The following is a 72,089-nucleotide window of genomic DNA, read 5'->3' as shown; positions in this document are numbered from 1 at the left end:
AAGGGATGTTAATAGGAGAGTAACAGGCCCGGAATGATATTATCACTGGTCACACTAAGGGATGTTAATAGGACAGTAACAGGCCCTGAATGATATTATCACTGGTCACACGAAGGGATGTTAATAGGACAGTAACAGATCCTGAATGATATTATCACTGGTCACACTAAGGGATGTTAATAGGACAGTAACAGATCCTGAATGATATTATCACTGGTCACACTAAGGGATGTTAATAGGACAGTAACAGACCCTGAATGATATTATCACTGGTCACACTAAGGGATGATAATAGGACAGTAACTGACCCTGAATGATATTATCACTGGTCACACGAAGGGAAGTTAACAGGACAGTAACTGACCCTGAATGATATTATCACTGGTCACACTAAGGGATGTTAATAGGACAGTAACAGACCCTGAATGATATTATAACTGGTCACACTAAGGGATGTTAATAGGAGAGTAACAGACCTGAATGATATTATCACTGGTCACACTAAGCGATGTTAATAGGACAGTAACAGACCCTGAATGATAATATCACTGGTCACACGAAGGGATGTTAATAGGACAGTATCAGACCCTGAATGATATTATCACTGGTCACACTAAGGGATGTTAATATTTCAGTAACAGACCCTGAATGATATTATCACTGGTCACTCTCAGGGATGTTAATAGGACAGTAACAGTCCCTGAATGATTTTATTACTGGTCACACTAAGGGATGTTAAAAGGACAGTAACAGGTCCTGAATGATCTTATTACTGGTCACACTAAGGGATGTTAATAGGAGAGTAACAGACCCTGAATGATATTTTCACTGATCACACGAAGGGATGTTAATAGGACAGTAACAGGCCCTGAATGACATTATCACTGGTCACACTAAGGGATGATAATAGTACAGTAACTGACCCTGAATGATATTATCACTGGTCACACTAAGGGATGTTAATAGGAGAGTAACAGGCCCTGAATGATATTATCACTGGTCACACGAAGGGATGTTAATAGGAGAGTAACAGGCCCTGAATGATATTATCACTGGTCACACGAAGGGATTTTAATAGGACAGTAACAGGCCCTGAATTATATTATCACTGGTCACACTAAGGGATGTTAATAGGACAGTAACAGACCCTGAATGATATTATCACTGGTCACACAGAGGGATGTTAATAGGACAGTAACAGACCCTGAATGATATTATCACTGGTCACACTAAGGGATGTTAATAGGACAGTAACAGACCCTGAATGATATTATCACTGGTCACACTAAGGGAAGTTAATAGGACAGTAACTGACCCTGAATGATATTATCACTGGTCACACTAAGGGATGTTAATAGGACAGTAACAGACCCTGAATGATATTATCACTGGTCACACTAAGGGATGTTAATAGGAGAGTAACAGACCCTGAATGATATTTTCACTGATCACACTGAGGGATGTTAATAGGACAGTAACAGACCCTGAATGATATTATCACTGGTCACACTAAGGGATGTTAATAGAGCAGTAACAGACCCTGAATGATATTATCACTGGTCACACTAAGCGATGTTAATAGGAGAGTAACAGACCCTGAATGATATTATCACTGGTCACACTAAGGGATGTTAATAGGACAGTAACAGACCCTGAATGATATTATCACTGGTCACACTAAGGGATGTTAATAGGACAGTAACAGACCCTGAATGATATTATCACTGGTCTCACAAAGTGATGTTAATGGGACAGTAACAGACCCTGAATGACACTATTACTGGTCACACTAAGGGATGTTAATCGGACAGTAACAGACCCTGAATGACGTTATCACTGGTCACACTAAGGGATGTTAATAGGACTGTAACAGGCCCTGAATGATGTTATCACTGGTCACACTAAGGGATGTTAATAGGACAGTAACAGACCCTGAATGATAATATCACTGGTCACACTGAGGGATGTTAATAGGACAGTATCAGACCCTGAATGATATTATCACTGGTCACACTAAGGGATGTTCATAGGACAGTAACAGGCCCTGAATGATATTATCACTGGTCACATTAAGGGATCTTAATAGGACAGTAACAGACCCAGAATGATATTATCACTGGTCACACTAAGAGATGTTAAGAGGACAGTAACAGACCCTGAATGATATTATCACTGGTCAGATTAAGAGATTTTAATAGGACAGTAACAGACCCAGAATGATATTATCACTGGTCACACTAAGGGATGTTAATAGTTCAGTAACAGACCCTGAATGATATTATCACTGGTCACACTAAGGGATGTTAATAGGACAGTATCAGACCCTGAATGATATGAACACTGGTGACACTAAGGTATGTTAATAGGACAGTAACAGTCCCTGAATGATATTATCACTGGTCACACTAAGGGATGTTAATAGGACAGTAACAGACCCTGAATGATATGAACACTGGTGACACTAAGGGATGTTAATAGGATAGTAACAGTCCCTGAATGATATTAACACTGTTCACACTAAGGCATGGTAATAGGATAGTAACAGACCCTGAGTGATATTATCACTGGTCACACTAAGGGATTTTAATAGGACAGTAACAGACCCTGAATGATATTATCACTGGTCTCACTAAGGGATGTTAATAGGACAGTAACAGACCCTGAATGATATTATCATTGGTCACACTAAGGGATGTTAACAGGACAGTAACAGGCGCTGAATGATGTTGTCACTGGTCACACTAAGGGATGTTAATGGGACAGTAACAGACCCTGAATGATGTTATCACTGGTCACACGAAGGGATGTTAATAGGACAGTCACAGGCCCTGAATGATGTTATCACTGGTCACACTAAGGGATGTTAAAAGGACAGTAACAGGTCCTCAATGATGTTATCACTGGTCACACTGAGGGATGTTAAAAGGACAGTAACAGGCCCTGAATGATGTTATCACTGGTCACACTAAGGGATGTTAAAAGGACAGTAACAGGTCCTGAATGATGTTGACACTGGTCACACTAAGGCATGTTAATAGGAGAGTAACAGGCCCTGAATGATATTATCACTCGTCACACTGAGGGATGTTAATAGGACAGTAACAGATCCTGAATGATATTATCACTGGTCACACTAAGGGATGTTAATAGGACAGTAACAGACCCTGAATGATATTATCACTGGTCACACTAAGGGATGTTAATAGGACAGTAACAGACCCTGAATGATATTATCACTGGTCACTCTCAGGGATGTGAATAGGACAGTAACAGTCCCTGAATGATCTTATTACTGGTCACACTAAGGGATGTTAATAGGACAGTAACAGGCCCTGAATGATGTTATCACTGGTCACACTAAGGGATGTTAATAGGAGAGTAACAGGCCCTGAATGATATTATCACTGGTCACACTAAGGGATGTTAATAGGACAGTAACAGACCCTGAATGATATTATCACTGGTCACACTAAGGGATGTTAATAGGAGAGTAACAGACCCTGAATGATATTTTCACTGATCACACTGAGGGAAGTTAATAGGACAGTAACAGACCCTGAATGATATTATCACTGGTCACACTAAGGGATGTTAATAGAGCAGTAACAGACCCTGAATGATATTATCACTGGTCACACTAAGCGATGTTAATAGGAGAGTAACAGACCCTGAATGATATTATCACTGGTCACACTAAGGGATGTTAATAGGACAGTAACAGACCCTGAATGATATTATCACTGGTCACACTAAGGGATGTTAATAGGACAGTAACAGACCCTGAATGATATTATCACTGGTCTCACTAAGTGATGTTAATGGGACAGTAACAGACCCTGAATGACACTATTACTGGTCACACTAAGGGATGTTAATCAGACAGTAACAGACCCTGAATGACGTTATCACTGGTCACACTAAGGGATGTTAATAGGACTGTAACAGGCCCTGAATGATGTTATCACTGGTCACACTAAGGGATGTTAATAGGACAGTAACAGACCCTGAATGATAATATCACTGGTCACACTAAGGGATGTTAATAGGACAGTATCAGACCCTGAATGATATTATCACTGGTCACACTAAGGGATGTTCATAGGACAGTAACAGGCCCTGAATGATATTATCACTGGTCACATTAAGGGATCTGAATAGGACAGTAACAGACCGTGAATGCTATCATCACTGGTCACACTAAGAGATGTTAATAGGACAGTAACAGACCCTGAATGATATTATCACTGGTCAGATTAAGAGATTTTAATAGGACAGTAACAGACCCAGAATGATATTATCACTGGTCACACTAAGGGATGTTAATAGTTCAGTAACAGACCCTGAATGATATTATCACTGGTCACACTAAGGGATGTTAATAGGACAGTATCAGACCCTGAATGATATGAACACTGGTGACACTAAGGTATGTTAATAGGACAGTAACAGTCCCTGAATGATATTATCACTGGTCACACTAAGGGATGTTAATAGGACAGTAACAGACCCTGAATGATATGAACACTGGTGACACTAAGGGATGTTAATAGGATAGTAACAGTCCCTGAATGATATTAACACTGTTCACACTAAGGGATGGTAATAGGATAGTAACAGACCCTGAGTGATATTATCACTGGTCACACTAAGGGATTTTAATAGGACAGTAACAGACCCTGAATGATATTATCACTGGTCTCACTAAGGGATGTTAATAGGACAGTAACAGACCCTGAATGATATTATCATTGGTCACACTAAGGGATGTTAACAGGACAGTAACAGGCGCTGAATGATGTTGTCACTGGTCACACTAAGGGATGTTAATGGGACAGTAACAGACCCTGAATGATGTTATCACTGGTCACACGAAGGGATGTTAATAGGACAGTCACAGGCCCTGAATGATGTTATCACTGGTCACACTAAGGGATGTTAAAAGGACAGTAACAGGTCCTCAATGATGTTATCACTGGTCACACTGAGGGATGTTAAAAGGACAGTAACAGGCCCTGAATGATGTTATCACTGGTCACACTAAGGGATGTTAAAAGGACAGTAACAGGTCCTGAATGATGTTGACACTGGTCACACTAAGGCATGTTAATAGGAGAGTAACAGGCCCTGAATGATATTATCACTCATCACACTGAGGGATGTTAATAGGACAGTAACAGATCCTGAATGATATTATCACTGGTCACACTAAGGGATGTTAAGAGGACAGTAACAGACCCTGAATGATATTATCACTGGTCACACTAAGGGATGATAATAGGACAGTAACTGACCCTGAATGATATTATCACTGGTCACACGAAGGGAAGTTAATAGGACAGTAACTGACCCTGAATGATATTATCACTGGTCACACTAAGGGATGTTAATAGGACAGTAACAGACCCTGAATGATATTATAACTGGTCACACTAAGGGATGTTAATAGGAGAGTAACAGACCTGAATGATATTATCACTGGTCACACTAAGCGATGTTAATAGGACAGTAACAGACCCTGAATGATAATATCACTGGTCACACTAAGGGATGTTAATAGGACAGTATCAGACACTGAATGATATTATCACTGGTCACACTAAGGGATGTTAATATTTCAGTAACAGACCCTGAATGATATTATCACTGGTCACTCTCAGGGATGTGAATAGGACAGTAACAGTCCCTGAATGATCTTATTACTGGTCACACTAAGGGATGTTAATAGGACAGTAACAGGCCCTGAATGATGTTATCACTGGTCACACTAAGGGATGTTAATAGGAGAGTAACAGGCCCTGAATCATATTATCACGGTCACACGAAGGGATGTTAATCGGAGAGTAACAGGCCATGAATGATGTTATCACTGGTCACACTAAGGGATGTTAAAAGGACAGTAACAGGTCCTGAATGATGTTATCACTGGTCACACTAAGGGATGTTAATAGGAGAGTAACAGGCCCTGAATGATATTATCACTGGTCACACGAAGGGATGTTAATAGGACAGTAACAGGCCCTGAATGATATTATCACTGGTCACACTCAGGGATGTTAATAGGACAGTAACAGACCCTGAATGATATTATCACTGGTCACACAGAGGGATGTTAATAGGACAGTAACAGACCCTGAATGATGTTATCACTGGTCACACTAAGGGATGTTAATAGGACAGTAACAGACCCTGAATGATATTATCACTGGTCACACTAAGGGATGTTAATAGGGCAGTAACAGACCCTGAATGATATTATCACTGGTCACACTAAGCGATGTTAATAGGAGAGTAACAGACCCTGAATGATATTATCACTGGTCACACTAAGGGATGTTAATAGGACAGTAACAGACCCTGAATGATATTATCACTGGTCACACTAAGGGATGTTAATAGGACAGTAACAGACCCTGAATGATATTATCACTGGTCTCACTAAGTGATGTTAATGGGACAGTAACAGACCCTGAATGATACTATTACTGGTCACACTAAGGGATGTTAATCGGACAGTAACAGACCCTGAATGATGTTATCACTGGTCACACTAAGGGATGTTAATAGGACTGTAACAGGCCCTGAATGATGTTATCACTGGTCACACTAAGGGATGTTAATAGGACAGTAACAGACCCTGAATGATAATATCACTGGTCACACTAAGGGATGTTAATAGGACAGTATCAGACCCTGAATGATATTATCACTGGTCACACTAAGGGATCTTAATAGGAGAGTAGCAGGCCCTGAATAATGTTATCACTGGTCACACGAAGGGATGTTAAAAGGACAGTAACAGGTCCTGAATCATATTATCACTGGTCACACTAAGGGATGTTAATAGGAGAGTAACAGGCCCTGAATGATATTATCACTGGTCACACTAAGGGATGTTAATAGGACAGTAACAGGCCCTGAATGATATTATCACTGGTCACACTAAGGGATGTTAATAGGACAGTAACAGACACTGAATGATAATATCACTGGTCACACTAAGGGATGTTAATAGGACAGTACCAGACCCTGAATGATATTATCACTGGTCACACTAAGGGATGTTAATAGGACAGTAACAGGCCCTGAATGATATTATCACTGGTCACATTAAGGGATCTTAATAGGACAGTAACAGACCGTGAATGCTATCATCACTGGTCACACTAAGAGATGTTAATAGGACAGTAACAGACACTGAATGATATTATCACTGGTCAGATTAAGAGATTTTAATAGGACAGTAACAGACCCAGAATGATATTATCACTGGTCACACTAAGGGATGTTAATAGTTCAGTAACAGACCCTGAATGATATTATCACTGGTCACACTAAGGGATGTTAATAGGACAGTATCAGACCCTGAATGATATGAACACTGGTGACACTAAGGGATGTTAACAGGACAGTAACAGACCGTGAATGATATTATCATTGGTCACACTAAGGGATGTTAACAGGACAGTAACAGACCGTGAATGATATTATCATTGGTCACACTAAGGGATGTTAACAGGACAGTAACAGGCCCTGAATGATGTTATCACTGGTCACACTAAGGGATGTTAATGGGACAGTAACAGGCCCTGAATGATGTTATCACTGGTCACACTAAGGGATGTTAAAAGGACAGTAACAGGTCCTGAAAGATGTTGACCCTGGTCACACTAAGGCATGTTAATAGGAGAGTAACAGGCCCTGAATGATATTGTCACTGGTCACACTAAGGGATGTTAGTAGGACAGTAACAGGCCCTGAATGATATTATCACTGGTCACACTAAGGGATTTTAATAGGACAGTAACAGACCCTGAATGATGTTATCACTGGTCACACTAAGGGATTTTAATAGGACAGTAACAGACCCTGAATGATATTATCACTGGTCTCACTAAGGGATGTTAATAGGACAGTAACAGACCCTGAATGATATTATCACTGGTCACACTAAGGGATGTTAATAGGACAGTAACAGACCCTGAATGGTGTTATCACTGGTCACACGAAGGGGTGTTAATAGGACAGTAACAGGCCCTGAATGATGTTATCACTGGTCACACGAAGGGATGTTAATAGGAGAGTAACAGGCCCTGAATGATATTATCACTGGTCACACTAAGGGATGTTAATAGGAGAGTAACACTCCCTGAATGATGTTATCACTGGTCCCACTAAGGGATGTTAAAAGGACAGTAACAGGTCCTGAATGATGTTAGCACTGGTCACACTAAGGCATGTTAATAGGAGAGTAACAGGCCTTGAATGATATTATCACTGGTCACACTAAGGGATGTGAATAGGACAGTAACAGACCCTGAATGATATTAACACTGGTCACACTAAGGGATGCTAATAGGAGAGTAACAGACCCTGAATGATATTATCACTGGTCACACTAAGGGATGTTAATAGGACAGTAACAGGCCCTGAATGATATTATCTCAGGTCACATTAAGGGATCTTAATAGGACAGTAACAGACCGTGAATGCTATCATCACTGGTCACTCTAAGAGATGTTAATAGGACAGTAACAGGCCCTGAATGATGTTATCACTCGTCACACGAAGGGATGTTAATAGGAGAGTAACAGGCCCTCAATGATGTGATCACTGGTCACACTAAGGGATGTTAAAAGGACAGTAACAGACCCTGAATGATGTTATCACTGGTCACACTAAGGGATGTTAATAGGAGAGTAACAGGCCCTGAATGATATTATCACTGGTCACACTAAGGGATGTTAATAGGAGAGTAACAGGCCCTGAATGATGTTATCACTGGTCACACGAAGGGATGTTAAAAGGACAGTAACAGGTCCTGAATCATGTTATCACTGGTCACACTAAGGGATGTTAATAGGACAGTAACTGACCCTGAATGATATTATCACTGGTCACACTAAGGGATGTTAATAGGACAGTAACAGGCCCTGAATGATATTATCACTGGTCACACTAAGGGAAGTTAATAGGACAGTAACTGACCCTGAATGATATTATCACTGCTCACTCTAAGGGATGTTAATAGGACAGTAACAGACCCTGAATGATATTATCACTGGTCACACTAAGGGATGTTGATAGGAGAGTAACAGACCCTGAATGATATTATCACTGGTCACACTAAGGGATGTTAATAGGACAGTAACAGACCCTGAATGATATTATCACTGGTCACACTAAGGGATGTTAACAGGAGAGTAACAGGCCCTGAATGATATTATCACTGGTCACACTAAGGGATGTTAATAGGACAGTAACAGACCCTGAATGATATTATCACTGGTCACACTAAGGGATGTTAATAGGAGAGTAACAGACCCTGAATGATATTTTCACTGATCACACTGAGGGAAGTTAATAGGACAGTAACAGACCCTGAATGATATTATCACTGGTCACACTAAGGGATGTTAATAGGACAGTAACAGACCCTGAATGATATTATCACTGGTCTCACTAAGTGATGTTAATGGGACAGTAACAGACCCTGAATGACACTATTACTGGTCACACTAAGGGATGTTAATCAGACAGTAACAGACCCTGAATGACGTTATCACTGGTCACACTAAGGGATGTTAATAGGACTGTAACAGGCCCTGAATGATGTTATCACTGGTCACACTAAGGGATGTTAATAGGACAGTAACAGACCCTGAATGATAATATCACTGGTCACACTAAGGGATGTTAATAGGACAGTATCAGACCCTGAATGATATTATCACTGGTCACACTAAGGGATGTTCATAGGACAGTAACAGGCCCTGAATGATATTATCACTGGTCACATTAAGGGATCTGAATAGGACAGTAACAGACCGTGAATGCTATCATCACTGGTCACACTAAGAGATGTTAATAGGACAGTAACAGACCCTGAATGATATTATCACTGGTCAGATTAAGAGATTTTAATAGGACAGTAACAGACCCAGAATGATATTATCACTGGTCACACTAAGGGATGTTAATAGTTCAGTAACAGACCCTGAATGATATTATCACTGGTCACACTAAGGGATGTCAATAGGACAGTATCAGACCCTGAATGATATGAACACTGGTGACACTAAGGTATGTTAATAGGACAGTAACAGTCCCTGAATGATATTATCACTGGTCACACTAAGGGATGTTAATAGGACAGTAACAGACCCTGAATGATATGAACACTGGTGACACTAAGGGATGTTAATAGGATAGTAACAGTCCCTGAATGATATTAACACTGTTCACACTAAGGGATGGTAATAGGATAGTAACAGACCCTGAGTGATATTATCACTGGTCACACTAAGGGATTTTAATAGGACAGTAACAGACCCTTAATGATATTATCACTGGTCTCACTAAGGGATGTTAATAGGACAGTAACAGACCCTGAATGATATTATCATTGGTCACACTAAGGGATGTTAACAGGACAGTAACAGGCGCTGAATGATGTTGTCACTGGTCACACTAAGGGATGTTAATGGGACAGTCACAGACCCTGAATGATGTTATCACTGGTCACACGAAGGGATGTTAATAGGACAGTCACAGGCCCTGAATGATGTTATCACTGGTCACACTAAGGGATGTTAAAAGGACAGTAACAGGTCCTCAATGATGTTATCACTGGTCACACTGAGGGATGTTAAAAGGACAGTAACAGGCCCTGAATGATGTTATCACTGGTCACACTAAGGGATGTTAAAAGGACAGTAACAGGTCCTGAATGATGTTGACACTGGTCACACTAAGGCATGTTAATAGGAGAGTAACAGGCCCTGAATGATATTATCACTCATCACACTGAGGGATGTTAATAGGACAGTAACAGATCCTGAATGATATTATCACTGGTCACACTAAGGGATGTTAAGAGGACAGTAACAGACCCTGAATGATATTATCACTGGTCACACTAAGGGATGATAATAGGACAGTAACTGACCCTGAATGATATTATCACTGGTCACACGAAGGGAAGTTAATAGGACAGTAACTGACCCTGAATGATATTATCACTGGTCACACTAAGGGATGTTAATAGGACAGTAACAGACCCTGAATGATATTATAACTGGTCACACTAAGGGATGTTAATAGGAGAGTAACAGACCTGAATGATATTATCACTGGTCACTCTAAGCGATGTTAATAGGACAGTAACAGACCCTGAATGATAACATCACTGGTCACACTAAGGGATGTTAATAGGACAGTATCAGACACTGAATGATATTATCACTGGTCACACTAAGGGATGTTAATATTTCAGTAACAGACCCTGAATGATATTATCACTGGTCACTCTCAGGGATGTGAATAGGACAGTAACAGTCCCTGAATGATCTTATTACTGGTCACACTAAGGGATGTTAATAGGACAGTAACAGGCCCTGAATGATGTTATCACTGGTCACACTAAGGGATGTTAATAGGAGAGTAACAGGCCCTGAATCATATTATCACTGGTCACACGAAGGGATGTTAATCGGAGAGTAACAGGCCATGAATGATGTTATCACTGGTCACACTAAGGGATGTTAAAAGGACAGTAACAGGTCCTGAATGATGTTATCACTGGTCACACTAAGGGATGTTAATAGGACAGTAACAGACCCTGAATGATATTATCACTGGTCACACTAAGGGATGTTAATAGGGCAGTAACAGACCCTGAATGATATTATCACTGGTCACACGAAGCGATGTTAATAGGAGAGTAACAGACCCTGAATGATATTATCACTGGTCACACTAAGGGATGTTAATAGGACAGTAACAGACCCTGAATGATATTATCACTGGTCACACTAAGGGATGTTAATAGGACAGTAACAGACCCTGAATGATATTATCACTGGTCTCACTAAGTGATGTTAATGGGACAGTAACAGACCCTGAATGATACTATTACTGGTCACACTAAGGGATGTTAATCGGACAGTAACAGACCCTGAATGATGTTATCACTGGTCACACTAAGGGATGTTAATAGGACTGTAACAGGCCCTGAATGATGTTATCACTGGTCACACTAAGGGATGTTAATAGGACAGTAACAGACCCTGAATGATAATATCACTGGTCACACTAAGGGATGTTAATAGGACAGTATCAGACCCTGAATGATATTATCACTGGTCACACTAAGGGATCTTAATAGGAGAGTAGCAGGCCCTGAATAATGTTATCACTGGTCACACGAAGGGATGTTAAAAGGACAGTAACAGGTCCTGAATCATATTATCACTGGTCACACTAAGGGATGTTAATAGGAGAGTAACAGGCCCTGAATGATATTATCACTGGTCACACTAAGGGATGTTAATAGGACAGTAACAGGCCCTGAATGATATTATCACTGGTCACACTAAGGGATGTTAATAGGACAGTAACAGACACTGAATGATAATATCACTGGTCACACTAAGGGATGTTAATAGGACAGTACCAGACCCTGAATGATATTATCACTGGTCACACTAAGGGATGTTAATAGGACAGTAACAGGCCCTGAATGATATTATCACTGGTCACATTAAGGGATCTTAATAGGACAGTAACAGACCGTGAATGCTATCATCACTGGTCACACTAAGAGATGTTAATAGGACAGTAACAGACACTGAATGATATTATCACTGGTCAGATTAAGAGATTTTAATAGGACAGTAACAGACCCAGAATGATATTATCACTGTTCACACTAAGGGATGTTAATAGTTCAGTAACAGACCCTGAATGATATTATCACTGGTCACACTAAGGGATGTTAATAGGACAGTATCAGACCCTGAATGATATGAACACTGGTGACACTAAGGGATGTTAACAGGACAGTAACAGACCGTGAATGATATTATCATTGGTCACACTAAGGGATGTTAACAGGACAGTAACAGGCCCTGAATGATGTTATCACTGGTCACACTAAGGGATGTTAATGGGACAGTAACAGACCCTGAATGATGTTACCACTGGTCACACGAAGGGATGTTAATAGGACAGTCACAGGCCCTGAATGATGTTATCACTGGTCACACGAAGGGATGTTAAAAGGACAGTAACAGGTCCTGAATGATGTTATCACTGGTCACACAAAGGGATGTTAAAAGGACAGTAACAGGCCCTGAATGATGTTATCACTGGTCACACTAAGGGATGTTAAAAGGACAGTAACAGGTCCTGAAAGATGTTGACCCTGGTCACACTAAGGCATGTTAATAGGAGAGTAACAGGCCCTGAATGATATTGTCACTGGTCACACTAAGGGATGTTAGTAGGACAGTAACAGGCCCTGAATGATATTATCACTGGTCACACTAAGGGATTTTAATAGGACAGTAACAGACCCTGAATGATGTTATCACTGGTCACACTAAGGGATTTTAATAGGACAGTAACAGACCCTGAATGATATTATCACTGGTCTCACTAAGGGATGTTAATAGGACAGTAACAGACCCTGAATGATATTATCACTGGTCACACTAAGGGATGTTAATAGGACAGTAACAGACCCTGAATGGTGTTATCACTGGTCACACGAAGGGGTGTTAATAGGACAGTAACAGGCCCTGAATGATGTTATCACTGGTCACACTAAGGGATGTTAATAGGAGAGTAACAGGCCCTGAATGATATTATCACTGGTCACACTAAGGGATGTTAATAGGAGAGTAACACTCCCTGAATGATGTTATCACTGGTCCCACTAAGGGATGTTAAAAGGACAGTAACAGGTCCTGAATGATGTTAGCACTGGTCACACTAAGGCATGTTAATAGGAGAGTAACAGGCCTTGAATGATATTATCACTGGTCACACTCAGGGATGTGAATAGGACAGTAACAGACCCTGAATGATATTAACACTGGTCACACTAAGGGATGCTAATAGGAGAGTAACAGACCCTGAATGATATTATCACTGGTCACACTAAGGGATGTTAATAGGACAGTAACAGGCCCTGAATGATATTATCTCAGGTCACATTAAGGGATCTTAATAGGACAGTAACAGACCGTGAATGCTATCATCACTGGTCACTCTAAGAGATGTTAATAGGACAGTAACAGGCCCTGAATGATGTTATCACTCGTCACACGAAGGGATGTTAATAGGAGAGTAACAGGCCCTCAATGATGTGATCACTGGTCACACTAAGGGATGTTAAAAGGACAGTAACAGACCCTGAATGATGTTATCACTGGTCACACTAAGGGATGTTAATAGGAGAGTAACAGGCCCTGAATGATATTATCACTGGTCACACTAAGGGATGTTAATAGGAGAGTAACAGGCCCTGAATGATGTTATCACTGGTCACACGAAGGGTTGTTAAAAGGACAGTAACAGGTCCTGAATCATGTTATCACTGGTCACACTAAGGGATGTTAATAGGAGAGTAACAGGCCCTGAATGATATTATCACTGGTCACACTAAGGGATGTTAATAGGACAGTAACAGGCCCTGAATGATATTATCACTGGTCACACTAAGGGATGTTAATAGGACAGTAACAGACCCTGAATGATATTATCACTGGTCACACTAAGGGATGTTAATAGGACAGTAACTGACCCTGAATGATATTATCACTGGTCACACTAAGGGATGTTAATAGGACAGTAACAGGCCCTGAATGATATTATCACTGGTCACACTAAGGGAAGTTAATAGGACAGTAACTGACCCTGAATGATATTATCACTGCTCACACTAAGGGATGTTAATAGGACAGTAACAGACCCTGAATGATATTATCACTGGTCACACTAAGGGATGTTGATAGGAGAGTAACAGACCCTGAATGATATTATCACTGGTCACACTAAGGGATGTTAATAGGACAGTAACAGACCCTGAATGATATTATCACTGGTCACACTAAGGGATGTTAATAGGACAGTAACAGACCCTAAATGATATTATCACTGGTCACACTAAGCGATGTTAATAGGAGAGTAACAGACCCTGAATGATATTATCACTGGTCACACTTAGGGATGTTAATAGGACAGTAACAGACCCTGAATGATAGTATCACTGGTCACACTAAGGGATGTTAATAGGACAGTAACAGACCCTGAATGATAACATCACTGGTCACACTAAGGGATGTTAATAGGACAGTATCAGACCCTGAATGCTATCATCACTGGTCACACTAAGAGATGTTAATAGGACAGTAACAGACCCTGAATGATATTATCACTGGTCACATTAAGAGATTTTAATAGGACAGTAACAGACCCAGAATGATATTATCACTGGTCACACTAAGGGATGTTGATAGTTCAGTAACAGACCCTGAATGATATTATCACTGGTCACACGAAGGGATGTTAATAGAATAGTAACAGACCCTGAATGATATTATCACTGGTCACACTAAGGGATGTTAATAGTTCAGTAACAGACCCTGAATGATATTATCACTGGTCACACTAAGGGATGTTAATAGAACAGTAACAGACCCTGAATGATATTATCACTGGTCACACTAAGGGATGTTAATAGGACAGTATCAGACCCTGAATGATATGAACACTGGTGACACTAAGGGATGTTAATAGGACAGTAACAGTCCCTGAATGATTTTATCACTGGTCACACTAAGGGCTGTAAATAGGACAGTAACAAACCCTGAATGATATTATCACTGGTCACACTAAGGGATGTTAATGGGACAGTAACAGACCCTGAACGATGTTATCACTGGTCACACAAAGGGATGTTAATAGGACAGTAACAGGCCCTGAATGATGTTATCACTGGTCACACTAAGGGATGTTAATAGGAGAGTAACAGGCCCTGAATGATGTTATCACTGGTCACACTAAGGGATGTTAAAAGGACAGTAACAGACCCTGAATGATGTTATCACTGGTCACACTAAGGGATGTTAAAAGGACAGTAACAGGCCCTGAATGATGTTATCACTGGTCACACGAAGGGATGTTAATAGGACAGTAACAGACCCTGAATGGTGTTATCACTGGTCACACGAAGGGATGTTAATAGGACAGTAACAGGCGCTGAATGATGTTATCACTGGTCACACTAGGGGATGTTAATAGGAGAGTAACAGGCCCTCAATGATATTATCACTGGTCACACTAAGGCATGTTAATAGGAGAGTAACAGGCCCTGAATGATATTATCACTGGTCACACTAAGGGATGTTAATAGGACAGTTTCAGACCCTGAATGGTATGAACACTGGTGACACTAAGGGATGTTAATAGGATTGTAACAGGCCCTGAATGATATTATCACTGGTCACACTAAGGGATGTTAATAGGACAGTAACAGTCCCTGAATGATATTATCACTGGTCACACTAAGGGATGTTGATAGGACAGTAACAGACCCTGAATGATATGAACACTGGTGACACTAAGGGACGTTAATAGGATAGTAACAGTCCCTGAATGATATTAACACTGGTCACACTAAGGGATGTTAATAGGATAGTAACAGGCCCTGAATGATGTTATCACTGGTCACACTAAGGGATGTTAAAAGGACAGTAACAGGCCCTGAATGATGTTATCACTGGTCACACTAAGGGATGTTAATGGGACAGTAACAGAGCCTGAATGATGTTATCACTGGTCACACGAAGGGATGTTAATAGGACAGTCACAGGCTCTGAATGATGTTATCACTGGTCACACTAAGGGATGTTAAAAGGACAGTAACAGGTCCTGAATGATGTTATCACTGGTCACACTAAGGGATGTTAAAAGGACAGTAACAGGCCCTGAATGATGTTATCACTTGTCACACGAAGGGATGTTAATCGGACAGTAACAGACCCTGAATGATGTTATCACTGGTCACACGAAGGGATGTTAATAGGACAGTAACAGGCCCTGAATGATGTTATCACTGGTCACACTAAGGGATGTTAATAGGAGAGTAACAGGCCCTGAATGAAATTATCACTGGTCACACTAAGGGATGTTAATTGGAGAGTAACAGGCCCTGAATGATGTTATCACTGGTCACACTAAGGGATGTTAAAAGGACAGTAACAGGTCCTGAATGATGTTATTACTGGTCACACTAAGGCATGTTAATAGGACAGTAACAGACCCTGAATGATATTATCACTGGTCACACTAACGGATGTTAATAGGAGAGTAACAGACCCTGAATGATATTACCACTGGTCACACTGAGGGATGTTCATGGGACAGTAACAGGCCCTGAATGATATTATCACTGGTCGCACTAAGGGATGTTAATAGGAGAGTAACAGACCCTGAATGATATTATCACTGGTCACACTAAGGGATGTTAATAGGACAGTAACAGACCCTGAATGATATTATCACTGGTCACACTAAGGGATGTTAATAGGACAGTAACTGACCCTGAATGATATTATCACTGGTCACACTAAGGGATGTTAATAGGACAGTAACAGACCCTGAATGGTATTATCACTGGTCACACTAAGGGATGTTAATAGGACAGTATCAGACCCTGAATGATATTATCACTGGTCACACTACGGGATGTTAATAGGACAGTAACAGGCCCTGAATGATATTATCACTGGTCACATTAAGGGATCTTAATAGGACAGTAACAGACCGTGAATGCTGTCATCACTGGTCACACTAAGGGATGTTAATAGTTCAGTAACAGACCCTGAATGATATTATCAGTGGTCACACTGAGGGATGTTAATAGAACAGTATCAGACCCTGAATGATATGAACACTGGTGACACTAAGGGATGTTAATAGGACAGTAACAGTCCCTGAATGATATTATCAGTGGTCACACTAAGGGATGTTAATAGAACAGTATCAGACCCTGAATGATATGAACACTGGTGACACTAAGGGATGTTAATAGGACAGTAACAGTCCCTGAATGATATTATCACTGGTCACACTAAGGGATGTTAATAGGACAGTATCAGACCCTGAATGATATGAACACTGGTGACACTAAGGGATGTTAATAGGACAGTAACAGTCCCTGAATGATATTATCACTGGTCACACTAACGGATGTTAATAGGACAGTAACAGGCCCTGAGCGGGAAGCTTAAAAAGGCTTCAGAGACCCAGGTAAGGCCTCAGACCGTGGGTGTCGGTGGGAGGCGCGAGCGGGAAGGTTGAAAAAGCTTCAGAGACCAGGTAAGGCCTACCAGTTTCCAGTCTCGGACCTCAGAGGGAAGGAGAGAGGTAAAAAGTAATCCAAGTGTGACGTCACCAGAAAGTGGGTAAGTGATTGGTTGGTAAGTATTTCTCTCTTTTTTAAGCTTAAACTCTGTGGTTTATGGTTTCTAAGGTGTGATATTCATCATCTAGAATCGGGGCAGAGGGTATTTAAGAATAATATTAATAAATTTAATTTATTCCATAGAATGGGAGATCAGGTGATGTGTTGCTGCTGCAATATGTGGGAGCTGGTGGACACCATTGATGCTCACGGTGATCACATTTGCAGTAAGTGTTGGCTGCTCGAGGAATTCCGGCTCCGTGTTGAAGAGCTGGAGTCCGAGCTTCAAACACTGAGACACATCAGGGAGGGGGAGAGTTACCTGGATTCTGTGTATCACGAGGTATTCACACCAATTAGATTAATTAATTCAGATGTAGTCCGTGGCCAGGGTCAGGATGGTGTGACTAGAAGTGAGGCAGGTACGGGGATCCAGGAGGTAGTGTTGGAGGAGCCGCAGCCCTTGCTCTTGTCCAACAGGTTTGAGGCTCTTACTCCCTGTGAGGATGGGAACAGGGACTGCGGGGAGGATGAGCAACCCGGCCACAGCACCGTGGAACGGGGGGCCATTCAAGTGGGGGGAGATAAAAGAAATGTTGTAGTGGTAGGGGATAGTATCGTTAGGGGGATAGATAGAGTTCTTTGCAGCCAAGAGCGAGAGTCCCGAAGGCTGTGTTGCCTGCCCGGTGCCAGGGTTAAGGACATCTCCTCTGGACTGGAGAGAAACTTGGAGTGGGAGGGGGAGGATCCAGTTGTCGTGGTCCATGTTGGTACCAACGACATAGATAGGACAAGGAAGGAGGTTCTGCTGAGGGAGTTTGAGCAGCTAGGGGCCAAATTAAAAAGCAGAACCACAAGGGTGAGCCACGAGCGAATTTGGCTAGGACAAATAAAATTAGAGAGTTAAATGCGTGGCTCAAAGCCTGGTGTGGGAGAAATGGGTTTTGCTTCCTGGGACACTGGCACCAGTACTGGGACAGGCGAGAGCTGTTCCGTTGGGACGGACTTCACTTGGCCAGTGCTGGGACTAGAGTCCTGGCGAATCGAATAACTAGGGCTGTAGAGAGGGCTTTAAACTAATTAGTGGGGGGAGGTTTTAAGAGAGCGAAAAATAAAAATGACAGCGGAGAAGGCAATAGAGCAAGGTAGCAGCAGGGGAATTAAAAACCAGAGCGTGTCAGGAAGGGACAGAATGTATTATGATAAAGGTAAAGTAGTAAAAGGGGTAACAGCAGGAATAAATTGTCAGAAAACATATTTGAAAGTTCTTTATCTGAATGCACGCAGCATTCGTAACAAAATTGACGAGTTGACGGTGTAAATAACTACACATGGGTATGACCTGGTGGCCATTACGGAAACATGGCTGCAAGATAATCATGACTGGGAACTAAACATACAAGGGTATTTGACAATTAGGAAGGACAGACAGGAAGGAAAGGGAGGTGGGGTTGCTATGTTAATCAAGGATGGAATCACTGCAATAGTCAGAAATTATATTGGGTCAAAGGAGCAGGATAGTGAAATAGTTTGGGTGGAGATAAGGAATAAGAAGGGGAAAAAGTCACTAGTGGGCATAGTCTATAGGCCTCCTAACAGTTGCAACTCTGTTGGTCGGAGTATAAATCAGGAAATAGTTGGGGCTTGTAATAAGGGAACAGCTATAATCATGGGGGATTTTAACTTTCATATTGACTGGACTAATCAAATTGGGCATGGCAGCCTGGAGGAAGAGTTCATAGAGTGTATTAGGGACGGGTTCCTTGAGCAGTATGTTACTGAACCAACCAGGGGGCAGGCAATCTTAGATCTGGTCCTGTGTAATGAGACAGGATTAATAAAAAATGTCCCAGTAAAGGATCCCCTTGGAATGAGTGACCATAATATGGTTGAATTCCAAATTCAGTTTGAGGGTGAAAGAGTTGGATCTCAAACCAGCATACTGAGCTTAAATAAAGGAGACTATGAAGGTATGAGAGTAGAATTGACTAAAGTGGACTGGGAAAACAGATTAAAGTGTAAGACGGTACAAGAGCAGTGGTCTACATTCAAGGAGATATTTCACATCTTTCAAGATAAATATATTCCACTGAGGAAAAAGGGGAGTAAAAGAAAAGACAGCCATCCGTGGCTTAGTAAAGTAATAAAGGATAGTATCCGACTGAAAACAAGGGCATATAAAGTAGCCAAATCTAGTGGGAGGATAGAAGATTGGGAAGCATTTAAAAGCCAGCAAACAATAACTAAAAGATTAATTAAGAAAGGGAAGATAGATTATGAAAGTAAACTAGCAAAAAATATAAAAACAGATAGCAAGAGTTTCTACAGCTTTATAAAAAGAAAAAGGGTGGCTAAAGTGAACGTTGGTCCCTTAGAGGATGGGACCGGGAAACTAGTGGTGGGGAACATGGAGATGGCAAAGACGCTGAACAAATATTTTGTATCAGTCTTTACAGTAGAGGACACTAAAAATATCCCAACACTGGACAAACAGGGGGCAATGGGGGGGGGGGGGGAGGAGCTAAAGACGATTAAAATCACTAAGGAGATGGTACTCAGTAAAATAATGGGACTTAAGGCGGATAAATCCCCCGGACCTGATGGCCTACATCCTAGGGTCTTGAGAGAAGTGGCGGTAGGGATTGTGGATGCATTGGTGATTATTTTCCAGAACTCCCTGGACTCAGGAAAGGTCCCGGCAGATTGGAAAACTGCTAATGTAACACCCTTATTTAAGAAGGGAAGTAGACAAAAAGCTGGAAACTATAGACCAGTTAGCCTAACATCTGTGGTTGGCAAAATGTTGGAGTCCATTATTAAGGAAACAGTAACAGAGCATTTAGATAAACATAATTTAATAGGACAGAGTCAGCATGGTTTTATGAAGGGGAAGTCTTGTTTGACAAATTTGCTCGAATTCTTTGAGGATGTAACATACAGGGTGGATAAAGGGGAACCAGTGGATGTGGTGTATTTGGACTTCCAAAAGGCATTTGACAAGGTTCCACACAAAAGATTACTGATCAAGATAAGAAATCACGGGATTGGGGGTAATATACTGGCATGGGTGGAAGATTGGCTATCTAACAGAAAACAAAGAGTTGGGATAAATGGTTCATTCTCGGGCTGGCAATCGGTAACTAGTGGTGTTCCGCAGGGGTCAGTGCTGGGACCCCAACTCTTTACAATCTATATTAACGATTTGGAGGAAGGGACCGAGTGCAACATATCCAAGTTTGCCGATGATACAAAGATGGGAGGGAAAGCAGTGAGTGAGGAGGACATAAAAAACCTGCAAAAGGACATAGACAGGCTAAGTGAGTGGGCAGAGATTTGGCAGATGCAATATAATGTTGGAAAGTGTGAGGTTATGCACTTTGGCAGAAAAAATCAAAGAGCAAGTTATTATCTAAATGGAGAGAAACTGCAAAGTGCTACAGTACAAAGGGATCTGGGGGTCCTGGTGCATGAAACACAAAAAGTTAGTATGCAGGTGCAGCAGGTGATCAGGAAGGCCAATGGAATCTTGGCTTTTATTGCAAGGGGGATGGAGTATAAAAACAGGGAAGTCTTGCTGCAGTTATACAGAGTATTGGTGAGGCCACACCTGGAATACTGCGTGCAGTTTTGGTTTCTATATTTAAGAAAAGATATACTTGCTCTCGAGGCGGTTCAGAGAAGGTTCACTCGGTTGATTCCGGAGATGAGGGGGTTGACATATGAGGAAAGGTTGAGTAGGTTGGGACTCTACTCATTGGAGTTCAGAAGAATGAGAGGCGATCTTATCGAAACATATAAGATTGTGAGGGGGCTTGATTGGGTGGATGCGGGGAGGATGTTTCCACTGATGGGTGAGACTAGAACTAGGGGGCATAATCTAAGAATAAGGGGCTGCCCTTTCAAAACTGAGATGAGGAGAAACTTCTTCACTCAGAGGGTAGTAAATCGATGGAATTTGCTACCCCAGAGAGCTGTGGAAGCTGCAACATTAAATAAATTTAAAATGGGGATAGACAGTTTCCTAGCAGATAAGGGAATTAGGGATTACGGGGAGAGGGCAGGGAAGTGGACGTGAGTCTAGATTCGGATCAGCCATGATCCTATTGAATGGCGGAGCAGGCCCGAGGGGCCGTATGGCCTACTCCTGCTCCTACTTCTTATGTTATGTTCTTATTTTCACTGGTCACACTAACGGATGTAAATAGGACAGTAACAGACCCTGAATGATATTAACACTGGTCACACTAAGGGATGTTAATAGGACAGTAACAGACCCTGAATGATATTAACACTGGTCACACTAAGGGATGTTTATGGGACAGTAACAAGCCCTGAATGATATTATCTCTGGTCACACTAAGGGATGTTAATAGGACAGTAACAGACCCTGAATGATTTTATCACTGGTCACACTAAGGGATGTTAATGGGACAGTAACAGGCCCTGAATGATATTATCACTGGTCACACTAAGGGATGTTAATAGGTCAGTAACAGACCCTGAATGATATTGAAACTGGTCACACTAAGGGATGTTAATGGGACAGTAACAGGCCCTGAATGATATTATCACTGGTCACACTAAGGGGTGTTAATAGGACAGTAACAGGCCCTGAATGATATTATCACTGCTCACACTAAGAGATGTTAATAGGACAGTAACAGGCCCTGAATGATATTATCACTGGTCACACTAAGGGATGTAATAGGACAGTAACAGACCCTGAATGATATTATCACTGGTCACACTAAGGGATGTTAATGGGACAGTAACAAGCCCTGAATGATATTATCACTGGTCATGCTAAGGGATGTTAATGGGACAGTAACAGACCCTGAATGATATTATCACTGGTCACACTAAGGGATGTTAATGGGACAGTAACAAGCCCTGAATGATATTATCACTGGTCACACTAAGGGATGTAATAGGACAGTAACAGACCTTGAATGATATTATTACTGGTCACACTAAGGGATGTTAATGGGACAGTAACAGGCCCTGAATATTATTATTAAAGAGACGGTGAATTGACTGCCATTTCCTTCTCCTTGCTGTGTCCCGCTGCTGTGACAGAGCTTTTGTCTATTGGCCTGTTTGAACAGGCGGTTTCTGTTTGAAGCTGGTGTGCACTTCGTGCAGAATCTGTGGGCAGGAGAGTTCCTGAGAGCAAACCTTCACAGAGCTTGTCTGCCTCGCAACCAGTGACACAGCACGGAAACTGATTGCTGATTGCTGAAACTGGGTCTCCGCCTGATCTGGGACATGTCTGTTAGTCTGGCCCTGACCACCAGAGGGGGTGCGAGGATCAGAAATCAAGTTCAAGAACTCGGAGTGAAAATTACAAACTGGTTCCACTTGAAATATCCTGCAATTCATAGCTGGCTTATTAGGAATGATGATACTGGGATACAGCACAAATCAGTGGGAAAAATCTTCTGCAGGTTGATCAGGAATGAAATGTGTCCCTTATAGTGTTCCTTTAACATCGTTTGTGCATCATTTATTCACAGTAGAGTTGTCTTGCTGTTAAACTCTGGCCACCCTCAGTTTCTGTTTCACTCTCACCAGGACCCAGCCCCTGAGTGAGTCGGAGCCAGCCGCTTCCCATTCACACTCGGCTGAGCTTTCAGGCACCGAGCCCGGATTGCAGTGCGAGGAGTAATCCAGAGAATGTCCGCTTGCTCCGGGATTCCGGGCTGCCTGTCCTCGGGACTCAGCACAGGGGTAAGTGGGCTGACCAGCGGCAGCAGGAGCCTCCCAGCCCGGTGCACACAAGGCGACTGCAGATTCCCCATCGGCCGCAGCCTCCCCCAGATCAATCTGCAATTGCCCAGCACCGGGATTTGCAGGATCGCCGGCTCAGTGAGGGCTGGAGGCGCTGCTCCTGCCAGGCGGGGGTGCTGGCTGGGTGGGTGAATGCTGATCGGCTGCTTTCAATGTTCACAGCATCCTTTACACAGCAGAGCACAGAAAGACTTGCCTTTATATAGCGCCTTTCACGACCACCAGACGTCTCAAAGCGCTTTACAGCCAATTAAGTACTTTTGAACTAACAACAGAAAATGCTGGAAAAACTCAGCAAGTCAGGCAACATCCGTGGAGAGAAATTTGAGTTGACGTTTCGGGTTTGACCCTTCTTCAAAACTGGAGAGAAAAGGAACTAGATCGAAGGCAGGGCTGCGATCGGACAAAAGAATAAAAGAACCAAAAGAAGTAAAAGAGATTAGAAGCTAGACGAGATGGTAATAGGCTGTGATTAGGTGTAAAGTGTACTGGCAGGGCAAAAGATAGCTGCCAGGTGTGAGAGAGAAACAAACGGAAAGGGGGGGGGGGGGGGGAAAGGAAAGGAGTGGAAAAATATAAGTGAAAATGAAATAGGGGCCGAGGTTATGATCTGAAATTGTTGAACTCGATATTGAGACCGGAAGGCTGCAGAGTGCCTAATCGGAAGATGAGGTGCTGTTCCTCGAGTTTACGTTGAGCTTCCGTGGAACAGTACAAGAGGCCAAGGACGGTGAGGTCCGAGTGGGAATGGAGCCGTGAATTGAAATGACAGGCGACTGGAAGCTCGGGGTCACCCTTACGGACTGAACGGAGGTGTTCCGCAAAGCGGTCACCCAATCTGCGTTTGGTCACAAACAGCAATGTGATAATGACCAGGTAATCTGTTTTTGTTAGGTTGGTTGAGGGATAAATATTGGCCCCAGGACACTGGGGATAACTCTCCTGCTCTTCTTCGAAATAGTGCCGCAGGATTTTTTACATCCACCTGAGAGAGCAGACGGGGCCTGTACAGTACAGCACTGCGTACAGTTTTGGTTTCCATATTTAAGAAAAATACACTTGCTCTCGAGGCAGGTCAGAGAAGGTTCACTCGGTTGATTCTGGAGATGAGGGGGTTGACTTATGAGGAAAGGTTGAGTAGGTTGGGCCTCTACTCATTGGAATTCAGAAGAATGAGAGGCGATCTTATCGAAACATATAAGATTGTGAGGGGGCTTGATCGGGTGGATGCGGGGAGGATGTTTCCACTGATGGGTGAGACTAGAACTGGGGGGCATAATCTAAGAATAAGGGGCGGCCCTTTCAAAACTGAGATGAGGAGAAACTTCTTCACTCAGAGGGTAGTAAATCTATGGAACTTGCTACCTCAGAGAGCTGTGGAAGCTGCGACATTAAATAAATTTAAAACGGAGATAGACAGTTTCCTAGCTGATAAGAGAATTAGGGGTTACGGGGAGCGGGCAGGGAAGTGGACATGAGTCTAGGTTCGGATCAGCCATGATCTCATTGAATGGCAGAGCAGGCCCGAGGGGCCGTATGGCCTACTCCTGCTCCTACTTCTTATGTTCTTATGTTCTGGAGTGTCAGCCTAGCTTTAATGTGCTCTGGAGTGGGACTTCGGACTCAGAGGCGAGTGTGCTACCCACTTTTTTTTAATATACTTTATTGAACATTAAGAACATTTACAACATCGTGATCATTACATTGTATGGTACAAATCAATTCCACCGCTCTGCACAGCCATTCCGCCACCACATTTTAACATCAAAACCTGAAGTTTAATTTGTCACCTGTAACATATATTAATCGATTGTACTTTAAAAATTGGTTGTAAAATACTGTCCTTAAATTCCTTTCTGAATAAAACATCCACAGAGCCTTATAATGATCTTTTAGCTTATATTTAAAATACTCTTTTAGATTGATTCTCCTCCCCTTAAAAAACAGAGCATTCCTTCTTTGCACAATCACGAATCTAGCCAAACTGAACATTAAATTAATTGCCGCTCCGCTAGACTCGGGCAGACTCTCCTGCAATCCCCATCTCAAAATTGAGTCCCACGGGATTCCCATTCTCGCTCTTCGGTCCCCACCCAGCAAAAAAACTTCACACAACTGTCGAACATAGTACTTAAAGTCATTTAACTGCAGACATAACACCAGTAAATGGGACAGAGTCTCATCCCATGTCCCACACACTGGGCAAGTGGCCGCCTCCACTCGCCCAATCTTGCACAAGACCGTCATGGTAAAAATCCGGTTATGAGCCAATTTGAAATCCAGTTCAATCCACTCTGGACATTTAAAATTCGCCCACACTCCCTTCCAAATCCTGTTGAAGTCCAGCTGTGGGTATATACTCTGCCAAAACTCCTGACCAGCAGGTGTCTTGAATCTCCATTCTCTGAATACCTCATAGAAATCTCGAGTATTACAGTTGTCAAATTGGACCAACTCTACCCCTTTCTCCAGTACAAAGCTTGGAAAAGCAGGACGCATTTTACTTCCTTTGGAGATTTCCGCATTTATTTCTTCCATCCAATCCTGTGGCATTGCCCTCACAATCTTCTCATACATAATTCCTATTGCTTTTTCCTCTACCTCCTGATCCTCCTCCCACACCATGCCCCTCACTATTGCTTCTGGCAACCAACCTGGAATCACCTCGTATAATACATCTTTCACAGATATAATCCCAGCTTTTATAAAAGCTTGATTAAATAAAACCTCTCCTTCGATGTTGACCCACCTGTTCAAAAATAAGGGCTGTTCTAAAAATTCCTCAGCCCCCTTGGGCATAAACTGCACACTTTTTAAAAATTGGGCCCAAGTCTCTACAACCCCCTTATAAAACCTAGGGAGGAGTTTAATCGATTTCAAAACATATTGTATTCCATATACAATAACCCCTGCCCTCCTATCCCACTTCGTTTTTAAAAATGCTCAAAACAACTCTTCCAAAAACTTGTATTTGACTTCTGAAGAAATCTCTTCACCCATTTGATTCTAAAGGATTTTTTCTTCAAATCAATATCTGGGAAATTGAGTCCTCCCTGATTTCTCCGTCCAATGATGGTATTGTAAGCCACCAAGGCTGGTTTCCCTTCCCATAAAAACCTCACACAAGCCTCTCGGATGGACTTTTCCGCCCACTCAGGAATATCCTCCACCGTCAATAAGTACCATAGCTTAGATAGCAGGAGGGCAGACACCACTGTTGCTCTTCCTTGCATTTTCAACCACCTTCTTTCCCATCTTCCCAAAATCTTTTTAATTTTCATAACCTTCGGTTCCCAATTTAATCGATCCACTTCATCCCTGTCTTTCTTGCACCCCATATGCACCTCCAGAACTTCCAAAACCTCCACCACCTTAAAGGGACATTCCCCCAACCATTCCCCCCTACCCCTCCCTGCAACCAGGCATTGGGACTTACTATAATTTACTCTGGCTCCTGAAGCTCTACAATATTCCTCCACTACATCCATAGCTTTCCTCACTGACTCCCCATTTCTCAATGTTAAGGTTGTGTCATCTGCATATTGGTGTATCACCGACACCAGCCCAGAACTGGGGACCACAATCCCAACTACACCTTGTTTCTTTCGCATCATGTAACCTAATGGTTCTGCTACCAATGTGTACAACAATGGGGGCAGGGGACAACCCTGTCTCACTGATCTCTGTATTGGAAAATACTTGGATAAAAAACCATTACATTTAACACAGCTAAATATGTTTGAATAAAAAATCCTTATCCACTGAATGAAATTTTCCTTGAAACCAAATGCTTCCAAAACCTTCAATAAAAACTCATGAGAGACCCTATCAAAGGCTTTCTCTTGATCTATCTTTAATACATAAGCCTCCCTCCAACTCTCTTCCATGAGCTCTATCGCATCTCGGATTGAGACCACAGAGTCTGCGATGTCCCGGCCTATGACTCCATAGGACAGAGAGGGCCAAACTATCTCCGGTAACACCTCCTTCAAACGATTTGCCATAACCCTCGCCAAGATCTTATAATCCACATTTAATAATGTGATGGGCCTCCAATTCTTCAGATCCCGTCTATCCCCTTTATTTTTATAAGCTAAGCTTATGATCCCTCTCCTCATAGATGGGGCCAGGCTTCCCTCAATTTTAATTTCCTTAAAAACTTCTAAGAGCAATGGACTTAAAATCTCGCAAAATTCTTTATAAAATTCTGCACTTAGTCCATCGGACCCTGGGCTTTTCCCCCCCTTCATTCCACTTACTGCTACTTTTATTTCCGCTAATCCTACTTCTTTGTCACACATGCTTCTCTCATCCTCCTTTAAACCCTCTTCAATAAAAGCAGTAACCTTCTCCATCGCCAATTTGGAAATGTCTTCTTTAGTATATAACTCTTGATAAAAGCTGCTAGCCGCCTCTAAAATCTCCCCACTTTCATGAATGATCTTCTCCCCAACCTTCAACTCTCCAATTAATGATAATCTCTGTCGCAGCTTCTCTTGCTCTAGAAAATATCTCGTGCATCTTTCGCCCTCCAATGCATCTCTAGCTTTTGCACAGAGAATGGCCCCCTTGCATTTTTCAGCTTGCAATAATTCCCACTCTTCCTTTAGCACCCGGAACTTAGTCTCCGCTCCCTTATCCCCTCCATCAACTGCTTTACAGACATCCGTAAACCTTTTATTTATATTCTCTTCTCGACGCTGGTTAGCTGCCGCCCTCTTTTTCCCATAACGTACCGAAAAAACTTTTACCTCATATTTGAAATTGTCCCGCCAAACTCTTCTTTCTTTCAAGAACAAAGGTTCCTTCCGAGCATTCTTTATTATATTTATAATCCCTTCTTTATAAGCAGTTTCTTTCAGGTATTGATTGTTTAAAATCCACACCCCTGAACCGATCTTAACTCTGCTGTTCCTAATTCTAAGAACCAAAGCCGAGTGATCACTAAAAAATACTTTTTTATAATAAATCTCCATCACCTCAGAACTTAACCCTTCCCGCATTAACACAAAATCTATTCGGCTCTGTTTTAAAACATCACCCACCCAACCTGATCTGGAGAACTCCCTTTTTATGGGGTTCCGGTCCTTCCATAAGTCTCTCAAATTTAAATTTGCCATAATTTTTACAATCATCCCTCTGGAGTTATCATCCTTAAAGGTCATCTGGGCTGAAATGTCCATCCAAGATAAAAATACATTAAAATCCCCCACTATACAAGGATTTTCCACCTCTGCCGCTTCAGTGAATAACCCCCGAAAAAACTCGCGACGCTTGCAATGGTCGTTCAGTGCATAGATATTAAAGAGATTGCAATTAAATCCCTCCATTTTTACCATTAGCCGTAAAAATCTCCCCTCAGCGTCCTTGTCCATCAAGACAACGTTCTCTTTTATGGACGGACTCACCAAAACAGCCACCCCTCTACGGTTATTGTTTGCACAACTCGCAAACACCTCTCCCTTCCAAACCTTCTGAACTCTTTCTAGGATAGCCTCATCCCAAAAGGTTTCTTGCAGACACAACAAGTCCGTACCTTTAAAACCTGCAACAGCTGCTGCAATTTCTTCTCACCCCTCAGTCCATTCACATTAATCGAGACCAATGTAATCATGGCTCCAAAGAAGGGAAGTATGCCTGATAATCTCCCCATCATTTAATCTCTGGCCCTTCCCTTCTCATATGCTCCTTCCCAACTTCTCGGGCAGCTGTTGCTTTTTCCTGCAGCCTCCGACTCTTTCCCCTCCTGTTTGAACCTTCCCTGCTGTTTTAGCCTCTTCCTTGCATTAAGTTTGGGCCCAGGAGCTGCCCTTCCTCCCTCCTTCTGCCCCTCAGTAACCTTTCCCTTTTCACATGATGCCACCCCACCCCCGACTTCCATGTCTCTGTCCCCCTCTAATTCCTCACACTCAAGCTCTTCTGCAACCCCCTGTGCCTGCTCCCCGTCAGATACATAATCCTGCTCCCCGTCAGATACTTCATCTCCCACAGAGAGTCTTCCTGCTATCACAGTTTCTCCCACTGTGCCGCTCCCTTCGACCACATCTCCACCTCTGACCCTTGCACCCTGTTCTCTCTCTCCATGGGACGATGGCGCACCTAAATTGTTCCCTTCTGACGTCTCTATCTCGCCGATCCCATCCTGCTGTCCCTTTAAGGCTCCTGCCTCTTGCACCCTCTCCCCGCCCTGCCCCCTCCCGCTCACCAAGATATCCGACTCCCCGCCTCTCCCCGGAGCACCCACATCCACCACACACCCCGCTCCCGCCTCCTCTCCCCCCGCAGCCACCAGACTCCCCAGGGGGAGCTGAACCGCACTAAGGCTTGAGTCTGCACTCGACCCTCGCTGCCCGCTGCTGTCTTTGTTCCCCTCCATAGCACTCGGCGTGTTTTCTGCCATCTCCATCCAGTCCTCCGCTCCGCCATCCTCTGCCTCTTCCTGTGCTCCTTTCTCCTTCATTTTACCGGCTGTGTCCTCCGACTGCACTGCTCCTCCGGCCATTCCACTCTCATCTCCTTCTCCTTCTCCCATCTCCTCATCACTCATATCGCTCCCTTCTGCCTCACACTCACAGCGGGTGGGGCCTTTGTGACACATCACACAGCTCTCCGCCTTGCAGCTCCGCGCGATATGTCCCGACTCACCGCAATTGTAACAATACAAATCTGGACAGTTTCTTACGAGATGGTCATGTCCCAGACAATAGTAGCACAGCTTTACTTGGTTATCGTGCAGCACACGAAAGTACTGCACTCCTTCCAGTGTCTCGAACTTCATACTGTACGGCAATGACCTCACCCCCTCTGGGAACCGCACCTTTACATACCGGGTTCCGTCTGCTACCCGTGTTCCCAGATAGTACCTCCTTTATTTCAGAACAGATTTTAATGTCCCACGACTCCAACTTTTTGCTCAGCACTTCGTCCTCAATGTACACTGGCAAGTTCAAAAATGAAACCACCACCTCCTCTGAATATAGCAGAGTCACCTCCAAGAATTTCTCACCAACTTTCAGACTGAGTAGCAGTTTTTCCACCTCCTCACGGCCACTGACCGTCAACTGAAATCCCACATTTGGCTTTGGTCGGCAGGCAAAGCAGCTTCCCTCGCCACAGTCCTCATGAACTGCCTGGATTATACCCCAGGCTCGAATCTTCTTATCTTCACACTGCACCACCACCGTATTTTCTTTACCAAACCTCCTGAGGTCCCGGCCCAAATCTTTGGGCCTTTTTTTCCCCCTTCCCACCACAGTTTCTTCCCTAATTAAATTCCTCTCGGGAATATTGTCCTCTGAGGGGCCCGGCACTCCGGACCCCTCAGCAGCCATCTGGCTGTTTTTTGTGGGCCAAAAAGGCCCTAAAACCTGAAAACAGCACCCCAAAACCCACCACCAACTTTTTACAAAACTCCCTCCAACACCCAGCTGCAATTAGGCAATCAGTAACACCTGGCTCACTCCTAGCCCCTCCCACCTAGAGAGTGCTACCCACTGAGCCCCAGCTGACACTAACTTACATAGGTTATAGAGCACAGAAACAGGCCATTCAGCCCAACCAGTCCATGCCGGCATTTATGCTCCACTCGAGCCTCCTCCCGTCTTTCCTCATCTAAATCTATCAGCATTACCCTCTATTCCCTCCTCCCTCATATGCTTGTCTAGACTTCCCTTAAATGCATCTGTACTATTCGCTTCAACCACTCCCTGTGGTAGCGAGTTCCACATTCTCACCACTCTCTGGGTAAAGACGTTTCTTTTGAATTTCCTATTGGATTTCTTGGTGACTATCTTATATTGATGGCCTCTAGTTATGCTCTTCCCTATAAGTGGAAACTCTCTCTGTATCTATTCTGTCAAAACCTTTCATGACTTTAAAGACCTCTATTAGCTCACCCCTCAGCCTTCTCTTTTCAAGAGAAAAGAGACCCAGCCTGTTCCTCCTTTCCTGATATGTATACCCTCACATTTCTGGTATCATCCTTGTAAATCTTCCCTGCAACCTCTCCAGTGCCTCTATATCCTTTTTATAATATGGCGAACAGAACTGCACACAGTACTCTTAAGTGTGGTCTAACCAAGGTTCGATATAGGTTTAGCATAACTTCCCTACTTTTCAATTCTATCCCTCTAGAAATAAACCCCAGTGTTTGGTTTGCTTTTTTATGGCCTTGCTAACCTGTGGCACAACTTTTAGTGATTTGTGTATTTTTACTTCGAGATCTCTTTGTTCCAAACCCCACCTAGACTCGCACCCTCCAAGTGATAAGTGTCCTCCCTATTCTTCCTACTAAAAATACCTCACATTTGTCTGTGTTGAACTTCATTTGCCAATTATTTGCACATTCTGCATGTTTATTAATGTCCTCCTGTAATTTGTTGCAGTCCTCCTCAGTATTGACTATCCCCCCAATTTGGTATCATCCACAAATTTAGAAATTGTGTTTTTGATTCCAAAGTCTAAATCGTTAATGTAAATTGCGAACAGCAGTGTTCCCAGCACTGATTCTTGTAGAACACCACTACCCACCTTCTGCAACTGTGAATACCTCACATTTATCTGTGTTGAATTTCATTTGCCAATTATATGCTCATTCTGCAAGTTTATTAATGTCTTGCAACTTGTATGTATACTGCGTCTCACCCCTCTCCGACACCCCAAAACACCACAGTGTGGAGCAGAACCTCGAAGTTATGGAGCAAAATGCTTCTGTTTCCATGTTTTGTCACCCCGCCCCCGTGCACTGCGTGTGTTGCTGTTAAACTGTGGGCTAGTCATTCATTAACCCATTTACTATAGAGGGGGGTTGTAACTTTCAACAGCTCTTATAATAATGTGTCCGTGATTACACAAACCACTCTGGGTACAGGTATATTGTGTATCAGTAAAACAGTCCATGACTACACAAACCACTCTGGGCACAGGTATATTGTGTATCAGTAAAACAGGTTTATTAAGCACAAAGAAGGAATACTGAACAAGAAGATAGTCACAGTCTGTTCATCGAACCCCGGCGTTCCTTCCGAGTGACTGCGGCGCAAGTCACCTGATGTATCTTGCTGTGTTCTGTTGACTGAAGCTCGCTTCCTTGGGATCTTGCTGTGTTCTGTTGACCGAAGCTCCTATCAATCGCTAGTTACACGGTGCGCGCTTTCGATGTTCAAAACCTGTATCTTTATGCCCTTTTTCCTCTCGTTTTGCCTACATAGCAGTAATTAACCCTCTGACACCTGGTAAAAAGTCTTGCTTCCCTCGTTAGCCATCTTTCAACCTTGTTGACCCTACTAGGTTTTTCTAAGTACAGGAAACTTTTTTTTATCCGGCACGGACGGGGCCGACATGGTGCCGGTTCATCAAAAATTCCGGATAACCGAACGCTATAGTAAAAGATAGGGAGAGCTGACAGCTCCGTATAAAGCAACAAACCCTGTTGCTTAGCAACAACTGTAGAACAATGAACACAAGTTTCAAGCGTCTCTGTAGCTTAGCAACAGCTGCAGCCACACCCTTGCACAGCACAGATGGAAGAAGGCAAATACAATATGAAGTAAAACCTACTCCTGAATTTTGCCGGTTAACCGAGATTTCCGGTTATTTAGGTGCCGGTAAATCGAAAGTTTCCTGTACCCTTATCTCAAGATGTTCACTTTTCACAGAATATTTCCTAGAATGTTTTCTAAATAGTCTGTCCATCCTCTAGCTGTACCAATGAAGGATGTCTCCAACTCCTATCTCTCTCTCTCTAGCTCTTAGCTCTTTTCCATAACATTATCAAATATCATGTCCCCGACAGTCTTCGTGTTTGTGCAGCACAACATTCCATTACTTCAGTAATTTAAAACTGAGGTTTTTAGTCAGGTTGGCATAATATCCCATCCTGCTTTGCTCTCAGCCATTCGCCATTTTATACAGGCTTTTAGGCTTTTAACATACAATTTCACATATTATAGTTATATAAAAATGGTTATAGAATCTTAATAATGTTTACTAAATCCTACAGGTACACCCTATCCTACAGGGTCACAATTGTGTTAAACATACCCCGCCAGGGGATTCACACTGATGCATTCACCACAGATCCCACTCCGAACACCTCCAGGTTTAGTTTCAGAAGCAAGAGTTCTGCAAAGTTTCCCCTCAGATGGATGTGCTTAGCATTTCTTCAGCCTTCGGGATCTCTGCTGTTATTTGCTCACAGTGAGTCAGTGGGCGCATTGCCTTTCTTACCCGTCAGTAAGGGCTCTGTTGCTGGGTGTGTTTCTCTGTCTCTCCCCTCGATCCAACTCCTTGCCCCTTCACCTGTCACTCTGCCCCATGCTGTTCATTCCCTGATGTTTGGCTCCCCTTACCCCTCCACCTCTTACATTTACTTCACCCTTTTGTTTCTCCTCCTCTCCCTCTCTGACTCCCCTCACCCTTTCCCCCTTCACCTTTCTTTTTCCAGTCAGCCCTGGTCCTCACCTCCCCTCGAGCTTTCTTTCTTTCTCTACCCCCTCACCATTTTCCTCTTCTCCGTTTCTCCCTTACCCTGTTCACCATTCCCTCTTCATTCCCCCTCTCTTCACTGCTGCCCTCACCTCCATGATGCTTCCCTCGTCCTCATCCCCTCCCCTCCCCTCCCTATTACCCGTCCCACCCCTTGCCCCTCCCTCACCCTTTCCCTCTTCCCCTTTTGCCCTCGTACCCATGGGCAGGTTGGCTCCTGTTGGCTGGTCACTTTATAATTGCTCATATGTTACAGAAACCTGCCGAGTTAGCCTAGAATTATCGAATGGTACAGCACAGAAGGAGGCCATTCGGCCCATCGTGCAAGTGCCAGCTCTTTGAAAGAGCTCTCCAATTATTCCCACTCCTCCGCTGTTTCCCTACAGCCCTGCAAATTTTCCCCCTTCAAATATTAATCCAATTCCCTTTTGAAAGTTATTATTAAACCTGCTTCCACCGCCATTTCAGGCAGTGCATTCCAGATCACAACAACTCGCTGTGTAAAATAAATTCTCATCTCACCTGTGGTTCTTTTGCCAATTATCTGAAATCTGTGTCCTCTGGTTACTGACCCTCCTTGTCACTGGCAACAGTTTCTCCTGATTTACTCTTATAGAAACATACAAACATAGAAACATAGAAGATAGGAGCAGGAGTAGGCCATTCGGCCCCTTGAGCCTGCTCCGCCATTCAATGCGATCATGGCTGATCATCCAAGTTCAGTGCCCTGTCCCTGCTTTCTCCCCATATCCCTTGATCCCTTTAGCCTTAAGAAATATATCCAACTCCTTCTTGAATATATTTAATGAATTGGCCTCCACCGCCTTCTGTGGTAGAGAGTTCCACAGGTTCACCACTCTCTGGGTGAAGAAATTCCTCCTCATTTCTGTCCTAAATGGCTTACCCTTTATCCTTAGACTGTGTCCCCTGGTTCTGGATTCCCCGACCATCGGGAACATCCTCCCTGCATCTAGTCTGTCCAGTCCTGCCAGAATTTTATAAGTTTCAATGAGATCCCCTCTCATTGTTCTAAACTACAGCGAGTACAAGCCCAATCGACTCCTTATACGTCATTCCTGCCATCCCAGGTATCAGCCTGGTGAATCTTCGTTGAATTCCTTCCATGGCAAGAATATCCTTCCTCAGATAAGGCGACCAAAACTGCACACAATACTCAAGGTGTGGTCTCACCAAGGCCCTGTACAACTGTAGCAAGACATCCTTGTTCTTGTACTCAAACCCTCTCGCTATGAAGGCCAGCATACCATTTGCCTTCTTAACCGCCTGCTGCACCTGCATGCTTACCTTCAGCGACTGGTACACAAGGACACCCAGGTCTCGTTGCACTTCCCCTTCTCCCAATCTATTGCCATTCAGATAATAATCTGCCTTCCTGTTTTTGACACCAAAGTGGATAACCTCACATTTATCCACATTATATTGCATCTGCCATGCTTCTGCCCAATCACCCAACCTGTCCAAGTCATCCTGTAGTTTTTTGGCATCCTCCTCACAGCACACACGTCCACCCAGCTTTGTGTCATCTGCAAATTTGGAGCTATTACATCTAGTTCCCTTGTCTAGATCATTAATATTGTGAATAGCTGGGGTCCAAGGACCGATCCCTGCGGTACCCCACTAGTCACTGCCTGCCACTAGGAAAAAGACCTGTTTATTCCAACTCTTTGTTTTCTATCTGCCAACCAGTTCTCTATCCAAGTCAATACCTTGCCCCCAATCCCATGTGCCTTAACTTTACATGCTAATCTCTTATGCGGGACCTTATCGAAAGCCTTCTGAAAGTCCAAATACACCACATCCACTGGTTCTCCCTTATCTATTTTACCAGTTACACCCTCAAAAAATTCGAGTAGATTAGTCAAGCACGATTTACCTTTTGTGAATCCATGTTGACTTTGTCCGATCCTGTCACTGTTTTCCAAGTGCTCTGCTATTACATCTTTTATAATGGACTCTAGCATTTTCCCCACTACCGGTGTCAGGTTTACCGGTCTGTAATTCCCCGTTTTCTCTCTACCACCTTTTTTGAACAGTGGGGTAACATTAGCTACCCTCCAATCCATGGGTACTGTTCCAGATTCCATCGAATGTTGGAAGATGATCAGCAATGCATCTACTATTTCCAGGGCCACTTCCTTAAGTACCCTAGGATGTAGATTATCAGGCCCTGGGGATTTATCGGCCTTCAATCCCATCAATTTCCCTAACACCATTTCCCTACAAATACTGATTTCATTCAGTTCCTCCCTTTCATCAGACCCTATGTTCCCCGACATTTCTGGGAGGTTATTTGTGTCCTCCTTTGTGAAGACAGAACCAAAATATGTATTTAATTGGTCTGCCATTTCTTTGTTCCCCATTATAAATTCCCCTGGTTCTGACTGCAAGGGACCTACGCTTGACTTCACCAATCTTTTTCTCTTCACATATCTATAAAAGCTTTTACAGTCAGTTTTTATGTTCCCTGCAAGCTTACTCTCATATTCTATTTTCCCTTTCTTAATTAATCCCTTTGTCCTCTGTTGAATCCTAAACTGCTCCCAATCCACTGGATTACTGCTTTTTCTGGCCAATTTATATGTCCTCTCCTTGGATCTTATGCTATCCCTAATTTCCCTTGTTAGCCATGGTTGAGTCACCTTTTTTGTGTTATTTTTATGCCAAACTGGGATGAACAAGTTCTGTAGTTCACCCATGCGGTCTTTGAATGTTTGCCATTGCCTATCCACTGTTCACCCTTTGAGTGACATTCCCCAATCAATCCTACCTAATTCGCGCCTCAGACCATCGTAGTTTCCTTTATTTAAATTCAGGACCCTAGTCTCTGAGTCAACTACTTCATTCTCCATCTTAATGAAGAATTCGATCATATTATGATCGCTCCGACCCAAGGGGTCTCGTACAACAAGATTGCTAATTAATCCTTTCTCATTACATAATACCCAGTCTAAGATGGCCTGATCTCTGGTTGGTTCCTCGACATATTGGTCCAGGAAACCATCCCGTAAACACTCCAGGAATTCCTCCTCCACAGTATTATTACTAATTTGGTTAGCCCAATCTATATGTAGGTTAAAGTCACCCATGATGACTGCTGTGCCCTTTTGCACACTTCTCTAATTTCCCTTTTAATGCCATCCCCAACCTCCACATTACTGTTTGGAGGTCTATAAACCACTCCCACTAACGTTTTCTGCCCCTTGGTATTTCTCAGTTCTACCCATACAGATTCCACATCATCAGAGGTAATATCCTTCCTTACAATTGTGCTAATCCCTTCTTTAACCAGTAATGCTACCCCACCTCCCTTTCCTTTTTGCCTATCTTTCCTGAATATTGAATACCCCTGGATGTTGAGTTCCCAGCCTTGGCCACCCTGGAGCCATGTTTCCGTAATCCCAATCAAATCATATTCGTTTACCTCTATTTGCGCAGCTAATTCATCCACCTTATTACGAATGCTCCTCGCATTAAGACACAAAGCCTTTAGGCTTGTTTTTTTAACGCTCTTACACCTATTAGAATTATTATTTACTGTGGCCATGTTTGATTTAAACCATTGATTTCTCTGACTGCCACTTTTGTTTTTCTCTTTCCTATCTTTTGCTTTTATCCTCGTTTCCCTTTCCTCTGCCTCCCTGCTCAGGTTCCCAACCCCCTGCCATTTTAGTTTAGTTTAAACCCTCCCCAGAGCACTAGCCCAGGTGCAAACCATCCGGTTTGAACTGGTCCCACCTCCCCCAGAACCGGTTCCAATGTCCCAGGAATTTGAATCCCTCCCCCTGGCACCATTCCTCTAGCCACGTATTCATCTGAAATATTCTTCTATTTCTACTCTGACTAGCACGTGGCACTGGTAGCAATCCTGAGATTACTACCTTTGAGGTCCTATTTTTTAATTTACCTCCTAACTCCCTATACTCAGCTTTTAGGACCTCATCCCGTTTTTTACCTATATCGTTGGTACCTATATGCACCACGACAACTGGCTGTTCACCCTCCCCTTCCAAGATGTTCTGCAGCCGCTCTGAGACATCCTTGACCCTTGCACCAGGGAGGCAACACACCATCCTGGAGTCTCGTTTGCGGCCGCAGAAACGCTTATCTATTCCCCTTACAATAGAATCCCCTATTACTATAGCTCTACCCCGCTTTTTCCTCCTGTCCTGTGCAGCAGAGCCACCCCTGGTGCCAGGAAGTTGGCTGCTGCTGCCTTCCCCTGGTAAGCTATCCCCCCATCAGTATCCAAAGTGGTATATCTGTTTGAGAGGGGGATGGCCACAGGGGACCCTTGCACTACTTGCCTGCGCCTACTACTCTGCCTGTTGGTCACCCATTCCCTTTCTGCCTGTGCCACCTTTACCTGCGGTGTGACCAACTGTTTAAATGTGCTATTCATGATGTCCTCAGCATCGCGAATGGTCCAGTATGTATCCACTCGCTGCTCCAGCACCACAATGCGGTCTGCCAGTAGCTGCAACTGGACACACTTCCTGCACACATGGTTGTCAGGGACACAGGAAGTGTCCCTGAGTTCCCACATAGCGCAGGAGGAGCATACCACGGCACCGGGCTGTCCTGCCATGACTTCCCCTTTAATTCATTTAAATTAAATCAAATCAATCCCACCAATTACACTACAGTTAAATGATATACTTAAGGGCCCTGGTTTACAAACAGTCCTCGCTACACCACAGAGACTTTAGAAACTATAAACCACAGAGTTAAGGTTTAAAAAGAGAGAAATACTCACCAACCAATCACTTACCTGCTTTCTGGTGATGTCACACTTCGATTACTTTTTACTTCTCTCCTTCCCTCTGAGTTCGGAGATTGGAGATGAGTAAACCTACCTGGGACTCTGTGGCCTTTTATACTCACTGCTCCGCGATTCCCGCCGCCGCTCGCTCTGCACTGAGACCTACCTGGGTCTCTTGGAGCCTTTTATACAGCCGCCGATCCGCGATCCCCGCCGCCGCTCGCGCCGCACTGAGTGAGACCTACCTGGGTCTCTTGGAGCCTTTTATACAGCCGCCGCTCCGCGATTCCCGTCGACTCTCGCTCCGCACTGAGGCCTACCTGGTCTCTGGAGCCTTTTATACAGCCACCGCTCCGCGATTCCCGCCACCGCTCGCGCTGCACTGAGGCCTACCTGGTCTCTGGGGCCTTTTATACAGCCGCCGCTCCGCGATTCCCGCCACCGCTCGCGCTGCACTGAGGCCTACCTGGTCTCTGGGGCCTTTTATACAGCCGCCGCTCCGCGATTCCCGTCGACTCTCGCTCCGCACTGAGGCCTACCTGGTCTCTGGGGCCTTTTATACAGCCGCCGCTCCGCGATTCCCGCCGACTCTCGCTCCGCACTGAGGCCTACCTGGTCTCTGGGGCCTTATCAAAACCCTCAATGATTTTGAACAGCTCTGTTTAATCTCCCCTTAATTTTCTCTGCTCTAAGAAGAATAATCCCTTTTCTCCACTCTCTCCACATAACTGAAGTCCCTCATCCCTGGTACCATTCTAGTAAATCTCCTCTGCACCCATACCAAGGCCTTGACATTCTTCCGACCTTACAAATCCTTGCTGATCTCTAGGTGTCAGCCATGGTTCAGTGGGTTGCACTTTCACCTCAGAGTCAGAAGGTCGTGGGTTCAAAAATCTAGGCTGACACTCCAGTGCAGTGCTGAGGGAGTGCAGCACTGTCGGAGGTGCCGTCTTCTGAATGTGATGTTAAACCAAGGCCCCATCTGCTCTCTCAGGTGGATGTAAAAGATCCCTTGGCACTATTTTGAAGAAGAGCAGGGGAGTTATCCCCGGTGTCCTGGCCAATATTTATCCCTCAATCAACTTCACTAAAACAGATTATCTGGTCATTATCACTTTGCTGTTTGTGGGATCTTGCTGTGTACAAATTGCCTGCCACATTTCCTACATTACAACCATGAGTACACTTTAAAAAACGTACTTCATTGGCTGTAAAGTGTTTTGGGAGGTCATGAAAGGCACTGTATTTCATTTTCTGGCTCAACTGCTGTTACTTCTTTGCTTTTATGGGGCACAGCAAGATCCCACAACAGCAATGTGATAATGATAATCTGTTGGTTGAAGGATAAATATTGGCCAGGACACCGGGGACAACATCCAACTCTTCGTCCAATAGTGAGAGTTTAATGTCTCATTCGAAAGACGGCACCTCCGACAGTGCAGCGCTCCCTCAGTATGGCCCCTCCGACAGTACAGCACTCCCTCAGCACTGTACCTCCGACAGTGCAGCGCTCCCTCAGTATTACCCCTCCAACAGTGCAGCACTCCCTAAGTACTGCCCCTCCAACAGTGCAGCACGGGTTAGATACAGAGTAAAGCTCCCTCTGCACTGTCCCATCAAACACTCCCAGAGAAGGTTATGTGCTGTATTCTCTCATGAACTGTGCTTGATTCTCTTGTGTTCCGTAATGTGTACTGTGATAGTGACTAGATAATCTGTTTCAGTTATCTTGGTTGAGGGATAAATATTAGCCAGGTCACAGGGGAGAACTCCCCTGCTCTTCTTCGAAATAGTACCATGGGATCTTTTACATCTGCCTGAGAGGGCTGACGGGGCCTTGTTTTAACGTCTCATCTGAAAGACGGCAGCTGACAGTGCAGCACTCCCTCAGCACTGCCCCTCCGACAGTGCGGTGCTCCCTCAGTACTGCCCCTCCGATAGTGCATCACTCCCTCAGTAATGCCCCTCCGACAGTGCAGCGCTCCCTCAGTACTGCCCCTCCCATAGTGCATCACTCCCTCAGTACTGCCCCTCTGACAGTGCAGAACTCCCTCAGTATTGCCCCTCCGACAGTGCAGCGCTCCCTCAGTACTGCCCCTCCAACAGTGCAGCGCTCCCTCAGTACTGCCCCTCCGATAGTGCATCACTCCTTCGGTACTGCCCCTCTGACAGTGCAGAACTCCCTCAGTAATGCCCCTCCGACAGTGCAGCGCTCCCTCAGTACTGCCCCTCCGATAGTGCATCACTCCCTCAGTACTGCCCCTCTGACAGTGCAGAACTCCCTCAGTATTGCCCCTCCGACAGTGCAGCGCTCCCTCAGTACTGCCCCTCCAACAGTGCGGCGCTCCCTCAGTACTGCCCCTCCGATAGTGCATCACTCCTTCGGTACTGCCCCTCTGACAGTGCAGAACTCCCTCAGTATTGCCCCTCCGACAGTGCAGCGCTCCCTCAGTACTGCCCCTCCGACAGTGTACAGCTCCCTCAGTACTGCCCCTCCGACAGTGCAGCGCTCCCTCAGTACTGCCCCTCCGACAGAGCAGAGCTCCCTCAGTACTGCCCCTCCGACAGTACGGCGCTCCCTCAGTATTGCCCCTCCGACAGTGCAGCGCTCCCTCAGTACTGCCCCTCCGACAGTGTACAGCTCCCTCAGTACTGCCCCTCCGACAGTGTACAGCTCCCTCAGTACTGCCCCTCCGACAGAGCAGAGCTCCCTCAGTACTGCCCCTCTGACAGTGCAGAGCTCCCTCAGTACTGCCCCTCCGACGGTGCAGTGCTCCCTCAGTACTGCCCCTCCGACAGTGCAGCACTCCCTCAGTACTGCCCCTCCGACAGTTCAGCGCTCCCTCAGTACTGCCCCTCCGACAGTGCAGCGCTCCCTCAGTACTGCCCCTCTGACAGTGCAGCACTCCCTCAGTACTGCCCCTCCAACAGTGCAGCGATCCCTCAGTACTGCCCCTCCGACAGTGCAGCACTCCCTTAGTACTGCGCTGAAGGGTCAGCCTGGATTATGGGCTTGTGTTTCTGGATTGGGACTTGAGCCCACAACCTCCTCTATTAGTTCAACATGGCTTATACACTGTCCGCACCTTGCCAAAGCCCAGGTGAAGAACTGATTCTTCAGCCAAATGCAGCAAACTGACCCTCAGGCTCCTGAGACAGGAGTAGGCCTCACCGCAGAAACATTTTCCAGCGAATCAATGAGTGATGATAACAATTCTAATCAAATTGTTTATTTGTTGTGGGTTTCTGATGTTATAAGCGTCGATTGTAGTGGAAAGTTTACACATACAATGAAGTGATGGCAGTAATGTGTGATTGCTCCAGTGTGGCACAGGGTGTCGGGTGTGACAGACACAAGACACTGGAGGCAGAACACTTTGCTACTTTAGATGGGAGTGCAGGTCAGAGTGTTGGACCACACCTGGTGCTGTTCTGTCACATCCAGTGGGACAGTCAGGTGGTGTGAGGCCCCCTACTCGAGGCAGTCTCACACAGCCCAGCTTCAGTGCCATTGATCAGATTGGAATCCGATGTTTGAGTCCTGCACTCACATCAGAAACCATCTCATATTGCGGTACAACCAGCAATACAACAGCAACATGAAGAGGTCCCCCCAGTAAATGTGTTAAAATATAAAATATCAGTGATAATCTAGCCCATAGTAACAAGGGTGAATGTATCGGATTAACTGCCTTGCCCACTCCCGCACCGTTACCTCTGGAGTCCCTCAGGGATCTCTCCTTCGACCCCTCCTATTTCTCATCTACGAGCTGCCCCTCGGCGACATCATCTGATAACACAGCATCAGGTTCCACAGCTGATGACACCCAGCTCGACCTCACCACCACCTCGCTCGACCCCTCCACTGCCTCTATGTTGTCACACTGCTTGTCCGACATCCAGTATTGGGTGAGCAGAAATTTCCTCCAATTAAATATTGAGAAGACTAAAGCCATTGTCTTCAGTCCCCGCCACAAACTCCGTTCCCCAGACACCAACTCCATCCTTCTCCCTGGTCACTGAGGATGAACTAGGCCGTTCTCAACCTTGGTGTCCTATTTGACCCTGAGCTGAGCTTCCGACCCCATATCCCCATCACCACCAAGACCGCTTACTTCCACCTCTGTAACATCGCTTGTCTCCGCCCCTGCCTCAGATCATCTGCTGCAGAAACCCTCATTCATGCTTTTTTACCTCCAGACTCGACGATTCCAACGCTCTCCTGGTCGGCCGCCCACCATCCACCCTCCATAAACTTGAGCTCATCCGAAGCTCCGCTGCCCGTATCCTAACTCACCCCAAGTCCCGTTAACCCATCACCCCCTGTGCTCGCTGACCTACATTGGCTCCCGGTCTGGCAACATTGATTTTAAAATTCTCATCCTCATATTCAAATCCCCCCATGGCCTCGCCCCCTCCCTATCTCTGTAACCTCCTCTAGCCCAATAACCCTCCGAGAATTGTATTCCTCTAATTCTGGCCTCTTGAACATCCCTGATTTTAATCGCTCCACCATTGGTGGCCGTGATTTCAGCTGCCGAGGCCCTAAGCTCTAGAATTCCCTCCCTAAACCTCTCCGCCCCACTACACCTCTCTCCTCCTTTAAACCTACCTCTTTGACCAAGGTTTTTGTCATCTGTCCGAATATCTCCTTATGTGGCTCGGTGTCAAGTTGTCTGATAACACCCCGGTGAAGCGCCGTTTTACTACATTCAAGGTGCTCTGGGAATGCAAGCTGGTGTTATCAGTAGGTAAGCCCTGATGTTGCTGCTGCTCCAGGTTGGTTTATGTTTCTGCACTTTCCTTGTTCCAGACCACTATAATTGCCATAGAGTTCGACGGTGGAGTGGTGATTGCCTCTGATTCTCGAGTCTCCGCAGGGTAAGTTTGTTACATCTATCTTCTCACTGTGACTGTGTCCTTCCATTCAAATTATACAACTGGGCATTTATATCGCACCTGTCACAATGTCTCAAAGTGCTTCACAGCCAATGAAGTACTCTTGAACTGCGTCACTGTTCTAATGTGGGAAACGTGGCAGCCAATTTGTGCACAGCAAGCTCCCACAAACGACAATGAGATAAATGACCAGATCATCTGTTTTAATGATATTGGTCGAGGGATAAATATTAGCCCAGCAGACCGGGGAAAACCCCCCTGCTCGTCTTCGAAATAGTGCCGTGGGATCTTATACATCCACCCGAGAGGGTAGCCAGGGCCACAGTGGGATCTTTTACATCCACCCGAGAGGGTAGCCAGGGCCACAGTGGGATCTTTTACATCCACCCGAGAGGGTAGCCAGGGCCACAGTGGGGTCTTATACATCCACCCGAGAGGGTAGCCAGGGCCACAGTTTAACGTCTCTTCCGAAGGACAGCACCTCAATACTTCCTGATTCACTTTATCATCTCTGCTGCTTTTTCCAGCCTTGGTGAGGTCCTGCACTGGGCCTCGGCCCTTCACCTGGCTCTGCTGTTTAACGGTTTCCTGAGCACCGATTTCACCCCAGGGTCTTTATTTGGTGTGGGATAGTTTGGGGGAAACGGCCATTGTTCTGATCTAAAGGAGGTTAAAGATGTTGCCTGTGTGTCTGTAGGGATTCGGTGGTTAATCGTGTGATGAACAAGCTGTCACTCCTCCACGAGCGAATTTATTGCGCCTTGTCTGGTTCAGCAGCTGACGCTCAGGCTATAGCCGACACCATCAACTACCAGCTGGAACTGCACAGGTAAGCAGCTCGAGACCCGTTTACTGCAGCTCGCTCTACACATTCAACTCAAATCAGCAGCAAAATGCAGGGCTGGAATATTCTGTGGCCCTGCTCCACCGAGTGAGTCTTGGGCGATTTTAATCTTCATATAGATTGGACAAATCAAATTGGCAAAAGCAGCCTTGAGGATGAGTTCATAGAGTGTATTCGGGACAGTTTCTTGGAACAATACGTTGTGGAACCGACCAGGAGACAGGCTATTTTAGATCTGGTAATGTGTAATGAAACAGGATTAATTAATGATCTCATAGTAAAGGATCCTCTAGGGAAGAGTGATCATAACATGATGGAATTCCACATTCAGTTTGAAGGTGAGAAACTTGGGCCTGAAACTAGAGTATTAAACTTAAACAAAGGCAATTACAAAGGTATGAGGAGCGAGTTGGCTAAAGTGGACTGGGAAAATAGATTAGAAGGTAAGATGGTAGAAAAGCAGTGACAGAAATTTGAAGAGATATTTCATGACTCAACAAAGATATATTTCAGTGAGAAAGAAAGACTTGAAGAGAAGGATGAACAAACCATGGCTAATCAAGGAAGTTAAGGATGGTATCAAATTGAAAGAAAAGGCATACAATGTTGCAAAGGTTAGTGGTAGGCCAGAGGATTGGGAAAATTTTAGAAACCAGCAAAGGATGACTAAAAAAATAATAAAGAGGGAGAAAATAGCATATGAGAGTAAACTAGCAAGAAATATAAAAACTGACAGTAAGAGCTTCTACAAGTATATAAAAAGGAAGACAGTAGCTAAAGTAAACCTTGGTCCCTTAGAGGACGAGACGAGACTGGGGAAATAATAATGGGAAACAAGGAAATGGCAGAGGCATTGAACAAATATTTTGTATCTGTCTTCACAGTAGAGGACACTAAAAACATTCCAGTAATAGTAGAAAATCAAGGGGCAAAAGGGAGGGAGGAACTTAAAACAATCACTATCACCAGAGAAAAAGTGCTAGGCAAACTTATGGGTCTAAAGGCTGACAAGTACCCTGGACCTGATGGCCTGCATCCTAGGGTCTTAAAAGAAGTGGCTACAGAGATAGTGGATGCATTGGTTGTAATCTTCCAAAATTCCCTAGACTCTGGAAAAGTCCTTGCGCATTGGAAAACCACAAATGTAACACCCTTACTCAAAAAAGGAGGGAGACAGAAAGCAGGAAACTATAGGCCAGTTAGCCTAACATGTCATTGGCAAAATGCTCAAATCCATTATTAAGGAAGTAGTAGCAGGGCATTTAGAAAATCATAATACAATCAAACAGACTCAACATGGTTTTAGGAAAGGGAAATCGTGTTTGACAAATCTATTAGAGTTCTTTGAGGAGGTAATGAGCAGGGTGGATAAAGGGGAACCAGTAGATGTAGTATATTTGGATTTCCAAAAGGTATTCGACAAGGTGCCACATAAAAGGTTACTGCATAAGATAAGAGCTCATGTTGTTGGGGGTAATATATTAGATTGGTTTCTGTATAGTTCCAGGTTCCAGTACAGTTCCAGGTTCCAGTACAGTTCCAGGTCCCAGTACAGTTCCAGGTTCCAGCACAGTTCCTTGTTCCAGTACAGTTCCTGGTTTCTGTACAGTTCCAGGTTCCAATTCAATTCCGGGTTCCAGTACAGTTCTAGGTCCCAATACATTTCCAGGTTCCTGTACTGTTCCCGGTTCCAGTCTAGTTCCCGGTTCCAGTCTAGTTTCCGGTTCCAGTCCAGTTCCCGGTGCCAGTCCAGTTCCCGGTTCCTGTCCAGTTCCCGGTTCCTGTACAGTTCCCCGTTCCAGTCCAGTTCCCCATTCCAGCCCAGTTCCCGGTTCCAGTCCAGTTCCACGTCCCAGTACAGTTCCAGGTCCCAGTACAGTTCCTGGGTCCAGTACAGTTCCAGTACAGTTCCAGTTCCCAGTACAGTTCCAGGTTCCAGTACAGTTCCAAGTCTCAGTCCAGTTCCCTATTCCAGTCCAGCTCCCCGTTCCAGTCCAGTTCCCGGTTCCAGTCCAGTTCCAGGTCCCAGTCCAGTTGCAGGTCCCTGTACAGTTCCTGGTTCCAGTCCAGTTCCCGGTTCCAGTCCAGTTCCTGGTTCCAGTCCAGTTCCAGGTCTCAGTAAAGTTCCAGGTCTCAGTAAAATTCCAGGTCCTAGTCCAGTTCCTGGTTCCAGTACAGTTCCCGGTTCCAGTACAGTTCCCGATTCCAGTATAGGTCCCGGTTCCAGCCCAGTTCCCGGTTCCAGTCCAGTTCCAGGTCCCAGTACTGTTCCCGGTTCCAGTACAGTTCCAGGTTCCAGTACAGTTCCAGATTCCAGTACAGTTCCAGGTCCCAGTACAATTCCAGGTTCCAGTACAGTTCCAGGTCCCAGTACAGTCCCAGTACAGTTCCAGGTCCCAGTACAGTTCCAGGTTCCAGTACAGTTCCAGATTCCAGTACAGTTCCAGGTCCCAGTACGGTTCCGGGTCCCAGTATGGTTCCAGGATCCAGTACGGTTCCAGGTCCCAGTACGGTTCCAGGTCCCAGTGCAGTTCCAGGTTCCAGCACAGTTCCAGGTCCCAGTACAGTTCCAGGTCCCAGCACAGTTCCTGGTTTCTGTACAGTTCCAGGTTCCAGTTCAATTCCAGGTTTCAGTACAGTTTCTGGTTTCTGTACAATTCCGGGTTCCAATACAGTTCTAGGTCCCAATACATTTCCAGGTTCCTGTACTGTTCCCGGTTCCAGTACAGTTCAAGGTCCCAGTCCAGTTCCCAGTTCCAGTCCAGTTCCCCGTTCCAGTCCAGTTCCCGGTTCCTGTCCAGTTCCAGTTCCCAGTCCAGTTCCAGGTTCCAGTACAGTTCCAGTTCCCAGTCCAGTTCCAGTACAGTTCCAGTTCCCAGTCCAGTTCCAGGTTCCAGTACAGTTCCAAGTCTCAGTCCAGTTCCCTGTTCCAGTCCAGTTACCGATTCCAGTCCAGTTCCAGGTCCTAGTCCAGTTCCAGGTCCCTGTACAGTTCCTGGTTCCAGTCCAGTTGCTGGTTCCAGTCCAGTTCCCGGTTCCAGTCCAGTTCCCGGTTTCAGTCCAGTTCCAGGTCTCAGTAAAATTCCAGGTCCTAATCCAGTTCCTGGTTCCAGTACAGTTCCCGATTCCAGTATAGTTCCCGGTTCCAGTCCAGTTCCCGGTTCCAGTCCAGTTCCAGTCCAGTTCCAGGTCCCAGTACTGTTCCAGGTCCCAGTACAGTTCCCGGTTCCAGTACAGTTCCCGGTTCCAGTATAGTTCCAGGTCCCAGTACAGTTCCCGGTTCCAGTACAGTTCCAGGTCTCAGTACAATTCCAGGTTCCAGTACAGTTCCAGGTCCCAGTACAGTTCCAGGTTCCAGTACAGTTCCAGATTCCAGTACGGTTCCAGGTCCCAGTACGGTTCCAGGATCCAGTACAGTTCCAGGTCCCAGTACGGTTCCAGGATCCCTGTACGGTTCCAGGATCCAGTACGGTTCCAGGTCCCAGTACAGTTCCAGGTCCCAGTACAGTTCCCGGTTCTAGTACAGTTCTAGGTTCCAGTCCAGTTCCAGGTTCCAGTCCTGTTCCTGGTTCCTGTACAGTTCCAAGTTCCAGTACAGTTCCCGGTTCAAGTCCAGTTCCACTTCCCAGCCCAATTCCAGGTCCCAGTGCAGTTCCACATCCCAGTACAGTTCCGCATCCAAGTACAGTTCAAGGTTCCAGTCCAGTTCCCAGTTCCAGTCCAGTTCCCGGTTCCAATCCAGTTCCAGGTTCCAGTCCAGCTCCCGGTTCCTGTCCAGTTCCAGGTTCAAGTACAGTTCCAAGTCTCAGTACAGTTCCAGGTTCCTGTACAGTTCCCGATTCCGGTCCTGTTCCCGGTTCCGGTCCAGTTCCCGGTTCCGGTCCAGTTCCCGGTTCCAGTCCAGTTCCCCGTTCCAGGCCAGTTCCAGGTTCCTGTATAGTTCCAGGTCTCAGTATAGTTCCAGGTCTCAGTATAGTTCCAGGTCCCAGTACAGTTCCAGGTCCCAGTACAGTTCCCAGTTCCAGTACCGTTCCAGGCCCCAGTACAGTTCCAGGCCCCAGTACCGTTCCAGGCCCCAGTACCGTTCCAGGCCCCAGTACCGTTCCAGGCCCCAGTACAGTTCCAGGCCCCAGTACAGTTCCAGGTTCCAGCACAGTTCCAGGTTCCAGCACAGTTCCAGGTCCCAGCAGAGTTCCAAGTCTCAGTAAAGTTCCAGGTACCAGTCCAGTTCCTGGTTCCGGTACAGTTCCAGGTTCCGGTACAGTTCCAGGTTCCAGTACAGTTCCAGGTCCCAGTACAGTTCCATGTCCCGGCACAGTTCCAGGTCCCAGCACAGTTCCAGATCCCAGCACAGTTCCAGATCCCAGCACAGTTCTAGGTCCCAGCACAGTTCCAGGTTCCAGTCCAGTTCCAGGTTCCAGTACAGTTCCCGGTTCCAGTACAGTTCCAGGTCCCAGTATCCCAGTACAGTTCCAGGTATCTGTTGAGTTTCCCTGACCTGCAGTAGCCCAGTTGCAGTCTGCAGATACCCACTCCAACCTGTCTGTATCTGAAAGGCATATCTTACCGATTAGTTTCTGTGGTAGTGTTGCTCTGCGCTGCAGAATTGCAGTGTGTCAAATACAAGAGCCTGATCTTGGACGAAGTGTAGACTCTGTAGGTTCTGCCTTGTGTCTGCAGGGGTTTGGAGGCCAGTCTCAGTCTCCTGGACTGCTCTCAATGTCGGGGTGTAATTCTGAGTGTAGAAACATAGAAAAATAGGAGCAGGAGTAGGCCATTCGGCCCTTCGAGCCTGCTCCACCATTTAATACAATCATGGCTGATCCTCTATCTCTATCCCATATTCCCGCTCTCTCCCCATACCCCTTGATGCCCTGTAACAGCAGAAACAGTGCCCAGATCTTTGAGCCCAATCTCACCACGGCTTCCCCCTTTCTGTCACCCAGTGTTGAAATTGAAGAGGCTCCGCTGGTTCGAGCTGCTGCCGCCATGGTGAAGAACATCAGCTACAAGTATAAGGAAGAGTTGTCAGCGCACCTGATCGTGGCTGGATGGGACAGGAAGAAGAGAGGGCAGGTGCAGTGCATCAACTACAATTACAGCTAACAGTGTGCGCTTCCGATTTAGATCAGCTTGTGACATTTATCCCTGTGATATGTTCCAGTGAAATATATCGTGAACTGGGTTTATGATTTAACAAGTTCGAAATTAACAATTTCTGTGGGGGTTTCCAATCTCCTGCCGTAACGTCACCAGATGATCAGCATAATCCCCGGAAATACTGCAAACCTGGACATTTACCCCATTTACATAGAGTTACACAGTTACACAGGCCTGGATATTTAATGGGGTGGGTTAAGTAGGGGGGGAGGGTCTGGAGTTTTGCCTGGGAAACACGGGGGTGGGGGGTCCGATTCCGGTGGTGGGGGAGGGAGTCTGATCCCAGAGGAGGGTCTGATCCCAGGGGGTGGGTCCAATCCCAGGGGGGGTCTGATCCCGGGGGAAGGGTCTGATCCCTGGGGGGGTCCGATCCCAGGCGGTGTCTGATCCTGGGGGGGAGGGTCCGATCCTGGGGCGGGGGGTGGGCTGATCCCAGGGGGCAGGGGGGCGGCTGATCCCAGGGGTGGTCTGATCCGGGGTGGGGGCTGCGTTCTGATCCTGGGGGTTGCGGGTCCGATCCTAGGAGGAGTCTGATCCCGGGGGGTCCAATCCCAGGGGGTATCTGATCCCAGGGGAGGGTCCGATACCGGGGGGGGGGGTCTGATCCGGGGGGAGGGTCCGATCCCTGAGGTAGTCCGATCCTGGGGGGGTTTTCGATCCCAGGGGGGTGTCCGATCCCGGGGGGGTCCAATCTTAACCCTGTAAGGGGCGGGCAGGTGGGCTCCATTCCCCGACCCCAGCAGGGTGGTCCGGTCCGCGACCCATATATCTTTATATGAGCGGGGGGGTGTCTGATGGGCAGCAGGTTGTGGAATTGGGGGGCTGTCCTGCTCCTCCTGGTCCACAAGCAATGCTGTAAAGGCATTAACCTCCTCCCCAAAGCTGTCCTCGCCCCGCCTTCAGCTGCCAGGTTTCCAGAGGCCTGGAAAACCCGGCTGCCCACTATAAAATCCACAGAGCAGGTTAAATCAGAGGCTGAAAGCCTCATTTACAGATTTAAATTGCCAACCGGCCTTCTGGGTTGGCTACTCTGCCTCTATAAATCCCGGAAGTGGCCAGATTGGAGGTGGGGCGGGGTCAGGGTTCCGATCTTTAACATTTTGACCCCCCCCCCACCCCATCCCAAACCATTTGTTGTTGTGTGCTAAACGTCCACCCCCTAGAGTCTGCAACACAGGAACAGGCCATTCAGCCCATTTCCACTAACGTTCGGGTGGGAAATCGGAGAAACACTGCAGGAACTCCAGGCTCCAGTGTTTATTCTTCCACAGCCCGAAGACTGATAGACCTGGAGTTAGTGTCCATTCATTGAACTCATTTTACAGTAACAAGGATTTCTGTTTGACCCTGTGCTACATTACCAGATATTGTGCGTTTAAAATCACTCCAGTCCGCAAGGTGCAAGGGGTCATTTCTGGATCAGGTTCAAGTCTGCAGGGAGCAAGGGGTCATTTCTGGATCAGGTTCCCGTCTGCAGGGAGCAAGGGGTCATTTCTGGATCAGGTTCCAGTCTTCAGGGAGCAAGGGGTCATTTCTGGATCAGGTTCCAGTCCGCAGGGAGCGTGGAGTCATTTATGGATCAAGCTCCAGTCCACGGGGAGCGAGGGGTCACTTCTGGATCAAGCTCCAGTCCGCAGGGTGCGATGGGTCATTTCTGGATCAGGCTCCAGTCCACAGGGTGTGAGGGGTCATTTCTGGATCAGGCTCCAGTCTGCAGGGTGCGAGGGGTAATTTCTGGATCAGGCTCCAGTCCGCAGGGTGCGAGGGGTCATTTCTGGATCAGGCTCCAGTCCACAGGGAGCGAGGGGTCATTTCTGGATCAGGCTCCTGTCCGCGGGGAGCGAGGGTTCATTTCTGGATCAGGCTCCAGTCCGCAGGTTGCAAGGGGTCATATCTAGATCACTCGCCAGTCCAGTGTATGAAATGTAATGTTAGATGATATTACGGGGTTGATTTTGGTCTCGTTCCCTCGGGTGTTGAGTATCATCGGGGTGAAACATAGAAATCGGATGCGGTGGGTTTGCTCTCAGCTAACAGAAGCCGCTGGATTTTTCTCCCGTTGAAATGAAGGGGAGCAAAATGCAGCAGGTTCTGGTCCAGGTGTGTGATCCTCCCGCCAGATCCCACTCTCGCCGCTCGGCCCAGCTGAAGCTTAACGTCCGGGCAGGAAAGACCAAAATCTCACCCAGAGTATATTGGAAGTGTTGCTGAGCTGTGCTGTGTATGTCTCCGATCCAGGTCTACGCCACTCTGGGAGGGATGCTGATCAGACAGCCGTTCGCAGTCGGTGGCTCGGGGAGTGTCTACATTTATGGATATCTCGATGCTGCTTATAAAGCTGGAATGAGCAGGGCCGAGTGCCTGCAGTTTGTAACTAACGGTGAGAACGCGCGGTGTGGCTGGGGTTAATTGGCAATTTATTTCATCCCTTCTCGGCTGCATTGAATTTGCGTTCCTCTCTGAGGCTGATTTTCCTCTCTGAGGCCCATTGTCTCACTATCTCACTGACCCTTTCCTATTCTCACCCTTACCCGTTCCTCTCTGGGGTTGATTTTACACAGTCCCAGTGTCTCACTATCTCACTGACCCTTTCCTATTCTCACCCTTACCCGTTCCTCTCTCGGGCTGATTTTACACAGTCCCAGTGTCTCACTATCTCCCTGACCCTTTCCTATTCTCACCCTTACCCGTCCCTCTCTGAGGCTGATTTTACACAGCCCCAGTGTCTCACTATCTCACTGACCCTTTCCTATTCTCACTCTTACCCGTTCCTCTCTGGGGCTGATTTTACACAGTCCCAGTGTCTCACTATCTCACTGACCCTTTCCTATTCTCACTCTTACCCGTTCCTCTCTGGGGCTGATTTTACACAGTCCCAGTGTCTCACTATCTCACTGACCCTTTCCTATTCTCACACTTACCCGTTCCTCTCTGGGGCTGATTTTACACAGTCCCAGTGTCTCACTATCTCACTGACCCTTTCCTATTCTCACTCTTACCCGTTCCTCTCTGGGGCTGATTTTACACAGTCCCAGTGTCTCACTATCTCACTGACCCTTTCCTATTCTCACCCTTACCCGTTCCTCTCTGCGGCTGATTTTACACAGTCCCAGTGTCTCACTATCTCACTGACCCTTTCCTATTCTCACTCTTACCCGTTCCTCTCTGGGGCTGATTTTACACAGTCCCAGTGTCTCACTATCTCACTGACCCTTTCCTATTCTCACTCTTACCCGTTTCTCTCTGAGGCTGATTTTACACAGTCCCAGTGTCTCACTATCTCACTGACCCTTTCCCATTCTCGCTCTTACCCGTTCCTCTCTGGGTCTGATTTTACACAGTCCCAGTGTCTCACTATCTCACTGACCCTTTCCTATTCTCATCCTTACCCGTTCCTCTCTGGGGCTGATTTTACACAGTCCCAGTGTCTCACTATCTCCCTGACCCTTTCCTATTCTCACTCTTACCCGTTCCTCTCTGCGGCTGATTTTACACAGTCCCAGTGTCTCACTATCTCACTGACCCTTTCCTATTCTCACTCTTACCCGTTCCTCTCTGGGTCTGATTTTACACAGTCCCAGTGTCTCACTATCTCCCTGACCCTTTCCTATTCTCACTCTTACCCGTTCCTCTCTGGGTCTGATTTTACACAGTCCCAGTGTCTCACTATCTCACTGACCCTTTCCTATTCTCACTATTACCCGTTCCTCTCTGGGGCTGATTTTACACAGTCCCAGTGTCTCACTATCTCACTGACCCTCTCCTATTCTCACTCTTACCCGGTCCTCTCTGGGGCTGATTTTACACAGTCCCAGTGTCTCACTATCTCACTGACCCTCTCCTATTCTCACTCTTACCCGGTCCTCTCTGGGGCTGATTTGACACAGTCCCAGTGTCTCACTATCTCACTGACCCTTTCCTATTCTCACTCTTACCCGTTCCTCTCTGGGGCTGATTTTACACAGTCCCAGTGTCTCACTATCTCCCTGACCCTTTCCTATTCTCACTCTTACCCGTTCCTCTCTGGGTCTGATTTTACACAGTCCCAGTGTCTCACTATCTCCCTGACCCTTTCCTATTCTCACCCTTACCCGTTCCTCTCTGGGGCTGATTTTACACAGTCCCAGTGTCTCACTATCTCACTGACCCTTTCCTATTCTCACTCTTACCCGTTCCTCTCTGGGGCTGATTTTACACAGTCCCAGTGTCTCACTATCTCACTGACCCTTTCCTATTCTCACACTTACCCGTTCCTCTCTGGGGCTGATTTTACACAGTCCCAGTGTCTCACTATCTCACTGACCCTTTCCTATTCTCACTCTTACCCGTTCCTCTCTGGGGCTGATTTTACACAGTCCCAGTGTCTCACTATCTCACTGACCCTTTCCTATTCTCACCCTTACCCGTTCCTCTCTGCGGCTGATTTTACACAGTCCCAGTGTCTCACTATCTCACTGACCCTTTCCTATTCTCACTCTTACCCGTTCCTCTCTGGGGCTGATTTTACACAGTCCCAGTGTCTCACTATCTCACTGACCCTTTCCTATTCTCACTCTTACCCGTTCCTCTCTGAGGCTGATTTTACACAGTCCCAGTGTCTCACTATCTCACTGACCCTTTCCTATTCTCGCTCTTACCCGTTCCTCTCTGGGTCTGATTTTACACAGTCCCAGTGTCTCACTATCTCACTGACCCTTTCCTATTCTCATCCTTACCCGTTCCTCTCTGGGGCTGATTTTACACAGTCCCAGTGTCTCACTATCTCCCTGACCCTTTCCTATTCTCACTCTTACCCGTTCCTCTCTGGGTCTGATTTTACACAGTCCCAGTGTCTCACTATCTCACTGACCCTTTCCTATTCTCACTCTTACCCGTTCCTCTCTGGGTCTGATTTTACACAGTCCCAGTGTCTCACTATCTCCCTGACCCTTTCCTATTCTCACTCTTACCCGTTCCTCTCTGGGTCTGATTTTACACAGTCCCAGTGCCTCACTATCTCACTGACCCTTTCCTATTCTCACTATTACCCGTTCCTCTCTGGGGCTGATTTTACACAGTCCCAGTGTCTCACTATCTCACTGACCCTCTCCTATTCTCACTCTTACCCGGTCCTCTCTGGGGCTGATTTTACACAGTCCCAGTGTCTCACTATCTCACTGACCCTTTCCTATTCTCACTCTTACCCGTTCCTCTCTGGGTCTGATTTTACACAGTCCCAGTGTCTCACTATCTCCCTGACCCTTTCCTATTCTCACTCTTACCCGTTCCTCTCTGGGTCTGATTTTACACAGTCCCAGTGTCTCACTATCTCACTGACTTTTTCCTATTCTCACTATTATCCGTTCCTCTCTGGGGCTGATTTTACACAGTCCCAGTGTCTCACTATCTCACTGACCCTCTCCTATTCTCACTCTTACCCGGTCCTCTCTGGGGCTGATTTTACACAGTCCCAGTGTCTCACTATCTCCCTGACCCTTTCCTATTCTCACTCTTACCCGTTCCTCTCTGGGGCTGATTTTACACAGTCCCAGTGTCTCACTATCTCACTGACCCTTTCCTATTCTCACCCTTACCCGTTCCTCTCTGGGGCTGATTTTACACAGTCCCAGTGTCTCACTATCTCCCTGACCCTTTCCTATTCTCACTCTTACCCGTTCCTCTCTGGGGCTGATTTTACACAGTCCCAGTGTCTCACTATCTCACTGACCCTTTCCTATTCTCACCCTTACCCGTTCCTCTCTGGGGCTGATTTTACACAGTCCCAGTGTCTCACTATCTCACTGACCCTTTCCTATTCTCACCCTTACCCGTTCCTCTCTGGGTCTGAATTTACACAGTCCCAGTGTCTCACTATCTCACTGACCCTTTCCTATTCTCACTCTTACCCGTTCCTCTCTGGGGCTGATTTTACACAGTCCCAGTGTCTCACTATCTCACTGACCCTTTCCTATTCCCACCCTTACCCGTTCCTCTCTGGGGCTGATTTTACACAATCCCAGTGTCTCACTATCTCACTGACCCTTTCCTATTCTGACCCTTACCCGTTCCCCTCTGGGTTTGATTTTACACAGTCCCAGTGTGTCACTATCTCACTGACCCTTTCCTATTCTCACCCTTACCCGTTCCTCTCTGGGTCTGATTTTACACAGTCCCAGTGTCTCACTATCTCACTGACCCTTTCCTATTCTCACTCTTACCCGTTCCTCTCTGGGGCTGATTTTACACAGTCCCAGTGTCTCACTATGTCACTGACCCTTTCCTATTCTCACCCTTACCCGTTCCTCTCTGGGGCTGATTTTACACAGTCCCAGTGTCTCACTATCTCACTGACCCTTTCCTATTCTCACTCTTACCCGTTCCTCTCTGGGGCTGATTTTACACAGTCCCAGTGTCTCACTATCTCACTGACCCTTTCCTATTCTCACCCTTACCCGTCCCTCTCTGGGTCTGATTTTACACAGTCCCAGTGTCTCACTATCTCACTGACCCTCTCCTATTCTCACTCTTACCCGTTCCTCTCTGGGGCTGATTTTACACAGTCCCAGTGTCTCACTATCTCACTGACCCTTTCCTATTCTCACTCTTACCCGTTCCTCTCTGGGACTGATTTTACACAGTCCCAGTGTCTCACCATCTCACTGACCCTTTCCTATTCTCACTCTTACCCGTTCCTCTCTGGGTCTGATTTTACACAGTCCCAGTGTCTCACTACCTCACTGACCCTTTCCTATTCTCACTCTTACCCGTTCCTCTCTGGGACTGATTTTACACAATCCCAGTGTCTCACTATCTCACTGACCCTTTCCTATTCTCACTCTTACCCGTTCCTCTCTGGGGCTGATTTTACACAGTCCCAGTGTCTCACTATCTCACTGACCCTTTCCTATTCTCACTCTTACCCGTTCCTCTCTGGGGCTGATTTTACACAGTCCCAGTGTCTCACTATCTCCCTGACCCACTCCTATTCTCACTCTTACCCGTTCCTCTCTGGGTCTGATTTTACACAGTCCCAGTGTCTCACTATCTCACTGACCCTTTCCTATTCTCACTCTTACCCGTTCCTCTCTGGGGCTGATTTTACACAGCCCCAGTGTCTCACTATCTCACTGACCCTTTCCTATTCTCACTCTTACCCGTTCCTCTCTGGGTCTGATTTTACACAGTCTCAGTGTCTCACTATCTCACTGACCCTTTCCTATTCTCACTCTTACCCGTTCCTCTCTGGGGCTGATTTTACACAGTCCCAGTGTCTCACTATCTCACTGACCCTTTCCTATTCTCACCCTTACCCGTTCCTCTCTGGGGCTGATTTTACACAGTCCCAGTGTCTCACTATCTCACTGACCCTTTCCTATTCTCACCCTTACCCGTTCCTCTCTGGGGCTGATTTTACACAGTCCCAGTGTCTCACTACCTCACTGGCCCTTTCCTATTCTCACCCTTACCCGTTCCTCTCTGGGGCTGATTTTACACAGTCCCAGTGTCTCTCTATCTCACTGACCCTTTCCTATTCTCACTCTTACCCGTTCCTCTCTGGGGCTGATTTTACACAGTCCCAGTGTCTCACTATCTCACTGACCCTTTCCTATTCTCACTCTTACCCGTTCCTCTCTGGGTCTGATTTTACACAGTCCCAGTGTCTCACTATCTCACTGACCCTTTCCTATTCTCACTCTTACCCGTTCATCTCTGGGGCTGATTTTACACAGTCCCAGTGTCTCACTATCTCCCTGACCCTTTCCTAATCTCACTCTTACCCGTTCTCTGAGGCTGATTTTACACAGTTTAACAGGAAAGTGATTTTCTTCTTCACTGCACCCAGGGAACACTCAGAACACCCTGAATCCACCTCACTCGCTTGAGATTTGCCGGGTTTCCCCAGATGGGTGCACTACATGGGGTTTGCAGTAAGCGCAGGCCCTGTGTAGGTCTTACCGTGAGGCAAGAGGGGAGTCTCCAGCCTCCCGCCTCGCTATTGAACATATGATGAAGGGCAGGAAAAGAGAGTTCCATCGAGTATAGTTCACCCCTCCATCTACATCACTCGTCAAAATCCACCCATTTAATCTCCCTATTGAACCCAGTGTGAGTGCTTGAGCCAGGACCCTTGGTAGACTGGAAGGTTTGCAGAACTCCTGGGGGTAGCTTTAGGGAGAAAGGTTGAGCAGGTTCAGTTTAATCTCCCTCCCCCATCTCCCCCTCCCAGCAGCAGTCGACCATCAGGAGTGTAGCTCCAGACCTATGGCTGGGAGTCTCTGGGCCAATGGGAAATGATGCTGTGTGTTTGAGCGGACGGCTCTGCCCAATGCTGCTGGTGGTAATGAGGGCACTAACGACACTGATCATGTTCTCTCTCTATTACAGCTATTGCACTGGCCATTGGGAGAGACGGCTCGAGTGGAGGAGTGGTGTACCTTGCAACAATTACAGAGAAAGGAACTGAGCACAAAGTCATTCTGGCCAATGAGTTGCCTCAATTCCACAATGAATGAAATCATGTTTTCACTATGGATCGCCTCACTTCTCAATAAATAGTTTCCACACTGTAGCCCAATTAGACCCAGTGTCCTCGTTCAGTGTGTATATTCACCAAAGCACAAGGCTGGAAACGGCTTCTCCGAATTATTGCCACAATTACTGGTGGAAAAGCTACGTTATAACTTGAAACCCCTCACTGCCCAGTTATTGTTTGTGTCACAGTTGGTTTTATCTCGCCTCTGAGTCAGAAAGTGGTGGGTTCAAGATGAGAACTGCAATTGGTCTTCGGCCTTCCACCCTCCCCCGATCGAGGGAGAGAAGCTGCCACGGTTCCCCATTATCCGCTGACTTGCATCATGTCCTGATTTAGCTCCTGTTGGGTAAATGTGTGGGTGGAGGTTGTACGGGGACAAGATCAGGCTCCTCTGTGATGCTTCTACAGTTGAATAGCCTGCCAATACTCACCGTCTGGGCTCACACATGATGAATGGTAACTTGGCTGACACAACTTTGGGGCTACTCCGAGCACTTCACATCTTACTGGACTGGTGTTTGGATGACAGCAGCAGTTACAGAGGGTGGCAGTACAGGACAGCGCACCTGTAATCTTCAGATCCATGTTCCCAATGGGCCAGGTACCTCCCCGTGGGCACCAACTCAGCAAATCTGTCCTTCGGTCCTCCATAATTATACATTTACCATCATGGGTGTGGGACGTCCAAATAGCTCAGTATTATAATAATCCACACACCCAGCGATGCTCCTAAGAGAGCCATAGACCAGGAGCAGGTTGGTGTCTGCCATCCCACACTGCTGCCATGGAGGTCTTGGGCCATTAGTCAAGAGGGCTGTCTCCAAAGGTCATTCCCAAGTTGCTGACAGGTTGGAGCGAGCTCTTGGCTGTGGCTTTCCCAATCTTTCAAGGACTATTGTAACAACATTCCCTCAGTTCAGAGGCTGTGCCAGGAGCCAGTGATTATGCGGTTTTCGATTGGCAGGGTAGAGTCACTGTCCAGTCCCTGCAGATACAAGCAGAGGGCACACTGTGGCTGCCCCTGATGGAGGTGGAACCTGTGGCTGGTCTGTCCCAGGACTCAGGGAGCTCTCTCAAACTGCACGTAGTGTAACCAGCCCACTGGCCTACTCTAGACACGAGAGCAGGAGGCAAGGCAAGATCTCACTGAGTCAGCAGAGGGGGGCACTGTGATGGTAAAACAGTAACAGCTCAGGGTGAACATGCAACTTTCATCCAGATGGGATGATGAGGCCAGTGTGAGTCACTGGCTGCTCTGGGAGTCACCGACAGTATTGTACTGGTCACAGGGGTGATGAGAATTGTTTAAATATCATCCCTGATCTCGTTGCTCCCAGAGTTCCTGGTAGTCTCTGTGCCAGAGTCTGGGACTGGGTAGAGTGAACACACAGCTGCAGTTTGTGGAGCAAGTGCTTTTATTATTACACAGGTACAAATTTAAACTTTAAGCCGGTAAGTGCAGTGGTACAGAGTGCGATCCCAAGCATTTTACATTCCCCACCCTAGCCTCGCACAGCAGCTCAGCGACAGCCTGGCTGGGTTCAGGGAAGTGAAGCTGTTCCTTCCATTTACTAAACCGCAGTCCCGGGACACACAGGGTCCACCTCAGGCACCAACGAAGGCAGGCGGTAAAAACAGAAACTTAAACTGATCAGAGATTCAAAACATTGAAGCTTGCAGAGGGAAGTAGTTAGAGACGTGGTCAGTGATCTGTGACTGGTCATCAGCCTGCTGATCCCCCCCTGTAGAGGTTAAGAGACATGGTCAGTGATCTGTGACTAGTCACCGGCCTGTTGATCCCTCCCTGTAGAGGTTAGAGACATGGTCAGTGATCTGTGACTAGTCACCGGCCTGTTGATCCCTCCCTGTAGAGGTTAGAGACATGGTCAGTGATCTGTGACTGGTCATCGGCCTGCTGATCCCCCCCTGTAGAGGTTAGAGACATGGTCAGTGATCTGTGACTGGTCACCGGCCTGCTGATCCCCCCCTGTAGAGGTTAGAGACATGGTCAGTGATCTGTGACTAGTCACCGGCCTGCTGATCCCCCCCTGTAGAGGTTAGAGACGTAGTCAGTGATCTGTGACTAGTCACCGGCCTGCTGGTCCCCCCCTGTAGAGGGTGGAGACATGGTCAGTGATCTGTGACTGGTCACCGGCCTGCTGAACCCTCCCTGTAGAGGTTAGAGACATAGTCAGTGATCTGTGACTGGTCACCGGCCTGTTGATCCCTCCCTGTAGAGGTTAGAGATGTAGTCAGTGATCTGTGACTGGTCATCGGCCTGCTGATCCCTCCCTGTAGGGGTTAGAGACGTGGTCAGTGATCTGTGACTGGTCATCGGCCTGCTGATCCCTCCCTGTAGAGGTTAGAGACATGGTCAGTGATCTGTGACTGGTCACCGGCCTGTTGATCCCCCCCTGTAGGGGTTAGAGACATGGTCAGTGATCTGTGACTGGTCACCGGCCTGTTGATCCCCCCCTGTAGGGGTTAGAGACATGGTCAGTGATCTGTGACTGGTCATCGGCCTGCTGATCCCCCCCTGTAGGGGTTAGAGACGTAGTCAGTGATCTGTGACTGGTCACCGGCCTGCTGATCCCTCCCTGCAGGGGTTAGAGACATGGTCAGTGATCTGTGACTGGTCACCGGCCTGCTGATCCCCCCCTGTAGAGGTTGGAGACATGGTCAGTGATCTGTGACTGGTCACCGGCCTGCTGAACCCTCCCTGTAGAGGTTAGAGATGTAGTCAGTGATCTGTGACTGGTCACCGGCCTGCTGATCCCTCCCTGCAGGGGTTAGAGACATGGTCAGTGATCTGTGACTGGTCACCGGCCTGCTGATCCCCCCCTGTAGAGGTTGGAGACATGGTCAGTGATCTGTGACTGGTCACCGGCCTGCTGATCCCCCCCTGTAGAGGTTAGAGATGTAGTCAGTGATCTGTGACTGGTCACCGGCCTGCTGATCCCTCCCTGTAGGGGTTAGAGACGTGGTCAGTGATCTGTGACTGGTCACCGGCCTGCTGATCCCTCCCTGTAGAGGTTAGAGACATGGTCAGTGATCTGTGACTGGTCACCGGCCTGTTGATCCCCCCCCTGTAGGGGTTAGAGACGTGGTCAGTGATCTGTGACTGGTCACCGGCCTGCTGATCCCCCCCTGTAGAGGTTAGAGATGTAGTCAGTGATCTGTGACTGGTCACCGGCCTGCTGATCCCTCCCTGTAGAGGTTAGAGACATGGTCAGTGATCTGTGACTGGTCACCGGCCTGTTGATCCCCCCCTGTAGAGGGTGGAGACGTGGTCAGTGATCTGTGACTAATCACCGGCCTGCTGATCCCCCCCCTGTAGAGGTTAGAGACATGGTCAGTGATCTGTGACTGGTCACCGGCCTGCTGATCCCCCCCTGTAGAGGTTAGAGACATGGTCAGTGATCTGTGACTAGTCACCGGTCTGCTGGTCCCCCCCTGTAGAGGTTAGAGACATAGTCAGTGATCTGTGACTGGTCACCGGCCTGCTGATCCCCCCCTGTAGAGGGTGGAGACGTAGTCAGTGATCTGTGACTGGTCACCGGCCTGCTGATCCCTCCCTGTAGAGGTTAGAGACATGGTCAGTGATCTGTGACTGGTCACCGGCCTGTTGATCCCCCCCTGTAGAGGTTAGAGACGTAGTCAGTGATCTGTGACTGGTCACCGGCCTGTTGATCCCCCCCTGTAGAGGTTGGAGATGTAGTCAGTGATCTGTGACTGGTCACCGGCCTGCTGATCCCCCCCTGTAGAGGTTGGAGATGTAGTCAGTGATCTGTGACTGGTCACCGGCCTGCTGATCCCTCCCTGTAGAGGTTGGAGACGTGGTCAGTGATCTGTGACTGGTCACCGGCCTGCTGATCCCCCCCTGTAGAGGTTGGAGATGTAGTCAGTGATCTGTGACTGGTCACCACCCTGCTGATCCCCCCCTGTAATAGTTTTAATTAACATTTCCCAGCTACAGGAACCCAAGCAACGACTGCAATTAAAAACATCTCTAACATTAATCACAAAAAAACCCAACTGGAGATTTCTATCCAATCACCAAGAAGAAAATCAACCCCAAAATCAGCTCAATGATAGAAACAGTAGATGACAATAGATAAACACTGACAGCAGCCAGTGACAATCAATTAAACCAAATGAAGATACAGAATCCCGGATTGCTTCTGAATGAATCCTCCCAGCGACACAGCAAGTGCGGATTCTAGTTCCAGTGAACTTCACTTCGGAATCAGCCTGGAAAATGTTGAGTCTGTGTTTCCAAATGTAGTTATGCTGAATAACTGGACACCGACTACAGAAATAATTAAACAGGTCTTTAGTAGTTGTGGGTCAGGGCTGAACTGGAATACACTTTGCTCCACAGGGTTTATATACCGGTGTGGTCACCACCGGTACTACAATGTACAGGAGCCATCAAAAAGTAGTCCATCACCTTAAGGTATCCTCTTAAGGTGGTACAGGTTACATACACTACAATTCCTCCCCTTTTAGCTTAACAGTGTACACCCCAATTTAAACATTACATGGATAACATATATACAACTTTCACACAAAACTGTTCAAAGATTCAGTCTCTGAGGAGGCCTCCTGATCCGGGCCGGATAACGCCTTTCAGGGGTCTCTGGTTCTCGTTGCTGGGGTGACTCATCCATTTGATCTCCTATGGATTGAACATCATCATGTACGTTCGAGTTTGAGGTAGATGCTACAGGCTCAATAACTTCTTCAACTGGTGTCTCTGCCGTAGACATGGGGTCGATCCTTGTTCTCGATTCCACAAGTTGGTCAGCATGACGTCGTATTACGTTCTCTCCAACGTCTACCGTGTACATCAAGGGTCCTTGTCGGGCACGAATTGTTCCGGATTGCCATTTATCATTCCTATAGTCCCTGGCCAACACTGGTTGTCCTATTTCAAAACTCCGAGTGGCCTTGTTATTTACGTGCTGGAATTGCTTGTTTTCGACTTCCCTACGCACATTGGGTTTTAACAAATCCAACCGGGACCGCAACCTCCTGTTATAGAACATTATGGCAGGGCTTTGATTTGTCACTGCATGCGTGGCGTTTCGATATGCCATCAGGAAATTGTCCACCTTGTGTTGTAGTGGAATATGGTCTTCGCTCATGGCCTTTATCGCCTTTTTGAACATTTGTACAAATCTCTCGGCCAACCCATTGGTAGCCGGATGATATGGGGCAGATGTATAGTGTTTCACCCCATTCTTTTTCATGAATTTCTGGAATTCTTCTGACACGAACTGTGGTCCGTTGTCTGAACATATTTGTTCCGGCAACCCATTCCTTGCAAATATGGTTCTTAGAACTGCGATCGTCTTTTCAGAGGTAGTGGTCGACATCTTAATCACTTCTGGCCATTTAGAATGTGCGTCTACTGCTATCAAAAACATGGAATCCATGAATGGACCTGCAAAGTCGATATGCACACGTTGCCATGGGGTTGAAGGCCATTCCCACGGATGCAGCGGTGCAATTGGAGGTGCGCTTTGAACTTTTTGGCACCCTGAGCAGCTTTTAGTCAGATCCTCTATTTGTTTGTCGATACCTGGCCACCACACATAAGCCCTAGCAAGGCTTTTCATCTTGACTCCCCCCAGACGACCTTCATGCAGTTCCTTCAGAACTCACTCCCTTAATTTAGGAGGAATAATCACCCTTGTTCCATACATCAATGTTCCTTGACAGACGGACAGCTGTCCTCGTCTGGCTGAGAATGCTGGTAACAGTGGGTTGCCATGTGCTGGCCATCCCTTCATTGTCAAATCGTAGACCCGAGACAGTGTCGGGTCATTTCGGGTCTCTCTCTCAATACCCGCATTGGTGACTGGTAAGCATTCGATGATGGTCGAGTGAAATAGCTCGACAGGTTCAACTGCCGGTGCCTCTTCCACTGTAGGTAGTGGCAGGCGCGACAGCCCATCAGCATTACCATGTTGCTTTGTACCTTTGAATTCGATATCATATTGATGTGCCCCTAGGAAAAGGGACCATCTCCGAAGCCTCTGCGCCGTCATAACCGGAACACCCTTCTTAGGGTTAAAAATGGAAACCAACGGCTGGTGATCTGTCAGCAGCGTAAACTTTTGGCCTTGCAGGTAATGGTTAAATTTCTTAACTCCCCACACGAGGCTGAGAGCCTCCCTATCTATCTGAGCATAGTTGCGCTCTGCGGAGGTCAGTGATCTGGATGCGAATGCGACTGGCCTTTCCAAGCCATTTGGAAACTTATGTGAGAGCACTGCCCCGATACCATATGGAGAAGTATCACAAGCTAAGCGAATAGGCAGCGTTGGGTTAAAGTGAGCCAACACTTCCTTAGAGGTGATCAGTGCCTTGCTTTTTTGAAAAGCCCGCTTACAATCCTCGCTCCACTTCCATGGTATTCCCATTTGCAAAAGAATGTTCAGCGGGTGTAACACCGTGGATAAATTTGGAAGAAACTTGTGGTAATAGTTAACCAACCCAAGGAACGACCTCAACTGGGATACATTTTCCGGAGCGGGAGCTTTCACAACAGCTTCGATCTTGTCAGGTGACTTATGGAGCCCCTCCTGGTCAATGACGTGGCCGCAGTACGAGATTCGCTTTTGAAAGAACTCACATTTCTGGCGATTAACTCTGAGTCCATATTCTTTCAATCTGGTGAGCACCTGCTCCAAATTCGCGAGGTGCTCCTTATCATCTCCTGTAATCAGAATGTCGTCCAGGTAGCATTGTGTGCCTGGAATTCCCTGCAATACCTGCTCCATGGCCCTTTGCCAAATCGCTGGAGCCGATGCCACTTCAAAAACCAGTCTATTATACCGATATAAGCCCTTATGTGTGTTGATCGTGAGATACTGGCGTGACGCTTCATCAACTTCCATCTGTAGGTACGCCTGCGCCAGGTCTATCTTGGTGAAGTGTTTCCCGCCAGACAGCGAAGCGAAGATATCTTCAATCCGCGGAAGTGGATATTGCACCATGTGAAGAACCGGATTAGCAGTGATCTTGAAATCGCCACAGATGCGAACCTTCCCAGGTTCCCCCGGCTTGTTGCTCAACGATCGCTTCATGACGGGAACAATGGGTGTGGCCCATTCACTCCAGTCCACCTTTGACAGTACTCCTGAACGTTCTAGCCCTTCCAGCTCTGCTTCCACAGCAGGTCGTATTGCATAAGGTACCGGTCTGGCTTTGAAAAGTTTTGGGTTTGCATGTTCTTCAACCTTGATGTTTGCCGTAATTCCTTTCAGTGTTCCCAGTCCCTGTTGGAACACCTCCTTAGCATCGTCCAATATTTTGGACAGTCGTTTAGGTTTGACGTCGTCCTCTTTACAGGAATCTACAGTTAGTGCTTGTATGGAATGCCAGTCCACATTTATTCTCCGGATCCATTCCCGTCCCAGTAGTGGCGGACCTCCATCAGGTAACACATACAAGTCCATTTCCTGACTTTCTTTACCATTGTAGACCACATTTACTTTTATCTTTCCGATGGGGTATACTCTTTGCCCCGTGTATGTTTTCAATACAATCTCCGTATCCCTCAGGGGAATGTGTGAGAATAACCTTTTGTAATCTTGCTTATTCATGACCGTCAATGCCGATCCAGTGTCCAATTCCATCTTCACTTGGACTCCTGCTATCCGAAGCATGACCCAGATAGTTTGGTGGTCTGCTGTGTTACCCACATTATGTATTTTTAGACAACCCAGTTCCTTACTGCTGGAGTCTGAATCCGTCTTCTGTTCGTCCGAACTGTTCTCTGTCACCTTGTGTACTTTTCTGTACTTCTCCTGCGGTGACCTTTTGCTGCTGGTCTTCTTTCCTGACCGGCATACTCTCGCTATGTGACCAAGTTTGCCACATTGCCTGCATTCTTTATCTTTGAACCAGCACTGGTTCTGGTCATGCGTTGTCCTTCCGCAACGATAGCACTTTACTGCGCCCAATGCCATTTCATTGGTGCTGAATTCCAATGGCCTTTGCTGTATTTCTGCAGCGCCTCGTGCTGCTGCCTCGTGCGATGCTGCAATGCTGAAAGCTTTGTCCAGCGTAAGATCCTTTTCCTCTAGCAGTCGCTTCTGGGTTCCTTCCTTTAGGAGCCCACACACAAACTTATCTCTCAGTGCGTCTGCTAGTCCTGTACCGAACTGACAGTACTTTGATAACTTGCGCAGTTCGGTTAAGAATTCAGCGTTGCTTTCCTCTTTAAGCTGAATTCTTTTGTAGAATTTAAATCGTTCCGCTATCAGCAGCGGCGTGGGGTTTAAATGCTCTTGCAGGATAGTAACAATATCCGCGAAACTCTTTCCTACCGGTTTATCTGGTGTTACAAGGTTCCTTAATAACCCGTACGTCTTCGCACCCATCGAGTTTAATAGGGTTAGTGCTTTCTTATCCTCCGGTACCTCATTCATTGTACAGTAAACTTCAACGCGTTCCACATAAGTGGCCCAATCTTCCACATCGCTATCAAAAGCAGTGATGTTACCCATTTTTGGCATCCTTGTTGAGTTTTCTTTCCTTCGGATATGATTATTATTTTTAAAAAAATTTTTCAAAATGGCGGCTTCCCGCGCTTGGCGGCTTTTCCCGCGCTTGGCGGCTTTTCCCGCGCTTGTCTTCTTCCCCCGCCGACTCACAATGGCGATTACTGCGCTGTTGCCGTTCTCGCCTCCCAGCGGTCCTTTATTTTCCCCGACGCTGCTGCTCTTGTTCCCCGCCGCTCCCGCGGTCCTTGTGGACATAAACGCTTTTCTGGCTGCTGCGCGTCTCTGCCCCGATTGCAGTCCGGCCCCTGACACCGGCTGCGGTCGTGTTCTCCGCACTTTTCGTCGTTTCCCTCCCCTTCTCTTACTGACAACTCGGCCGACTTCCCCCCCGTGCCGCTCGATCGGGCTTACCCGCCGCTGTCGTTGAAGGGATGTTCACTGATGTTTGACTTCGTGGCCAGAACCCAACCCGGTTTCCCGATTGCCTCCCGTGCTATGCAGTGCCCAGCAGGATGTTGAGGGTGGATGTCCTTGATCGACGCCCGTTTCAGAGGCGAAGCTTCCTTTGATGCAACTGCCGCTAGGTAAGATCAGACTCGTCGCCACTGTTGAGTCTGTGTTTTCAAATGTAGTTATGCTGAATAACTGGGCACAGACTACAGAAATAATTAAACAGGTCTTTAGTAGTTGAGGGTCAGGGCTGAACTGGAATACACTTTGCTCCACAGGGTTTATATAGCGGTGTGGTCACCACCGGTACTACAATGTACAGGAGCCATCAAAAAGTAGTCCATCACCTTAAGGTATCCTCTTAAGGTGGTACAGGTTACATACACTACAGAAAATGGAAGAGAGACAGGGTCACATGGAGGGCTCGCACCCAGTACAGGAGGTGGAACTGAGAAAGATCGCTGTGGAAACTCCGATTCCCAGCCACCAACTCCATCCCTCTCCCTGACCACTGTCTGAGGCCGAACCAGACTGATCGCAACCTCAGCGTTCTATTTGACCCTGAGATGAGCTTCCGACCCCCATATCGTCTCCATCAAAGACCACCCACTTCCACCTCCGTAACATCGCCCGTCTCCACCCCCACCTCCGATCATCTGCTGCTGAAACCCTCCTCTGTGTCTTTGTTACCTCCAGACTCGACTATTCCAATGCTCTCCTGGCCAGCCTCACCTTCCATAAACTTGGAGCTCATCCAAAACTCTGCTGCCTATATCCTAACTCACACCAAGTCCTGCTCACCCATCACCCCATATCCTAACTCACACCAAGTCCCGCTCACCCATCACCCCATATCCTAACTCACACCAAGTCCCGTTCACCCATCACCCCATATCCTAACTCACACCAAGTCCCGTTCACCCATCACCCCATATCCTAACTCACACCAAGTCCCGTTCACCCATCACCCCATATCCTAACTCACACCAAGTCCCGTTCACCCATCACCCCATATCCTAACTCAAACCAAGTCCCATTCACCCATCACCCCATATCCTAACTCACACCAAGTCCCGTTCGCCCATCACCCCATATCCTAACTCACACCAAGTCCCGCTCACCCATCACCCCATATCCTAACTCACACCAAGTCCCGTTCACCCATCACCCCATATCCTAACTCACACCAAGTCCCGTTCGCCCATCACCCCATATCCTAACTCACACCAAGTCCCGTTCACCCATCACCCCATATCCTAACTCACACCAAGTCCCGTTCACCCATCACCCCATATCCTAACTCACACCAAGTCCCGTTCACCCATCACCCCATATCCTAACTCAAACCAAGTCCCGCTCACCCATCACCCCATATCCTAACTCACACCAAGTCCCGTTCACCCATCACCCCATATCCTAACTCAAACCAAGTCCCGTTCACCCATCACCCCATATCCTAACTCACACCAAGTCCCGTTCACCCATCACCCCATATCCTAACTCACACCAAGTCCCGTTCACCCATCACCCCATATCCTAACTCACACCAAGTCCCGTTCACCCATCACCCCATATCCTAACTCAAACCAAGTCCCATTCACACATCACCCCATATCCTAACTCACACCAAGTCCCGTTCACCCATCACCCCATATCCTAACTCACACCAAGTCCCATTCACCCATCACCCCATATCCTAACTCACACCAAGTCCCGTTCGCCCATCACCCCATATCCTAACTCACACCAAGTCCCGTTCACCCATCACCCCATATCCTAACTCAAACCAAGTCCCGTTCACCCATCACCCCATATCCTAACTCACACCAAGTCCCGCTCACCCATCACCCCATATCCTAACTCACACCAAGTCCCGTTCACCCATCACCCCATATCCTAACTCACACCAAGTCCCGCTCACCCATCACCCCATATCCTAACTCACACCAAGTCCCGTTCACCCATCACCCCATATCCTAACTCACACCAAGTCCCGTTCACCCATCACCCCATATCCTAACTCACACCAAGTCCCGTTCACCCATCACCCCATATCCTAACTCACACCAAGGCCCGTTCACCCATCACCCCATATCCTAACTCACACCAAGTCCCGCTCACCCATCACCCCATATCCTAACTCACACCAAGTCCCGTTCACCCATCACCCCATATCCTAACTCACACCAAGTCCCGTTCACCCATCACCCCATATCCTAACTCACACCAAGTCCCGTTCACCCATCACCCCATATCCACCTCACACCAAGTCCCGTTCATCCATCACCCCATATCCTAAGTCACACCAAGTCCCGTTCACCCATCACCCCATATCCTAACTCACACCAAGTCCCGTTCACACATCACCCCATATCCTAACTCACACCAAGTCCCGTTCACCCATCACCCCATATCCTAACTCACACCAAGTCCCGTTCACACATCACCCCATATCCTAACTCACACCAAGTCCCGCTCACCCATCACCCCATATCCTAACTCACACCAAGTCCCGTTCACCCATCACCCCATATCCTAACTCACACCAAGTCCCGTTCACCCATCACCCCATATCCTAACTCACACCAAGTCCCGTTCACCCATCACCCCATATCCTAACTCACACCAAGTCCCGTTCACCCATCACCCCATATCCTAACTCACACCAAGTCCCGTTCACCCATCACCCCATATCCTAACTCACACCAAGTCCCGTTCACCCATCACCCCATATCCTAACTCAAACCAAGTCCCATTCACCCATCACCCCATATCCTAACTCACACCAAGTCCCGTTCATCCATCACCCCATATCCTAAGTCACACCAAGTCCCGCTCACCCATCACCCCATATCCTAACTCACACCAAGTCCCGCTCACCCATCACCCCATATCCTAACTCACACCAAGTCCCGTTCATCCATCACCCCATATCCTAACTCACACCAAGTCCCGTTCACCCATCACCCCATATCCTAACTCACACCAAGTCCCGTTCACCCATCACCCCATATCCTAACTCACACCAAGTCCCGCTCACCCATCACCCCATATCCTAACTCACACCAAGTCCCGTTCATCCATCACCCCATATCCTAAGTCACACCAAGTCCCGCTCACCCATCACCCCATATCCTAACTCACACCAAGCCCCGCTCACCCATCACCCCATATCCTAACTCACACCAAGTCCTGCTCACCCATCACCCCATATCCTAACTCACACCAAGTCCCGTTCATCCATCACCCCATATCCTAACTCACACCAAGTCCCGTTCACCCATCACCCCATATCCTAACTCACACCAAGTCCCGTTCACCCATCACCCCATATCCTAACTCTCACCAAGTCCCGCTCACCCATCACCCCATATCCTAACTCACACCAAGTCCCGTTCACCCATCACCCCATATCCTAACTCACACCAAGTCCCGCTCACCCATCACCCCATATCCTAACTCACACCAAGTCCCGTTCACCCATCACCCCATATCCTAACTCACACCAAGTCCCGTTCACCCATCACCCCATATCCTAACTCACACCAAGTCCCGCTCACCCATCACCCCATATCCTAACTCACACCAAGTCCCGCTCACCCATCACCCCATATCCTAACTCACACCAAGTCCCGTTCACCCATCACCCCATATCCTAACTCACACCAAGTCCCGTTCACCCATCACCCCATATCCTAACTCACACCAAGTCCCGTTCACCCATCACCCCATATCCTAACTCACACCAAGTCCCGTTCACCCATCACCCCATATCCTAACTCACACCAAGTCCCGCTCACCCATCACCCCATATCCTAACTCACACCAAGTCCCGTTCACCCATCACCCCATATCCTAACTCACACCAAGTCCCGTTCACCCATCACCCCATATCCTAACTCACACTAAGTCCCGCTCACCCATCACCCCATATCCTAACTCACACCAAGTCCCGTTCACCCATCACCCCATATCCTAACTCACACCAAGTCCCGTTCACCCATCACCCCATATCCTAACTCACACCAAGTCCCGCTCACCCATCACCCCATATCCTAACTCACACCAAGTCCCGTTCACCCATCACCCCATATCCTAACTCACACCAAGTCCCGTTCACCCATCACCCCATATCCTAACTCACACCAAGTCCCGCTCACCCATCACCCCATATCCTAACTCACACCAAGTCCCGTTCACCCATCACCCCATATCCTAACTCACACCAAGTCCCGTTCACCCATCACCCCATATCCTAACTCACACCAAGTCCCGTTCACCCATCACCCCATATCCTAACTCACACCAAGTCCCGCTCACCCATCACCCCATATCCTAACTCACACCAAGTCCCGTTCACCCATCACCCCATATCCTAACTCACACCAAGTCCCGCTCACACATCACCC

General features: G+C 46.7%; 1 protein-coding gene across 1 annotated transcript; it reads left to right on the top strand.

The window, feature by feature from the left end:
* The first annotated feature begins 23,670 nt into the window (after positions 1-23,670).
* On the top strand, positions 23,671-58,761 carry LOC147095545 (proteasome subunit beta type-9-like). Its single transcript, XM_085974668.1, has 6 exons — positions 23,671-23,974; positions 44,113-44,180; positions 44,896-45,027; positions 49,989-50,118; positions 52,441-52,582; positions 58,567-58,761. The coding sequence occupies exons 1-6, from the start codon at positions 23,921-23,923 to the stop codon at positions 58,692-58,694; spliced, it is 654 nt and encodes a 217-aa protein (XP_085830794.1). The 5' UTR covers positions 23,671-23,920; the 3' UTR covers positions 58,695-58,761.
* Positions 58,762-72,089: the final 13,328 nt, after the last annotated feature.

The sequence above is a fragment of the Somniosus microcephalus genome, unplaced genomic scaffold, assembly GCF_052327205.1.
Source record: "Somniosus microcephalus isolate GS21.2 unplaced genomic scaffold, FLI_Smic_1.0 unresolved_chr1, whole genome shotgun sequence".
NCBI lineage: Eukaryota > Metazoa > Chordata > Chondrichthyes > Squaliformes > Somniosidae > Somniosus > Somniosus microcephalus.
The sequence above is the reverse complement of the archived record's forward strand: the minus strand, read 5'-3'. Positions and strand labels throughout refer to the sequence as shown.

Coding starts and splice junctions, on each gene's coding strand:
- LOC147095545 (XM_085974668.1), top strand. CDS start 23,921: ATGTCCGCTTGCTCCGGGATTCCGGGCTGCCTGTCCTCGGGACTCAGC. Junction 44,181..44,895: donor GATTCTCGAGTCTCCGCAGG/GTAAGTTTGTTA, acceptor GTGTGTCTGTAG/GGATTCGGTGGTTAATCGTG. Junction 45,028..49,988: donor TACCAGCTGGAACTGCACAG/GTAAGCAGCTCG, acceptor TCTGTCACCCAG/TGTTGAAATTGAAGAGGCTC.